This window comes from Rhea pennata, unplaced genomic scaffold (genome assembly GCF_028389875.1).
Source record: "Rhea pennata isolate bPtePen1 unplaced genomic scaffold, bPtePen1.pri scaffold_32, whole genome shotgun sequence".
Lineage (NCBI taxonomy): Eukaryota > Metazoa > Chordata > Aves > Rheiformes > Rheidae > Rhea > Rhea pennata.
In genome coordinates, this window is record NW_026907679.1 from 1,648,786 (window position 1) to 1,719,358 (window position 70,573).

A 70,573-nucleotide genomic window follows, 5' to 3' on the forward strand; every position below is an offset into this window, starting at 1 on the left:
AAACACTTGGTGACAGTTGAAGAGAGAAAGTTGGTGCAAGGCATGTACCAATGACCACTTGTTTTGCTGCAGCAAATGGGAGACTCGCATTCTCCTGCAGCATTGGATGGGGCCAGGTGAGGAATTTCTGTGGCCCTCTGAAATGACACTAGATGCCTGCTACAACTAGAGCTCCACTCACTGTGAGGCTGAGACACAGGCAGAGTCCAATGTTACAAACAGCTATCTGCCAGTTCAGGGCAGATACTTCATTTAATGACACAGAAATGGGCTGGCAGGGCCACGTCAGATGCTTGGGGTGTCCAGCACAACCACCTGTCTATAGCACATACAGCATGGCACTTAAAGGGAAACCATGTCCCATTGGAGTGGCTGATGGGCATGTGCCCCAGGGCATCTTGGGTTTCCTACATTTGCCCAAACAAATGAATCCTACCTCTGCTTTCAGGCACAGTCTGTACTGTCTACATCCAAGTGTGCTGCAGAAGAGGGAGGCACATCACACCCAGGTCTCCTCTCTAGTGTCAGCACTCTCAAACACTTCTTGCTCTACTCCCACTGAACCTCTTCTCACCCCACTAGATGATACAAAGAGGGACTGGACAAATGAGGATCTCAGGATAGCTGGATCGCAGGCTGCCCAGGCCCAGGGATTTCTTCAGTGGCACCTTGTCCTTCCTGGAGACTGGTTCAAGAAATCTGTCAAATGACCAACAGTGTCACAGAGCCAGCTCACGCAGTCAGTCCCCTTCCTGGCATTCCTGCACAGCCCAGCCCTTTCTCTGTGGCCTTGGGCACTGCAGGGTTTGCTGTCTTAGTGGGAACCTCCTTTCACCATTCCATTACCACCTGCTATCCATGCCTGCGTGTCAGCACTTGAAATCAAAGCCTTTGCGTAAATGAGGTCCTTGGTAAAATGTTTCCTCGTGACAAATCTTTGGTTAGTGACACAGCTGAGGTGCTGAAGCAGACAAACATGCAAATTGCAGACTGAATGAGTGGACTGTGAGTTGGTTTGAGAACTGGCTGAAAGGCAGAGCTCAGAGGGTTATCATCAGTGGCACAGAGTCTAGTTGGAGGCCTGTGGCTCGTGGAGTTCCCCAGGGCTCAGTACTGGGTCCCATCCTGTTCGACTTCTTCATCAATGACCTGGATGAGGGGATGGAGTGCCTCCTCAGCAAGTTTGCTGATGATACCAAGCTGGGAGGAGTGGCTGATACACCTGAGGGCTGTACTGCCATCCAGAGAGACCTGGAAAGGCTGGAGAGCTGGGCAGAGAGGAACCTCATAAAGGTCAATGAGGGCGAGGGCAGTGCAAGGTCCTGCACCTAGGGAGAAATAACTTCATGCACCAGTACAAGCTGGGGGCTGAGCTGCTGGAGAGCAGCTCTGCAGAGAAGGACCTGGGAGTCCTGGCAGACAACAAGCTGACCACGATGAGCCAGCAATGTGCCCTTGTGGCCAGGAAGGCCATTGGTCTCCTGAGGTGCATTAGGAAGAATGTTGCCAACAGGTCGAGGGAGGTAATTCTGCCACTCTGCTCAGCCCTACTGAGGCCACACCTGGAGTACTGTGTCCAGTTCTGGGCTCCCCAGTACAAGAGAGATGCAGAACATGTGGAGAAAGGCCCAGGTAGGGCTATGAGGATGATCAGAGGGCTGGAGCATCTGCCGTACGAGGAATGGCTGCGAGAGCTTGGCTTGGTTAGCTTGGAGAAGACTGAGGGGGGATCTTATCAATGTGTCTAAGTATCTGAAGGGAGGGTGTCAAGGGGATGAGGCTAAACTCTTTTCAGTTGCCCCATGCAAAAGGACAAGAGGCAATGGGCACAAACTGAAACAGAGGAAGTTCTGCCTGATTATGAGCAGGCATTTCTTTCCTGTGAGAGTGACAGAGCAATGGAAGAGGTTATCCGGAGAGGTTGTGAAGTCTTCTTCTCTGGAGATACTCAAAACCCAACTAGATGCAATCCTGTCTAACATGATCTAGGTGACCCTTCTTGAGCAGGGGCTTGGACTAGATCATCTCCAGAGTTCCCTTCCAACCTTACCCATTCTGTGATTCTGTGATTCTGTGTCTTTAACAAAGCCTTTTACACTGTCTCCCTCAATATATTTACATAGAAGCTCGGATATTAAGGACTGCCTGATTAGGCAACTAGAAGGCTGAAAACTGGTTGGATGATTGGGCTCAGAGGGCTGTTTTGAATAGAGTAATTCTTTGCCTGCAGGCCAGAGAGAAAGGGAGCAGCACAGGGTCTCTCCTGGGACCTGTCCCGTTTAACACTTTGAGGAGTGGCCTGCAGGAGGTAACAGTCATCACATTAGTAGACAACTCCAAAGTGGGTGAGAGGCCCCAGCCTTGTGGCTGAGGGCTGCCACTGAGAGGGCCCTGGACAGGCCGGAGGAATGGGCTGCCGGGATGGAGACTCTTTATGCCGAGAAGACAAAAGGCAATACCGTCTCATACAAACATCCCATCTGTGTGCATTCTTTCCCCGTTGGCCCTGTTTTTGCTTGCTTTGTACCCTCACCTGGTATTTCTGAGATTATTGTCCTGTAAGTCCTGTTTCAGACAGAAATTACATTACACTAGAATCTCCTATTTTTAACTTTGTGCTGTCCTTCAGTTGCACTTGCTGTTCTCTTCTTAGAAGCACCACAAGTCAGTGAACCATCTGCACACACACATTAACAGGTGACACAAGAGAATTTCAGTCTGGAGGACCTTGAGAAAACTGAGGATTCAGCTGACAGAAACCTTGTGAAGCTTCTCAAGGAGAAGGGGCAAGTCCTGCACCTGGGGCAGGATAACTCCATGCTTCAGGGCAAGTTGGGACCTCAGCTGAGAAGTGCCCCTGAGGGGAAGGGCCTGGGTTTTATGAGAAATGCTACGTGAGCCAGTGAGGCACAGTCATTGCGAATAAGGCCAAGTGATTATGGGCTGCATGAGGAGAAGTGTGGCCACCCACACAAGGGGAGCCATTATTCCCCCTCCACTCAGCCCTGGGCTGACGATAGCTGGAGTAACATGTCCCTGAATGGGTCTCCCACGCACTTTTTTTGGTGGTGAGAAGCAGCACAAGAAAGGGAAAGAGTCACAATCTGCAGCTTGGGAGGTTCAAACCAGACATTAACAGGAATCAGTGTCACTCGAAGAGCAGTGCTGTGGTGCTACAGGTCACCCAGAGGGAGGCTGTGATCAGCCCCTGGCTCTGTGTTCCAAGGAACAGCCAGTGAGGATGGAGAGACATCAGTAACAGGGGGGAGATCCCGAGGTGGGAGCAAGGTGGGGAAGCATCTTGAGTGTCTACTGTCTGCAGGCACCCAGCAGCAGGCATGGGACAGTGTAGGACAGTCTGGTGGAGACAGTGGAGGGCACTGGCATGCTGAAGAGCCTGAAAGAGCAGAGGTCTTTGTTCTATGGCTGTTGTCTCAATCACTGAGGCCTACCAGGAGGCTTCATGACCTCACTGTCCCCTTGCCCACCAGAGGACCCCAGGAGGTGTTGTGTCATGGTTGGGCACTTGAGCTTGCACATCCCCACCTGCACACTGCCCCCAGGAGCAGCCCTGGGCAAAATATAGGGGAAAGGATCTCCCTTCTCAGGAGCTGGGTGTCTGCAATCGGCCATTTTGCTTGATAAAACACATCAAGGAGAGATTCGGCATCAGAGTCACCTGCATGTTGCCTTCGCCTACCTGTAATCAGTGCTTCCAACTTTCTGCTCTAATCAGCCCCCAGCGAATCTTTCTTGCTAACAGCCCTCAGTGGGACCCATTAATGCTCTGTGTAACTTTGGGTTCTGCTTCTGACTTTAACTTCTTGAAAGTTTTGTTCAGTCTCCTCTTAGTAACTGAGGCAGGTGGACTCAGCACCAAATACACCATGGGGCTCATTAAAATGAAAAACTTCCTGATGAATCTCTTCTCTCCTCATAATCTTCTTCAAGTCTGGTAAGGCTAATTGCAGAGGTTTCAGAAGTGTAGCTGAAAGTCGGAGACCTTCATAATATGAAATTATTTCTGCTTCTAAATTTTATTTTTATTATTATTATTTCCCACTTACAGAGTAAGTGGCAGGAGCATTCTCCAGGTGATACTGATCCACAGTGTCCCTCAGTGAAGTCAGGACACGCAGGAAAAGCAGTGTCCCAGGGGTCAGATGTTGTACACATAGTCTTCCTCTCCATCTCCTCAGCCCTGCCATTGCTCTCATCAGCCACCTGGGAATTCCATCACCCTTGCTAAAGCTAAAATGTTTCCACTAAAGTCTGTAAGTGATTTGTACAGCTCATATGCCTCAATTCCCACCTGCTTTCCTTAGACAACTAGCTACAAATAGACACAGTGGTTTGGAGTTTTTCTTTTCTTCTTTTGATTGTAAACAAACAAAACATAAAGAATGATATAGTTTCATAAAAAATAATTAAAATCCTCCACAGTATGCTAAGTCTGAGCTGCCTCCAGTGAGGCCCACTTCCCACAAGGAGAGCTTTACTAGAAATTTTGGGGATAGAAAGGAAATGGTAGCTAGAAACACAATTCATGACTTGGCTAAAGGGAGAGACTAGTAAAACTTGGAGCAAGCTCGAAACTCCTGAAGTGCAAATCAGTAGCTTCGTATCTGAATGAACCAAGAGCAACGAGAGGTGGAAAACTGGAAACAATGGAAAATTGCAACGTCCAGCTAGTGATGTTAGAAAATATCTTTTTAATCAGGGCATGTGGAAACAGAAGAGAGAGCCATGCAGCTCCTGGGGGTCCTGGGCCTTGCTGGGGGTTGTGCCGCTCTCGGGGATCCCTGACCAGGCTGTGCTGGTCTACAAAAGTCTGTGCTGAGACAAGGAGGAGCAGGAAGGTTGGTGGTAGGGACGTTCCCCAACTCCAGCAGCTGCAGAGGTGGGAGCTGGTCACCTCCCAGATTTCTGAATGAGCCAAAATGCAGGTCCTGAGGCACTGCACTGTCTTAAAGGTTCTGCACTGGAGCCTGGGCAGCAGCCCTGCAATGTGTGGACATGTCCAGAGAAGCTCAGGGTCAAAAATGTGGGAGATGCAGGGAGCCAAGGCTGTCCCTTGAGAGAACCAGGATGCTTGTGGGTACCATGGACTCTACCCAGGGGAGAAGCACTGTCCTGAAGTGATACTGAAAAGCTCAAGGACGAGCTGTGGTCAGGAGATGAAGAACATATATTTCCCCAGGCTCAGCCAGAAGGAAATCTGGCCAAAACTAATGGGAAATGGGAAATCTTCCTAGGTTTGATACCTGGCCTCACCCATGGCTTGGAGCACAGCAAGCACAAGGGTCCTGAAGAAAGCCCTCTGGAGTATGCATGCTAAGGACACGTTTGCTCTTTTCTGAAGTACCATCTCTAATTTAAGCTCCTCAGACCAAGCTGAAGACTTCTAAAACCAAAGAGCCTGCTCTGGTGCCTTATGGGAGAAGGTTGCCTGCTGTTTCATATTATCCTATACTCTGCTTCTACAGAAAGAGCGACCCATGGCAGAAATCCATGATTTTGATCCTGTCCTTGAAAAATGCCAAAAAAACTCCAAACCGACCCCCATGCCCCAGGGAACTGCACAGGTCTCCCCAATGCAGATACTTGTCAGTGCGGGGCCACAGAATTGGCCTCTCCAGTGCCCCATCTGTTAGATTTTAGAGCCTTTGGCACCGTCTGGAGACATTCCTGAAGGATTCATCAGAACCTTTTGGAACATAGCTGGGATGAGGAGCAGTGACTGCTCTAGGACATGAGGAGAAATCTCTGGGCTTTCTCGCTGGCTGTGCCATCTCCATGGCAGTGACGGGTTGAGCCCTCCGATGATACAAGCTGAGGTAACAGTGGGATGTCCTGTATCACAGGGAGGTCTCCCCAGTAACACAGCAGTGCCCTCACTTCCCCACAAGTTCTGGGAGGTGCTGGTCACTGCTCATGTCCTCCCCGCTGCTGCCCTTTAGAATTGGTCCATAGGTAGGAGTGGGGACAGGAGGGAGTAGGACCCTTTGGGCCACTTGTTCACAGGTAGAGGAGGAGGGACACATTGGAGAGAAGTTTTGGATGACAAGACAGGAGGAGCATCCTTTTTGGCAGTTGAACAGGTGAGGCAAGGCCAAGGGGGCAAGCGAGATGGAGGACTCAGACCACCAGACCAGATCACAATTCCTTGTTCCCGGTACTACAGGGGCTACTGGGGTAAGGGCTTTGGGAGCTCCTTCCCAAGGTGTTGGAGAGAGATTATTAACAGCAAAAATGGGTGTGGATCCTGGGCTGTGGAGGTGGCTGGCAAAGGTGGGGGCTGCCACAAGAGCCCTGCCTGAGGGTGTCATCTGGCTCAGGAGACAACGTGGCAGCTGGGTCCTGTAGCTGGGGCTGCCCTGAGCCCCAAGGCTCCTGTGGGGGCAGCTGCATCCCCTTGTGGAAGTTGTGGGGAAATATATGGTCAGGTTTCCCTGGGAGTGGGTCCCCCTTTGCGATGGGGCTCTGGCAGGAAAGGAGTCCTGTGTCCTGGAGCTGGGGCATCCTGCAGCTGCCGTGGGGCTCTAAAGGGCATAGGCAGATTTTTTTCTTTTTTAGTAACTGCTATCTAAAGGATGTTTTGCAGCACTATGAGCATTGTGAGGCCACAAGGAGAGTTGTGGAGGCTGTTCAGGAGCTGGCTCAACAGTGGAGAAGGCAGGAGGGGCTGCAGCTGGCAATGGGCATGTGGTCGGGGTGTGGGCAGGGAGGTCACAGCTTTCTGTGAAAGCTATGCCAAAAAATGACCAGTGTCAGATCAGTTCTTTGGCAGTAGCTGACAGGCAGGCAGGGGGCACATGGCTCCACTCTTGATGATGAGGTCACTTGTGCTAATGAGGCAGCAGCAGGTCCGTGGCTGGGCTATGCGCTTTGGAGCTCACTTCTGCCAGAGCAGCTGAGAGGTCAGCATTTGTGTCATGGCCGGAGAAATTCTCGTGAGGTGTCTCAGACAGTTATTGACCTGTTACCTGATAGGCCAGCAGTAGCAAATGGCTGGGGAAGTTATCTTGAGGAAACCTTTGCCATGAAAGCCCCTAGAGAAGCACCAGGCACGTACTGGAGGTATGTGCTTGTGAGGGCATAGGAGGCAAAAGAGAGAGATGAGACCTGGCATGGTGAGCTCTGAGGAGAGCACTTGCTCTCTGCTTCCTGGAGGTGGGAAGTGCCTGGCTGTTCACAGGCAGTGCCTGTTGCAAAGCCTTGGAGGACTAGAAGGGAATGGGAGGGCAGGAGAGTTGGGCTTCGTGTGGTTTGGGGCCCCTGGTAGGTTGCCTGCCTGCTGACATGTCTAATCTTGTCCCTGGTGTGTCCCTCCTACAGAGGCACATGTTGGCTGCCCACCCTCCATGATGCATCGGGGTGGGGGGTGCAGCATGTCACAGTGGCTTCATCCCCTGTGGTGGAAATGAGGGTGTCCCCAGTGCTGTGCTGCTCTGACAGGGAGCAGGTGTCTGGAGAGAGCAGGGCTGTGCATCGGGAGCCCTGCCAAGATGGGAGGAAAGGGTTAGACAGGGGCATTTGTGCTGGGGCCGTGGCAGTGGGCACGGGAGGCAGCGTTAGGCAGTGTTTGAGAGCAGAGTAGCAGGCACAGGCCCTTGACGAGCAGAGGAGGCACTGCAGGAAGTGGTCTCAGCACCAAGGCAGGACATAGGAGGTGCAAAGCAAGGTCAGGAAGTAAGGCCAGAGGAAGGCCAGCAAGAGGTCTGCGTACCAAATGGAGGTACAGCTGCTGAGTGCTTCTGTCAGTGGGTGTCCTGAGGTGCAGGCTCCACCGCCCCTGGATGTCCTGCAATAACGTCCTGCTCGATAGCCATTGACAGCCCTGCTGCCCACGCAGGGGTGTGTTTGTGGCCAAGGATGGCCTCCAGCGAGCCTGCAGAGAGCCCTTGGCTGCAGCCAGCTGTGAAGCCTGGCAGACTGGCAGGGGCCTGGGAGCCTCTGCCTCTTCTGCTGTCTTTGGGCGTTGTGACTGCGTTGTTGGGTGACAGCACGGTGACATCAGGAACCTGGGGCCATACCACAGCCTCTCCGGCCACAGGTCTGCTGGCCCAGCATCAGCGGGAGGTACAAGGCCCCTGGGGTGACAGCCCTCATGCAGCCCCTGTCACCAGGATGCCAGGGCAGCTGAGTCTCTCCGTGTGTAGCTGTACATCTCCTGTGGGTGGCCAGGAAAGCCTGCTGGGCTCCTTCCTCTGTGTTCCTGTGCACCAGGGTGTCCTTGTCACCACAGAAAGGGCATAAGTCCAGCCCCATCTTGGCATGGTGAAGTGGCTTCTCCCATAGCTCCATAAGCAGCCAGGTAGAGGATCAGAGCTGTATAGTGTACCAGCAGCTGGGCAGGGGGTACTTCCTGGAAGAGGTGGGTGTGCTGGAGGTAAGGGGCAAGCTAAGTTCTTCCAGGCACCACAGCATGGCCTAAAGATCCCTGGGTGCAGGTTCCTCTGCCTACCTGCCTGCCTCACAGCAGCAGCACCTGGGCCCGAGCCAGCATGGTTCTCTGTCTTCAGGACAGAAGAGCAGTAGGTCCAGGAAAGCAGTGCTCTCTCTTCTAAACACGTGTTTCTGATGGGTTCAACCTCTTGAAGGTTGCACAGTGGCTACTGTGGCTGTCAGCACGAATAGCATGCACTGAGATTGCTGCTGCCAGGCCTCCCAGCTGATGGTGTATGTGGTTTGAATCGCTGGTGCATAGGATTCTCCAAGATGTCGGCACCTAAGCCACATCTCTGCAGTAGACTCATGAAGCAAGCACTTTCTGATTGACCAGCTACCATCAAGTCTGTTGAAGATAGTCAACTCATGGTGCTAGGGTGTGCTTACAGGTGTGCTCACAGGTGTGCTCAGCTATCTGGGTGAGGTAGAACTCAAGTCAGCTTTCACATTAAACTCTCTTACATTGATGTAGGTGACCAGAGATTGAGAAGCTTCTGCCCCAGCCAAGCTGGCCAAGCACACATGAGGAGATCTAAGTGGTTAATTGATAAAGCCTTTTGTGAACACCATTGTCCTGGCTTCTTTCCTTCACCTCCCTTGACAATGTCAAAGAAAGGAAATGGCAGTGAGCAAGGCCCTGGAAGCACAGAAGATTGAGCCCTTTCTGGAGTTGGAGCCTATAGGAAATTTCTGATTTTCCAAGCATCTTGAGCAGTGCTGGGAGTGGTTGGCAGAGGCGGCATTTCCTGCAGTCAACCTCTCTACTAAAGCTAGCACTCAGCTCCCTCACGGCTCGGCAGGAGGTTCCTGGGGCCTTGCACGTGCACCACTGCCTTCTTGTGTGCATGCCACCGTGTTGGGCAGCTAGCTGCACAACTCTCCAAGAGCTGGCCAAGACCTCTTTTGTGGCATGCCTGGTCTTTTTGGAGGAGATGCAGCTGGATATCTGCGGGCCCATTTTGTCATTGTAGCTCTGCTATTGTCCTAGCGCAGCAAGGGCCCGCTGCTCCCTCCGAGACTGGGAGGTGAGAGCCAAAGACAGTCACATGACTGGCATGGGAGGGTCATCACCAGCCAGGGCCCCATCCCACAGTACCCACCTGAGGTGAGCGAGGCCAGCCTAGAGATGAAAGTCAGGTTCAAGCACGCATCCAGATCATCTGTTATGTTCATGGTGATGGGACAGGCAGTGAGACACAGAGTACCTTTTCTGGTACCTCACCACCTGGCCTGTAGTGCCTGACCGCCTCACCTAGCCCCTGCCCAGCCCAGGCTGTGCCCCATGCAGGCTTCAGCAGACACCATGCTCTGGGACCTGTCGGGGGCCTCATGCAGAAGAGAAGCCATGCAAGGCTGGCCTTTTCCCCTCCATCATGATATGGAGACATGCAAAAGGATGGAGCTGGTCATGGACCACCTCACAGGTGTGGTGCACCAGCAACCCTGGAAGGGCTAGTCTGGAAGAATGACCATGGGGAAGCTTCTCCACTGCGTGCATATGTAGGGAGAAGATCTGTGGGAGATCTTGCAGTGAGTCAGGGGACTGGCAGAGTGTGTGATCGCAGCCCCAGAGTGTGTTCTCTGCACACTAACCAAACTCCTGCCAAGGTCAGACGTGCATATTTCATCTTGTCAACAATGTCGAGCTGCTTCACAGCAAGTGGCTGCTCAAGCTTAGCACAGCTGAGATAAGGAAAGAGTTCTGGTAGATTTAAGGGGCCTTAGGGTACAACGAGTCAAATGCCACCTGGGTTTCTGACTCATACTTCCAGCAGCCTCCCATCAGCGACCCTCCCAGGCACTTTCTGGGACTCCCCAAGCAGTTTGGAGTGTAAGTCTTCTATTAAATCTATCCTGATTAGGCTCCCCTGATCCTTGAGTACCCACTTGATGCTGGTATCTGACCCTCCTTTTTCTGCCTTGTGGTCACAGCACACAGCACAGGGAACAACCTGAGCTCTTCTCTGCACTCGCTATCTCTTGGTGTCTTTCCCAGGAGCCCTGTATTTGCCCTGCAAGCACACGCCTCTGTGCTCCCACACTGCCATTCACATGCAGCAGCTGCCTGCTGGCATTTTCGCTCACTCAGGCCCTGTACTGCCCAGCCCAGCCCCTCCCCATCTGTCCCCACCTCCTCTGCTCTCTCTCCAGCCCACCCAGCAGAGCAGCTCAAGATGAGGATGACCCACTGCAGTGCCCACTCTAGGGAGCTGGAGAGCTCTGGATATGCCCGGCAGCCCAGGCACTCTGAAGAGCACCGCAGCTCCTGGGGGGCAGAGAGGTGTGTCAGCCTCCCCATCAGCTCCAGGACTGTGGTCTACTGTGGTCTAGCAGTGGCACAAGGAAATGGAGGCCAATCATTCCACTGATCCCATGTCCAGGAAATCCTTAACCTGGCTGCCTTCAGCCCTTCTGGCCAGCCCCTCTCCCCAGGACAGCATGAGAGTGCAGGCCCCAGGGCTCCTCAGGCAGCTCCAGTGACACAGCAGCCTGCCCTGAATTGACACACATAGCAACAGGTTTTCATTTATTTCTCCACACAAGCACGTGATTGCTCCTTTGCTCTTCTCTGAAGTCATCCTTGCTCTCTGGAGAGCTTTTCCCCAAGTCAGTGTGTCCATGCTGGCCCAGTCAGCCATTCTTGCACCCCTCCCTTGGGCTCCACACAGGACCCCGGTCTGGTGGTGCTGCTCTGCAGGGCAAGAGGGCTGTGGGGCCCCAGGGTGACTCCACCTCAGCGATGCTGATCAGGGCAGAGGCTGCTGGGCCAGCACCACTGCATCTGACAACCTCCCACCCAGAATCTCCAGCTGTGGCCATGGAGGATGGCTGGAACAATCATGGGGCATTGCACATTGCTCAGCATGTGTTCAGAGGTGTCATTAGACCCAGCCCACTCCCTCTCTTGAGCGACATGTTGGGCATTCCTTACTTTGGCCCTTTACATTTACTTTACTTTGCCTGGTTTTGAGAATCTCTACTCACTGCCCATTCCAAGAATACGCTGCCCCTAGAGATGCCCTGTGCTCTCTAGGTGACTCCACATTCCCCTCCAGAAGGATGGGCATCTGTCACCAGCCCTTCAATATGTGGGACAGTCCCCACTCACCCTCTCCAGGGACCCTAGGTACTTCCAAGTGACAGCTAAATCCAACCCTCATTCCTACACACATCACCCAAAAGAGATGATGCCCCTTAGCCCATGGAAAATGTAAGCATAACAACAGGACCTTTTCGGGTGTAATTCCCTGAGCAGATTCTTGGCTCCAGCTTTGGAAAAAAGACCCCATCATTCAGGCACAGTATTAAGGAGACCCTCTTTTATTACAGAGATGTTACTTGGGAGGCCAGCTCTGAGACAGTGATAGATAGATTTACAGAAGGCCTCTGGGTAAGAAAGACAAGGTTTGTGCCTCCAGAAATGTGGGAGGAATTCAAAAGTTTGTGCACAAACATGGCTATCACAGACAGAACTCCCAAAGCACAAGAGATGCTGGAGATAAAGTGGGAATCAGTTGTGAGGAGAGATGGGCAGCTCATTGCTGTTGAACTAGTACCATATGGATCAGTTTCCTCACTGCCTGCTGGAGCTCCTTGTTCCTTATGCTGTAGATGAGCGGGTTCAGTGTTAGAGGCACGACTGCGTACAGAACAGCCAGCACCAGATCCAGAACTGGGGAGGAGATAGAAGGTGGCTTCAGGTAGGCAAACATGATAGTGCTGAGAAACAGGGAGACCACGGCCAGGTGACGGAGGCACATGGAGAAGGCTTTGTGCCGTCCCTGCTCAGAGGGGATCCTCAACACAGCCCTGAAGATCTGTACATAGGACAGCACAATGAAAATGAAACATCCAAACATTAAACATCCACTAATCCCAAGAAGCCCAACTCCCCTGAAGTAGGAGTCTGCGCAGGAGAGCTTGAGGATCTGGGAAATTTCACAGAAGAACTGGTCCACTCTTTTGCCTTGGCAGAGAGGGAGTGAAAATGTGTTGGCAGTGTGCAGCACACCATTGAGAAAGCCACTGGCCCAGGCAGCAGCTGCCATTCTGACACAAGCTCTGCTGTCCATGATTGTGCCATAGTGCAGAGGTTGGCAGATGGCAATGTAGCGGTCATAGGCCATGACTGTGAGGAGAGAATACTCGGCTGAAAACAAGAAGAAAACCAGGAAGACCTGGGCAGCACATCCTGAGTAGGAAATGGACCTGGTGTTCCACAGGGAATTGGCCATGGATTTGGGGACAGTGGTGGAGATGGAGCCAAGGTCGAGGAGGGAGAGGTTGAGGAGGAAGAAGTACATGGGGGTGTGGAGGTTGGGCACACAGGCTACTGCTGTGATGATGAGGCCATTGCCCAGGAGGGCAGCCAGGTATATGCCCAGGAAGAGCAAGAAGTGCAAGAGCTGCAGTTCCCGTGTGTCAGCATACACCAGGAGGAGGAACTCACTGAGGGAGCTGCTGTTGGACATGTTGCACCTCCTGAGCTTGCAGGACTGTCCAAGGAAGAACAGATAGACACAAATTAGGACACACTTCTCTGAGTAAAGCTCTTTCAACCCCCCTCCCCTGAAACACACACACATTAGCACTCCCCATCTCAGCTGCACCATCACTGAGCTCCATGGCTTAAACTCTGGTTTGTGCTGACTGCGTTTGCCATGAGGAGCAGCGGCCTCTGCCCGTGGGCTCCTGAGGAGTCAGCCCTGACCTACAGCACTGCATACATAGGAACAGACATGACTAAGATTTATATTCCCAGTTCCAGTCAGATTTAATCCACTCCATTGTAAACAATGTAGGTTCATGAATAGTTTTAAGGCTTTTTTGGTTTTGTTTTCTTTAGCTGACTTTGACCCTGTCACACCGGAGGAGGATTCTTGGAGGTAGAAATCATCCACACTTCTGCTGCACTCAGAATGACCATTTCTGATTCCACAGAGGCAAAAGGATTCACTCTGGCTTTGGTGTAGAGGGAGGAGCACAGGCTTGTTCCCAGGTGCCCTCTGCCCCCATCTCACTGGTGTGAACAATTGCAAAAAGTTTCCTTTCCATGTTACCAAAAAGGAAATGGCACTGTGGAGAGCAGAGACATCTACTTCCAAAGTGCCCATCAGCACTCTTTCGGAGGGTATGTGAGGGGGGTCTCAGCCCTCCCCTTCTGGCCAGCAACACATCATTGCTCCTTCCAGCTGCCCACATCCAGCCACCCAGCAGCATTTCCGTGTTCTCAGTATCTAGGTGCTTCTCCCTAAGGCACCTGGGTTACACCCAGCTGCAATGGGAGAGCTGTGCCCTTCTGGAGGGCAGCTTGCAGCCCAGCCAGACACCCCAGGGAAATGGCTGAATGTCCTAAGGGTGTTGAGGGTGTTCGGAAGAGAGAGTTGGCTCATTCCTGGCCCCCTACACGTCACTGTCCAGAGCCCCACAGGTTAGAGGGAGATTTGGGCATCTCATTGTCAAAGACATATTTCATGACAGGACCAACATGGTCGGTGTCTGAACTGCAGCAGAAACCGCTCCGTCCAGAGCACCCAAGGGGAAGGACAAGGCAGCTTGGGTAGGTAGGAAAGAAACAGGGAGCAACATCATGATATTTGTGGCAAGGGATGCAGGGACAGGGAAGGACAGAGAGACACTCAGGAGTGTCTCCTCTCCTGGATATCTGACTGCTGAGGAAATGACTCATGTCCTGGACCCCACAGCCTTGAGGCAAGAGGGCTTAATTGGGTGGGAGAGGAGAGGGGGCTTTGGAGTTGACAGTTTCCTCTCACACTTTGACCATGGCTCCACTGTCTAAAGCCGTCCCTGCAGGGAGCTTTGTCTCTGTCCCCACGTGTCTCCCCTCTCACTGATCATAGACCCCATCCCACATGCTCAGCATTCAGCTCTGCCCTGCAGAAAACTCCCAGAGGCAGGACACTGTCCAGGGGCACCTTCAGGTTTGTAGGAGCTAAGGAGCAGGTGAAGCAATGCTAGCCGAGGCTGGAAAGGTGATCATGACTATCTGTAGGCTGAGGGGTAGATGAAAGCATTTGCTGACTCCCTCCCAGAACTGCTCCTCTCTCAGTGCCACTGTCCTGCAGCCTCAGTATTCTTTTAAACCTGACGCATCCAGTCCCATTTCACCCCACCCAAACAGAAAATAACTGAAAGCACCAACTCATGAAAGCACCTTCTCTTTCAGCTCTCCCCTGCCTTGGCATTCCTGGTGAAAAGTCGCTTCCGGATATGTCCCCCAGCCCTGACCCATGCAGTAGCCTCTCCATGGGAGAAAGTACCTGGCCTGCCAGGGATCTCTCCTTTCACTCAGAGCTTCCACCCTGCAGCATTGTGTGGAGCTCCCAGGCAGGCTGAGTGCTGACCCTCGCAGGCAGCAGTCACTGGCCCGGGCACACAGCACCCTGGGGCACAGAGACTCCACTCTGAAGGACAGTCCATGCCCACCTGGGTGCACAACCAGCGTTCACACACCTGCAGCCATCCATCCAAGAAAGGAGCAGGGTGACGTGTTCCTCTGACCTCCCTTCCTTCCTCTGGCAGGAAATCCTTGCTCTGAAGTTTCTCCCCATCCTCCACATTCATGGGATGGGAAGGGCTCAGAAGACTCCTCCAGGAAACACAGGAGCATTGCCCTGTAGCTAGAGACTTACCATGCAAAAGGCTGTGAAGATTTCTCCCACAAGGAGCTCTCCTCTGGCCTCTCACTCTGCACTGCCTCTCACTCCTGTCTTCTCTCATCTCATCTCCTCAGCAGCAGCAGGCAGTGCCCAGAGTCCTGCTGCTCTTTGCAGAGGAGCTGCCTTGGGACATAGCCATCTCTCAGCAGTGCTGCCAGGTTGCCATGAGCAACCTCTGTCCCCAAAACTGGGCTCAGCTCAGGAGCACAGGACCAGCTAAAGGCAGGAGTTGTTCTGTCCCTCGTGCTCCCTCCTCCTGGGAGATGATCCCTCAAGTAGACTAAAATAAGCACCTGTATTCCCTTTCTAAATAGGGTAGAGAGACTGATTCCAACATTGCCATTTATTTCATAAGAGGATGGCTGTCTATGATAACTGGAAATGTCCTCATCTGCAAGCTCCTAGTCCCATCGCTTAACTAGGCATGACACCCAGACAGGGACAAGAATGGAATTCACTGACACGTGGTTCAGTCAATATCTTGGCATCACATCCTGGTTTTGAAGACCTTGCGTTGCGTTTAGATTCAGATCCCCCTATCCCCACTGTGAACTCCACAAGCACACAGGAGGTAGGATTCCCCCTGCCAAAACTGAAGGGAGCACAGCACAGAGGTCTGCATGCGAGCTCCTTGTCTAAGCTCCCGTTCTAATCACTGGAGATGGAGGCTGGGAGTCAGTTGCTCACACACAACTACTTGGTGACAGTGGAAGAGACAGAGGTCATCCCAGGCATGTACCAATGTCTGCTTGCTCTGATGGAGTGACTGGGAGCCCTGAATCCTCCTAGAACATCAGGTGGGGAACAGGTGGCAAAATATCTTGGTCATCTGCAATGATGCTATGAAGCTGAGACTAATGAAATTCCAGTGTTACAAACAGCAGTAGTAGGTCAGTGCAGACACATGATTCAATGACACAGAAATAGGCTGGCAGGGGTTTTTCAAATGCCAGGGGTGTCCAGCACAACCACCTGTCTCTAGCAGATCCACCCTGGGACCTAAAGGAAAACCATGCCCCTTTGGAGTGATTGCTGGGCAAGTGTCCGAGGGCATCTCGGGTTTCCTACATGTGCCCAAACAAATGAATTCCAACACTGCCTTTAGGCAAAGCCCCTCCTGTCTCCACCCAAGTGTGCTGTATAAATGGGAGGCACATCATACCAGGGCCTCTGCTCTAGGCTCTGTACTCACAAACACTTCCAGCTCTCTGACCACTGAACACTTTTTCACCCTGCTATATAAAGTGAGCAGGGATTGGGCTAATGAGGACCTTAGAGTGGTGGTATCACAAGTTTCCCAGGCCCACAGACTTCTTCAGTGACACTTTGTCCTACCTGGAGATTGGTTCAAGCATGTCACCGGCCCCAAGGTGTCACAGAGTCAGCTCGGGCAGCCCACCCCATGCCTACTATTCCTGCATGGCCCAGCTGTGTTTCTCCCTGGCCTTGGGCACTGCAGGGTTTGCTCTCATAATGGGAACCTCCTTTCACCAGTACATTGCCACCTGCTATCCATGTCAATAAACCTCCACTTGCACTCAAAGCCTTTGCATACACAATGTCTTTGGTAACACGTGACAGATCTTTGGTCACCCACTGAGGTGCTGAAGCCAGAATGTATGCAAACATACACAGCCTGGGGTGCAGGCAGGAGCAATGCACAAGCTGTCACAAGATCATCACTTGGTTGGAATAACAGAGATGTGGTGGGATCACTTGTGTGACTGGAGTCCTTCAATGGCAGGTACAAGTTCTTCAGGAGGGACCACCGCAGAACATGAGGAGGGGGATGCCCTATGTGTGAAGGGGTAGCTTGGATGTAGGGAGCTCTTCCATGGGATGGACCAAGGGAGGCAGCTCTGCAGGGCAGAAGAACTCAGGAAAACCAGCAGATCATTAAGGGACACATCTGTCAAGAACAAGAATGCTACTTAAAGAAGAGTTTGTAAAATTGGTGGACATCTCTGGACCCCAGTTTGGCAAAACAGGGAGCTCACACGTAAGCTCCAGGGCTATAGGGCAGCATATGGAAAGGGGAAGAAGGCAGAGGCTGCAAAGGAGGAATTTAGAAACATTGTCCAGAAAAGTCGGGATGGCATTAAGGAAGCCAAAGCTCCTCTGGGATAGAGACATCCGCAGGGGATGTGAAGGACAGGAAGAAGAGCTGCTACTGCTACAGTCATAGCAGAAAGATAAAAAAGGAAATGTTGGCCCACTGCTGAATGGGGCAGAGATTTCCAGTAAAAGCAGATTTAGATTGGTCTAGGGAAGTCAGGTCCTTCCTGGCTTCAGCCTTCACCAACAAGACCTTCTGAGCTGTTGTGCCCAGAGTCAGGACTCCTGAGGAGAAAACCAACCAACAGGGCCTAAGTCTCTAGAACTCAGCATACAGAGATCTGTGGCATTGGATGGTTGGCATGGAGAGAGTCGACTGCGAGGACAGCAAGGCTGCTCTCTATCCTCTTGTAAACGTTGTGGAGATCAGGGGAAGTCCCAATAAGCAGAGAAAGGAGTGTGCTGTGCCCATCTTCAAAAAAAAAAAAAAAAAGGCCACAAGGACAAACCAGGGATCTGCCGGCCATTCAACCTCACTCTGTAGAGGGTGTCACATAGCCAGCCTCTCCAGTCAAATTCCTGGGCAGGAGAAGAAGGCACCTGGGAAGAGTCAGCATGGATTTACTGAAGGTAAATCATTCTTGACCAACCTGATTGCCTTCTGTAATAAAAGACTTGTACATCTGGAGAAGAGGAGAGTAGTGGATATCCAGTAGACATTCAGATGGGCAAAAGGCTGTTTGGATGATCGAGCTCAGAGCATTTTCAGGAATGAGTCATGCTTTACCAGGATGACAGTTAAAGGTGGGGTATACAGGGGTATACCCTGCATCCTGTTCAGTTTGAAAGCCTCATCAGTTGGGCAGAACAACACATGCATCAGGACAGGCAGAGCCCTCACTGGCAGAGGACTGATCCTGAGGAGAAGGGCGTGGACATTACAAAGGATGCCATATGAGCCTGTGGTGTATACTCACCACCAATGAGGCCAGATGCACACAGGACTGCGTTAGGAAGAGCATGGCCACCCAGAGAAGGGCAGGTCTTATCCCCCTTGACTCAGCATTGGTGTGGTGATGTCTGGAACAGTGCGTCCCAGTGAGGGCTACCCAGGGCTGGAGGAATGGGGAGCAAATGGAAAGGGTCCAGAGGAGGTCTGTCCAGATAGGACTGGGGTCCTCAAGCACATGGCCTTTATGGAGAGGCTGAGGGACCTGGGACGCTTTAGCTTACTGAAATAGAGGTTACAGTCAGTAGAGTACTGCACTGCCCTTAGTATAGCTCGCCTGACTGGAATGTCATCATAGACAGCTATGTGCTTTTTAGGAGAGACAGGCCAGGAAGGCTAAGTGGTGGAGTTGCTCTTTAGGTGAGAGAGCAACTGGAATGTATAAGGCTCCGCCTAGCGGTAGAGGAGGAAGCAGTCAAGAACTTACGGGTGAGGATTAAATAGCAGGCTAATGTGGGGGACACTGTTTTGGGTGTCTACTAAAAGCCACTTGATCAGGAAGAGGAAGTCGATGAGGTCCGCCACAGACAGCTAGAAGTAGCCTCATGATTGCAGGCCCTGGCACAAACAATCCAGAAGGCTCCTGTACAGCATCGATGGTAACTTCTTGACACAGGTGGTGGAGGAGCCACCAAAGAGGAGAGTCTTGCTGGACCTTGTCCTAACCAACAAAGAAGTACTGGTTGCAGACATGAAGGCTGGGGGAAGCCTTGGCTGCAGTGACCACGAGATGGTGGAGTTCAGGATCCTGCATGGGGGAAGCAAGGCAATAAGCAGGATTGGAACCTTGGACTTCAGGAGAGCAGAACTGGCCTCTTCAGAGACCTACTTGGAGGAATCCCATGGGTTAGCACTCTAGAAGGAAGGGGAGTCCAAGAGAGCTGGCTAGTATTCAAGCATCACTCCCTCCTAGCTCAAGAGCGGTGCATCCCAAGGAGAAAGAGGTAGAGGAAAGGGGGCGGGAGACCTGCATGGATGAGCAAGGAGCTCCTGGCAAGCTGGGCATACCAAGCTGGGAGTTGTGGCTGATACACCAGAGGGCTGTGCTGCCATTCGGGGAGATCTGGACAGGCTGGAGAGCTGGTCAGAGAGGAACCTCACGAGGCTCAATATGGACAAGTACAGAGCCCTGCACTTAGGGAGGAATAACCCCACGCACCAGCACAGGCTGGGAGCTAAGCTACTGGAAAGCAGCTCTGCAGAGAAGGACCTGGGAGTTTTAGTGGAAAACAAGTTGAGCATGAGCCAGCAATGTGCTTTTGTGGCCAAGAAGGCCAGTTGACTCCTGAGGTGTATTAGGAAGAGTGTTGCCAGTAGCTCAGGGTGTTGTCCGAAAATTGGATTCTTTTACCCAGTGTGCAAGCAAGCAATAGACACACTGGGTTGAGATATTTATTTCATTTCTGCACAGAGATGGGTGCTAACTGGTAGATCCACAAAGCTAGCACACCTTCTCCTTTTCTCATTCTTTAATTACACACACTCACTGTATAAATAAATGCATACAAGTATAAATAAATGTATATATAAGGGATCTCATGGCACATAGTGCAGGCATTGGTCTAGCATTGGCCGATCAGTCAAGGCCATGTAAGTAACTATACAACAAAGAAGAGCAGCCACATGACTACCATGGACCTGTCAAGCCCTGAGGCACAACTGACCCCACCAGCACAGCCCACAGCAACGGCCATAGCACCACCCTGGGAGAAACTGAGGCAGAAGTGACCTCACAACCACACACATCAACCACATGACCAGCACTGTCCCATCAGGCACTGGGGCACAAGTCACCTCACAAGCAGAAGCAGCAGCCATGTGACCAGCGCTGGCCTATGAGGCCCTCGTGCACGATTGACCTCACAGTCACAGGCACCAGCCCCATGACCAGCACTGGCCGATCAGGCAGTGAGGCACAAGTGAGCTCACAACCACTAAGAGCAGCCATGTGCCCAGCACTGGCCTATCAGACCCTGAGGCTCAAGTGACCTCACAAGCACAGGCAGAAGCCATGTGACAGTGCTGGCATATCAGACACTGATGCACAAGTGATGTCATAATACCCAAACAGCAACCACATGACCACCACTGGCCTATCAGGCACTGAGGCACACATGACCTCTCAACCACAAAGAGCAGCCACAACACCAACACCAGCATATCAGGCACTGAGGCACAAGAGACCTCCAACCACCAACAGGAAACACATGACCAGGACTGGCCAATCAGGCAACGAGGCACAAGTGACTTCACAACAACTAACAGCAGTCACATGATAGCACTGCCCTATCAGGCAGTGGGGTACAAGGACCTCACAACCACAAGTAGTAGCAATGTCCATAACAGTGGCAACAAGGGCCACAGGCACAAGCGACCTCACAGCCACAGATACCAGCCAGGGGCTTAGCATGGTCTGAGGAAGGACGGAGGCAGAAGTGACCTCACCACCACAAAAAGCAGACAGGTGCCTGGCACTGGCTCATCAGGTGCTGGTGCAGAAGCCACCTCGCAACCAGAGACACCAGCCAGGGGCCTACCACTGGCCTCTGAGGGCCTCAGGCAGCAGTGACCTCGCAAACACAAGCAGCACCTGTAGGCCTGGCATTGCCCTGTCAGGGACTGAGGCAAAAGTGACCTCACAAGCACAAACGCAGCCACAGGCCTAGTGCATGCCTGTAAGTCCCTGGTGCACAAGTGACCTCACAACCACAGCGAGTAGCCAGGGGCCGAGCATTGCCCCGTCGGGGACTGAGGCAGAACTGACCTCAGAAACACAAACACAACCCATGGGCCTAGCATAATCCTGCAAGTCACTGGTGCACAAGGGACCTCACTACAGTTAACATCAACCACATGACCAGCACTGTCCTATCCAGCACTGCTGCAGGCCTGACCTCACAAACAACAGCCACATAACCATAGCTGGGCTATGAGGCACTGGGGCACAAGGGACCTCAGAAGCAGAAATAACAGACACGTGCCTGGCATTGGCCTGTCAGGCACTGCTGCATAAGTGGCCTCAAAATCACAAACAACTACTACATGCCTACAGCTGGCCTACCAGGCACTGCTGTACAAGTGACCTCACAAACACAACAGCAGTAATGGCCTGGCACTGCCCCAATGAGCACTGAGGCAGAAGTCACCTTACAACAACTAAACAGCAGCCATGTCACCAGCACTGCCCCATCAGGCACTGAGGCACGAGGGACCTCAAAACTACTAACAACAGCCATTTCTCTAGCACGGGGTTATCAGGCACTGAGGCACAAGGGACTTTTTACCGGAAACAGCAACAACATTGAGGAGGAATTTCTTCACTGTGCGAGGTCACTTGTGCATGAGGGCCTCATTGGCCAGTGCTGGTCACATGGCTGCTGCTTCTGCTTGTGAGGTGACTTGTGCCCCAGTGCCTGATGGGACAGTGCTGGTCATGTGGTTGATGTGTGTGGTTGTGAGGTCACTTCAGCCTCAGTTTCTCCCAGGGCAGTGCTATGGTTGCCCGGAGACATTGTGGAGTCACCTTCTCTGGAGATACTCAAGGCCCGCCTGGATGCAACCCTGTCTCACAAGCTCTAGGTGACCCTGCTTGAGCAGCGAGGTTGGACTAGATGATCTCCAGAGGTCCCTTCTAACCTTACCGATTCTACGATTCTATAACCATCACAGGCACAAACAGCAGTCACGTGTCTCCTTGCTGCCTGCCATTTACAGGTGCACAGGTGGCTTTACACTGTGTATCAAAAGACTTTGCTTGCTGCTTGCAGATCCTGTTCTGAGGAAGTAGTGACTTCACAGTCTTCATCAAAGCCGCGTGCCACCAGCTGGCCTATCAGACCGTAAGGCAAGTGTGACCTCACAAGCAGAAACAGAAGCCACATTCCTACCACTGGCCGCTCACATAAGGAACAAAGGTGACCTCACACTCGGCAATGAAGGCATGGGCTTGCTGCTGAGGCACACCAACGTCAGAAGCACAAACAGCGCTGATCTCCATACCACTGCTCTATCAGGTGCTCGTGCAGCAGTCAGCTCCAAATCAGAAACAGAAGCAAGGGCTCAGTTTTTTCAGCAACAACGACCTCAGATTCTGCATTGAAGCCATGTGCTTGCTGCTGGCTAATCAGGCACTGAGGCACAAGTGACCTCACAGGCACGAAAGCAGAAATGTGCTTGATGCTGTTCCTTGAACCAAAAGTCACCTCTCCAAAACAAAAACAATAATGTGGCTACTGGTGGCCTAGCCAATACTGAGGCCCAATAACTTCACAAACACAACCATCAGCAATATGCATTGAGCTGGAGTGTCACCTACTGAGGCAGAAGTGACCTCACAGGCAGCCATGAAGCCACAGAGCTGCTCCTGCACTGTTGGGGACTCAGGCACGATTGACCTAACCAGGCACAGAGAGCAGCCATGTCCATGCTGATCACCAATCACATACTGATGCACAACTGACCACAAAAGCACAAACAGCAGCAATGGGCCTGCTCCCCATCTGCGAGGCGCTGAGCTATGACGGACCTCAGCATGTTCACACAAAGCTGGGTTGGTTTTGTGGGTTGGTGCCCATTTTTCCTAGAAGACTGTTGGTGCCTTATACGATGAGTCAAAGTCCCTTATAATAAATGCCAGCATCTCTTGACTGCCTTTGTCTGGGTGCCCCAAAGCCTTTGTAGCTTAAATTGAGGAAATCTCATAGCCCTTGGGGTCCTGGCTCTGCAAGAGCTGAAGATGTGCCCGGGGCCAGGTTGCCCATGGCACCCAGCCCTCAGTGCTCTCTGAACCCAGCTGTGGGGCCTCATCTCGTGCTGCAGACCTTGTGCAGTGAAGATAGCTGGCACACCAGCAGACCTCCAGCCTTAGGGTGTCTCATTACTTGGGCCTCGCTTCAAAGCCTCTGCCCCCTTTTCCCCTTCACCAGGTCTCCTTGTCCAAGTAACTAAAGGAAAGGAACCGAGGTTATTTTGAGCTCAGGAGGCCTTCAGGATTCTCCAATATTTCTACATTGTATCTCTAACTTTTTTATTCCTAAACAAAATCCCTATCCCTCCATCCCTAGGTGGAGGTTCCTGAAGGGATGGAGGTGGAACGCAGCAGCCTGCTCTGCCCAAAGAAAACAGGCTTTTTCCCTCTGAAAACAGCAACATTGTCGAAGGAGCCAGCTCTGTGCCTGCTCTTGTGCTGATCATTTGCACATGCCTTGTGAGCCTAGAGTGCCTTGGCCACCCTTGGGTGTGAGTGCAAGAGCTTCCCTGCGTGGGCTGAGGCGGCAAGGGAAGGCAGTGTGCAGAGCAGTGCTGGGGGAGTGTGCAAATGATGAATGTACTGCACGCATCTCTCCTTGCTGGCACTTGGTTGCATCTAGCCAACCAGCCAGCTGTGTGGGGTAGAGTCAGTGTGTTTGTAGACTAGCTGGGACAGCAGAGGTCTGGCATGAGGTTGATGGCTGATGCAGTGCTGAGTTGATCTGTCAGTGTCAGGCACCCCTTCCAATGAAGCTGCTCCCTCAGCTGATCTCTCTAGTGAGGCACAAGAAATGGAAGTGGCATCCTGCTGTCCTTGTGTAGGTGCCGCAGGGCAAAGGCTCGCAGCTCAGACCTGATGGTACTAAAGGAAAAGCCAGACCAATTGTTGCTTTTTGTGGTATGTGCCCTGTATAAGAGAGTGGGGTTGTCCAGGACTTGGAGAGAGTCTTGACAGGAGATGAAGGCTGTTTGCAGAAGGCTGTTATGTTTGGAGTGCTAACAGCAAAATCAATGGCCATGAGCATTGCCCAGGTGAGCTTCTGCTCTGTGAAGGTCTGCACCTTTCAGGTCACTTGTGCCTCAGTCCCAGGAAGACCAGCAGCAGGCACGTAGATACCATTTGTACTTGTGAGGTGAGCTGTGCCTCTGAACCAGTTAGACCAGCCTGGCTTTGTGTGAACATGCTGAGGTCCCTTGTATCTCAGTGTCTCACAAATGAGGAGCAGGCCCATTGCTGTGTTTGTGCTTTTGTGGTCAGTTATGTATCAGTATGTGATTGGTGATCAGCATGGACATGGCTGCTGTTTGTGCCTGGTTAAGTCAATTGTGCCTGAGTTCCCAACAGAGCAGGAGCAGCTCTGTGGCTTCATGGCTGCCTGTGAGGTCACTTCTGCCTCAGTAGGTGACACTCCAGCTCAATGCATATTGCTGATGGTTGTGTTTGTGAAGTTATTGGGCCTCAGTATTGGCTAGGCCACCAGTAGCCACATTATTGTTTTTGTTTTGGAGAGGTGACTTTTGGTTCAAGGAACAGCATCAAGCACATTTCTGCTTTCGTGCCTGTGAGGTCACTTGTGCCTCAGTGCCTGATTAGCCAGCAGCAAGCACATGGCTTCAATGCAGAATCTGAGGTCGTTGTTGCTGAAAAAACTGAGCCCTTGCTTCTGTTTCTGATTTGGAGCTGACTTCTGCACGAGCACCTGATAGAGCAGCGGTGTGGAGATCAGCGCTGTTTGTGCTTCTGACGTTGGTGTGCCTCAGCAGCAAGCCCATGCCTTCATTGCCGAGTGTGAGTCACCTTTGTTCCTTATGTGAGCGGCCAGTGGTAGGAATGTGGCTTCTGTTTTTGCTTGTGAGGTCACACTTGCCTTACGGTCTGATAGGCCAGCTGGTGGCACGCGGCTTTGATGAAGACTGTGAAGTCACTACTTCCTCAGAACAGGATCTGCAAGCAGCAAGCAAAGTCTTTTGATACACAGTGTAAAGCCACCTGTGCACCTGTAAATGGCAGGCAACAAGGAGACACGTGACTGCTGTTTGTGCCTGTGATGGTCATGCTGTTGCTGTTTCTTATACAAGGTCGCTTGTGCCTCAGTGCCTGATCACCCAGTGCTGGCGACAGGGCTGTTGGTGGTAGTTTTGAGGTCCTTTGTGCCCCAGTGCCTGATAGGACAGTGCTGGTCATGTGGTTGATGTGTGTGTTTGTGAGGTCACTTCTGCCTCACTTTCTCCCAGGGCAATGCTATGGCCACTGCTGCTGGCTGTGCTGCTGGGTCAGTTGTTCCTCAGGGCTTGACAGGTCCATGGTAGTCATGTGGCTGCTCTTTGTTGTTATAGGGTCACTTGTGCAGCCTTGACTGATCGGCCAGTGCTAGACCAATGGCTGCGCTTTGTGCTATGAGATCCCTTATATATACATTTATTTATACTTGTATATACTTCATTCATATACTGACTGTTTATAAATAAAGGACGAGAAAAGGAGAAGGTGTGCTAACTTTGCGGATCTACCACATAGTATCCATCTCTGTGCAGAAATGAAATAAATATCTCGACCCAGTGTGTCTATTAGTTGCTTGCACACTGGGTAGAAGAATGCAGATTTGGGACACTCTTCCTAACGCGCCTCATGAGGCCATTGGACTTCTTGGCCACAAGGGCACATTGCTGGCTCATGGTCAACTTGTCGTCCACTAGCACTCCCAGGTCCTTCTCTGCAGAGCTACTTTCTGGCAGCTCAGCCCCGAGTCTGTGCTGGTGCATGGGGTTATTCCTCCCCAGGTGCGGGACCCTGCACTTGCCCTTGTTGAACCTCATGAGGTTCCTCTCTGTCCAACTCTCCAGCCTGTCCAGGTCTCTCTGTATGGCAGCACAGTAGTCAGGTGAGCCAGCCACTCTTCCAGCTTGGTATCATCAGCAAACCCGCTGAGGATGCACCCTGTCCCTTCATCCAGGTCATTGATGAACAAACTGAACAAGACGGGACCCAGTACTGAGACCTCGGTGACACCATTAGCTATAGTACAGGCCTCCAACTAGACTTTGTACCACTGATGACAATCCTCTGAGCTCTGCCTTTCAGTCAGTTCTCAATCCACCTCACTGTCCGCTCATCCAGCCTGCCCTTCTGAGTTTACCACGGATGTTACGGGAGGCAGTGTCAAAAGCCTTGCTGAAGTCAAGGTAGACAGCATCCACTGCTCTGCCCTCATCTCCCCAGTCAGTCAGTCCATTATAGAAGGCTATCAGATTGGTTAAGCAGGATTTCCCCTTGGTGAGTCCATGCTGACTACTCCTGGTTACCTTCTCCTCCTCTGTGTGCTTGGAGGTGACATCCAGAACGAGCTGTTCCATCCCCTTTCCAGGGATGGAGGTGAGGCTGACTGGCCTGTAGTTTCCTGGGCCTTCCTTCTTGCCCTTCTTGAAGACTGGAGTGACATTGGTTTCTTTCAGTCCTCAGGCACCTCTCCAGTTCTCCAGGACCATTCAATGATGATGGAGAGCGGGCTAGCAATAACATCCACCAGCTCCCTCAGTACTCGTGGGTGCATCCCATCAGGGCCCATGGATTAGTGGATGTCAAGCCTGCCTAAAAGACCTCTAACATGATCCTCCTTGACCAAGGGAGAGTCTTCCTTTTTCCAGACTTCCTCTCTGATCTCCAGGATCTGGGAGTCCTGAGGGCTCACCAGACTGATGCCAAGAAGGCATTCAGTAACTCTGCCTTCTCTGTGTCCTCTGTCACTAGGGCTCCCACTCCATTCAGCAGTGGGGCCCGGTTTTCCCCAGTCTTCCTCTTGCTGCTGATGTATTTGAAGAAGCCCTTCTTGTTGTCCTGAATCCCTTGCTAGGTTGAATTCCAAGTGGGCCTTAGCCTTCCTCGTCACATCCCTGCATACTATGATAACGTTCCTATATTCCTGCCAGGTGGCCTGTCCTTTTTTCCACATTCTGTGTACTGTCTTGTTCTGTTTGAGTATTGCCAGGAGCTCCTTGCCCATCCATGCAGGTCTCCTGCTCCCTTTGCTGGACTTCTTTCTCCTTGGGATGCACCGCTCTTGGGCTTGGAGGAAGGGATGCTTGAATACTAGCCAGCTGTCTTGGACTCCCCTTCCTTCTAGAGCACTAACCCCTGGGATTTCTCCAAGTAGGTCTCTGAAGAGCCCAACGTCCGCTCTCCTGAAGTCCAGGGTTGCAATCCTGCTTATTGCCTTACTTCTTCCATGCAGCATCCTGAACTCCACCACCTCATGGTCACTGCAGCCAATGCTGCCCCTAGCCTTCATGTCTCCAACCAGTCCTTCTTTGTTGGTTAGGACAAGGTCCAGCAGGACACTCCTTGACACAGGTGATGGAGGAGCCACTGAGGAGAAGTTATCATTGATGCTCTGCAGAAGCCTCCTGGATTGTTTCTGCCTATCTGTGTTGTCCTTCCAGCATGTGTCAGGGTGGTTGAAGTCCCCCAGGAGAACCAGGGCCTGCAATCATGAAGCTGCTTCCAGTTGTCTGTAGAAAGCCTCATCGACTTCCTCTTCCTGATCAAGTGGCTTGTAGTAGACACCCATAACAGTGCCCTCCATGTTAGCCTGCCATTTAATCCTCACCCATAAGCTCTTGACTGCATCCTCCTCCACCCCATACCTTCCAGTTGCTCCCTCATATAAAGAGCAGCTCCACCACCTCGCCTTCCTGGCCTGTCTTTCCTAAAAAGCACGTAGCTGTCTATGGTGACGTTCCAGTCACAAGAGTTATACTAAGGTCAGTACAGTACTCTACTGACCTTAGCCTCCACCTCAACAGGCTAAAGCAGCCCAGATCCCTCAGACGTTCCATAAAGGCCAAGTGCTTGAGGACCCCAGTCCTATCTGGAGAGACCGCCTCTGGACCATCGCCAGTTGGTACCCATTCTTCCAGCCCTGGGCAGCCCACACTGGGACACACTGTTCCAGATGTGGCCACACTAGTGCTGAATGAGGGGGATAAGACCTGCCTGTGAAAAGTCAGGCACTTCCCACCTCCAGGAAGCAGAGAGAAAGTGCTCTCCTCGGGGCTCACCACACCAGCTCTCATCTCCCTCTTTTGCCTCACATGCCTTTACAAGTACATACCTCCAGCAGGTTCCTGCTGCTGCGCTAGGGTCTTTCATGGCAAAGAATCATAGAATCATAGAATCAGTAAGGTTGGAAGAGACCTCTGCAGATCATCTAGTCCAACCCCCCTGCTCAGCAGGGTCAATTAGAGCATGGTAGACAGGGTTGCATCCAGGCAGGCCTTGAAGATCTCCAGAGAAGGAGACTGCACAACCTCTCTGGGCAACCTGTGCCAGTGCTCTGTCACTCTCACAGGGAAGAAATTCCTCCTCACGTTCAGGCGGAACTTCCTGTGGTTCAGTTTGTGCCCATTGCCTCTTGTCCTGTCACACGGGACAACTGAAAATGGTTTGTCCCCACCCCCTTGACACTCACCCTTCAGGTACTTATACACATTGATAAGGTCCCCCCTCAGTCTTCTCTTCCCCAGGCTGAAGAGGGCCAGCTCTCGCAGCCTTTCCTCGTAGGGCTCATGCTCCAGCCCTCTGATCATCCTCGTAGTCGTCTGCTGGACTCTCTCCAGCTCTCTCCAGTAGCTCCACGTCTCTCTTGGACTGGGGAGCCCAGAACTGGACACAGTACTCCAGATGAGGCCTCACCAGGGCTGAGTAGAGGGGCAGGATCACCTCCCTCAACCTGCTGGCAACACTCTTCCTAATGCACCTCAGGAGACAATAGGCCTTCCTGGGCACAAGGGCACATTGCTGGCTCAGAGTCAACTTGTCATCCACCAGCATTCCCAGGTCTTTCTGTGCAGAGCTACTCTCCAGAAGGTCAGTCCCCAGCTTGTACTGATGCATGGTGTTATTCCTCCCTAGGTGCAGGACTCTGCACTTGCCCTTGTTGAACCTCAGGAGGTTCCTCTCTGCCCAGCTCTCCAGCCTGTCCAGGTCTCTGAAGGGCAGCACAGCCCTCAGGTGTGTCAGCCACTCCTCCCAGCTTGGTATCATCAGTAAACTTGCTGAGGAGGCACTCCATCCCCTCATCAAGGTCATTGATTGATAAATAGAACAGGATGGGACCCAGTACTGAGCCCTGGGGAACTCCACTAGCAACAAGCCTCCAACCAGACTCCATGTCACTGATGATGACCCTCTGAGCCCTGCCTTTCAGTCAGTTCTCAATCCACCTCACTGTCTGCTCGTCTAACCCACACTTTCTGAGTTTCTCTAGGAGGATGTTATGGGAGACAGTGTCAAAAGCCTTGCTGAAGTCAAGGTACACAACGTCCACTGCTCTGCCCTCATCTGCCCAGCCAGTCATTCCATCATAGAAGTTAAGCAGGATTTCCCCTTGGGGAATCTATGCTGACTACTCCTGATCACCTTCTTTTCCTCCATATGTCTGGAGCTGACATCCAGAATGAGCTGTTCCATCCCCTTTCCAGGGATGGAGGTGAGGCTGACTGGCCTATAGTTGCCTGGGTCCTCCTTCTTGCGCTTCTTGAAGACTGGAGTGACACTGGCTTTCTCTCAGTGCTCAGGCACCTCTCCAGTTCCCCAGGACCTTTTAAAGATGATGGAGAGCGGTCTGGCAACAACATCCACCAGCTCCCTCAGTACCCATGGGTGCATCCCATCTGGGCCCATGGATTTGTGGATGTCTAGCCTGCCAGAAGGTCTCTAATCCTATCCTCCTCAATGAAAGGAAAGTCTTCCCTTCTCCAGACTTTCTCCCTCACATCCAGGCTGCAGGATTCTTGAGGGCTGCCCTTAGCAGTGAAGACTGAAGCACAGAAGGTATTCAGTAATTCTGTCTTCTCTGTATCCCTTGTCACCAGGGCCCCCGCCCATTCAGTAGTGGGCCCACATTTTCCCCAGTCCTCCTCTTGCTAATGATGTATTTGAAGAAGCCCTTCCTGTTGTCCTTGATATCCCTTGCCAGACTCAATTCCAACTGGGCCTTAGCCTTCCTAGTCGCGTCTCTATATACTCTGGCTTCATTCCTATAATTCTCCCAAGTAGCTTGTCCCCTCTTCCATATTCTGTGTACTTTCTTCTTCTTTCTGAGTTTTGTCAGGAGCTCCTTGATCATCCATGCAGGTCTCCTGCCCCCTTTGCTGGACTTCTTTCTCCTTGGGATGCACCGCTCTTGAGCTTGGAGGGAGTGATGCTTGAATACTAGCCAGCTCTCCTGCCCCCCCCTTCCTTCTAGAGCCCTAACCCATGAGATTCCTCCAATTAGGTCTCTGAAGAGCCCAAAGTCTGCTCTCCTGAAGTCCGGGGCTCCAGTCCTGCTTGTTGCCTTACTTCTTTCCTGCAGGATCCTGAACTCCACCAACTCATGGTCACTGCAGCCAAGGCTGCCCCCAACCTTCACATCTCTAACCAGTTCCTCTCTGCTGGTAAGGACAAGATCCAGCAGAACTTTTTGGTAAGGACAAGATCCAGAACCCTTCCTCATAGGTTCTTCCACCATATCTGACAAGAAGTTATCACCAATGCATTGCAGGAGCCTCCTGGACTGCTTGTGCCTTGCTGTGTAGTCCTTCCAGCAGATGTCAGGGTGGTTGAAGTCCCCCATGAGAACCAGGGCCTGTGATATTCAGGCTACTTCCAGGTGTCTGTAGAAGGCCTCATCAACTTCCTCTTCCTGATCAGGTGGCCTGTAGTAGACACCCACAACAGTGTTCCCCGTGTTAGCCTGACCTTTGATCTTTACCCATAAGCTCTCGACTGACTCCTCCTCCAACCCTAGGCAGAGCTCGATGCCTTCCAGTTGCTCTCTCACATAAAGAACAATTCCACCACATCATCTTTCTGGCCCGTCTCTCCTAAAAAGCACATAACCATCCATGACAGCGTTCTACTCATGAGCTATCCCACCATGTCTCTGTGATTGCAATGAGATCATGGCCCTGCAGTCGCACACAGATCTCCAGCTCCTCCTGTTTGTTCCCCATGCTGTATGCATTGGTATACCTGCATTTCGGAGAGGTAGTCATGCATGCAGGTTTCCCATGAAGGGTGTATGGGGGTCGCCCATAGCCATGTCCCAAACACACATCCCTAGCTGCATTTACCCATTGGAGAACCCCCAACCCAACTTGTGTTTTGTTATCTACCCTATCTGTATGACACCCCGCCCCCACCTCCCTTCTAGCTAGTATAAAGCCCTCTTTACTAGACTGGCCAACCTGTTTGCAAAGGCAAATGTGCCCTGCTTGGTGAAGTGAATCCCATCTCTCCCCACCAGTTGTTGGTCTTCAAACCATGTTCCATGGTCATAGAACCCAAAACCCTGTTGCCAACACCAGCAGTGTAGCCAGTTGTTGATTTGGAAAATCTTCCTACGCCTCCTCCCATGCCTCCCCCTAATCGGCAGGTATCTGCATGAGAGCTCCTTGTCTGCGCTCCCTTTGCAGTCAGTGGAGATGGAGGGGGGGAATCAGTTGCTCATACACAAACACTTGGTGACAGTTGAAGACACGAAGTTGGTACAAGGCATGTACCAATGACCACTTGCTTTGCTGCAGCAAATGGGAGACCCATGTTCTCCTAGAGCATTGGATGAGGCCAGGTGAGGAATTTCTTTGGCCATCTGAAATGACACTAGATGCCTGCTACAACTAGAGTTCCACTCACTGTGAAGCTGAGACACACGCAGAGTCCAATGTTACAAACAGCTGTCTGCCAGTTCAGGGCAGATACTTCATTTAATGACACAGAAATGGGCTGACAGGGCCACGTCAGATGCTCAGGGTGTCCAGCACAGCCACCTGTCTCTAGCACATACAGCATGACACTTAAAGGGAAACCATGTCTCAAACACTTCTTGCTCTCCTCCCACTGAACCTCTTCTCACCCCACCAGATGATACAAACAGGGACTGGACTAATGAGGATCTCAAGATAGCTGGATCACAGGTTGCCCAGGCCCAGGGATTTCTTCAGTGGCATCTTATCCTTCCTGGAGACAGGTTCAAGAAATCTGACAAATGACCAACAGTGTCACAGAGCCAGTTCACGCAGTCAGTCCCCTTCCTGGCATTCCTGCACAGCCCAGCCCTTTCTTTGCGGCCTTGAGCACTGCAGGGTTTGCTGTCTCAGTGGGAACCTCCTTTCACCATTCCATTACCACCTGCTATCCATGCCAGCGTGTCAGCACTTGTGTCTCTGGGTGGGTCTCCCAGGCACTTTTCTTGGTAGTGGGAAGCAGCATAAGAAGGGGAAAGCATCACAATCTGCAGCTTGGAAGATCAAACCAGACATTAACGGGAATCAGTGTCACTCAAAGAGCAGTGCTGTGGTGCTACAGGTCACCCAGAGGGAGTCTGTGATCAGTCCCTGGCTCTGTGTTTCAAGGAACAGTCAGTGAGGACAGGGAGACATCAGTAGTGGGAGGGAGATCCCAAGGTGGGAGCAAGGTGGGGAAGCAGGTTGAGTGTTTACAGTCTGCAGGCACCCAGCAGCAGGCATGGGACAGTGTAGGACAGTCTAGTGGAGACAGTGGAGGGCACTGGCATGCTGAAGAGCCTGAAAGAGCAGAGGTCTTTGTTCTGCAGCTGTTGTCTCTGTCACCATGCCACCATCCACTACTCTCCTCTTCTCCACATGTGCAAGTCTTTTATCACAGAAGGCAATCAGGTTGGTCAAGAATGATTTACCTTCAGTAAATCCATGCTGACTCTTCCCAGGCACCTTCTTCTCCTGCCCAGACATGTGACTGGAGAGGCTGGCTCTATGACACACTCTTCCACAGATTGAGGTGGAAAGGCCTGCAGCTCCCTGGTTTGTCCTTGTGGCCTTTTTTGAAGATGGGCACAACATACTCCTTTCTCTGCTCATTGGGACCTTCCCTGATCTCCACAACATTTACAAGACAATAGAGAGCCAATTTTACAAACTCTTCTTTAAGGAGCATTCTTGTTCTTGACAGACGTGTTCCTTAATGATCTGCTGGTTTTCCTGAGCTCTTCTGCCCTGCAGAGCTGCCTCCCTTGGTCCATCCCATGGAAGAGCTCCCTACATCCAAGCTACCCCTTCACACATAGGGCATCCCCCTCCTCATCTTCCCTGGTGGTCCCTCCTGTAGAACTTGTACCTGCTGTTGAAGGACTCCAGTCAGGCGAGCAATCCCACCACATCTCTGTTATTCCAGCCAGGTGATGATCTTGTGACAGCTTGTGCATTGCTCCTGCCTGCACCCCAGGCTGTGTGTGTTTGCATACATTCTGGCTTCAGCACCTCAGTTGTAGGGGTGACCAAAGATTTGTCACGTGTTACCAAAGACCTTATGTATGCAAAGGCTTTGAGTGCAAGTGGTAGCTTACTGGCATGGATAGCAGGTGGCAATGTAATGGTGAAAGGAGGTTCCCATTAAGAGAGCAAACCCTGCAGTGCCCAAGGCCAGGGAGGAACAGAGCTGGGCTGTGCAGGAATACTAGTAGTGGAGTTGGCTGTCCGAGCTGACTGTGTGACACCTTGGGGCCCATGACAGACGAACCAATCTCCAGGCAGGACAAAGTGTTGCTGAAGAAGTCTGTGAGCCTGGGCAACCTGTGATACCACCACTCTAAGGTCCTCATTACCCAGTCCCCAGTGTTGCTATTCGTTTGTTTGGGCACATGTAGGAAACCCGAGATGCCTGGGGCACATGCCCAGCAGTCACTCCAAAGGGGCATGGTTTTCCATTAGGTCCCAGGGTGGATCTGCTAGAGACAAGTGGTTGTGCTGGACACCCCTGCCATTTGAAATCACGTGTCTGCACTGAACTAGAACTGCTGTTCGTAACAGTGGAATTTTCATTAGTCTCAGCTTCATAGCATCATTGCAGATGACCAAGATATTTTGCCACCTAGCCCCCACCTGATGTTCTAGGAGGATTCAGGGCTCCCAGTCACTCCATCAGAGCAAGCAGACACTGGCACATGCCTGGGATGACCTCTGTCTCTTCAGCTGTCACCAAGTATTTGTGTGTGAGCAGCTGACTCCCAGCCTCCATCTTCAGTGATTAGAACGGGAGCTTAGACAAGGAGCTCGCATGCAGACCTCTGTGCTGTGCTCCCTTCAGTTTTGGCAGGGGGAATCCTACCTCCTGTGTGCTTGTGGAGTTAACGGTAGGGATAGGCGATCTGAATCTAAATGCAACGCAGGGTCTTCAAAACCAGGATGTGATGCCGAGATTGACTGAACCATGTGTCAGTGAACTCCCTTCTTATCCCTGTCTGGGTGTCCTGCCTAGTTAGGAGATGGAACTAGGAGCTTCCAGATGAGGACATTTCCACTTACCATAGACAGCCATCCTCTGATGAAATAGATGGCAATGTTGGAATCAGTCTCTCTGCCCTCTTTAGAAAGGGAATACAGGTGATTATTTTAGCCTACTTGGGGGAACATCTCCCAGGAGGAGGGAGCACAAGGGACAGAACAACTCCTGCCTTCAGCTGGTCCTGTGCTGAGGCCAGTTTTGGGGACAGAGGTTGCTCATGGCAGCCTGGCAGCACTGCTGAGAGATGGCTGTGTCCAGAGACAGCTCCTCTGCAAAGAGCAGCAGGACTCTGGGCACTGCCTGCTGTTGCTGAGGAGACGAGATGAGAAAAGACGGAAGTGAAAGGCAGTGCGGAGTGGGAGGCCGGAGGAGAGCTCCTTGTGGGAGAAATCTTCACAGCCTTTTGCATGGTAAGTCTCTGGCTCCAGGGCAATGCTGCTGTGTTTCCTGGAGGAGTCTTCTAAGCCCATCCCATCCCATGAATGTGGAGGATGGGGAGATGCTTCAGAGCAAGGATTCCCTGCCAGAGGAAGGAAGAGAGGTCCGAGGGACACATCACCCTGCTCCTTTCTTGGAGGGATGGCTGCAGGGGTGTGAAGCCTGGCTGTGCACCCAGGTGGGCATGGACTGTCCTTCAGAGTAGAGTCTCTGCACCCCAGGGTTCTGTGTGCTTGGGGCAGGGACTCTGCTGCCTGCGAGGGTCAGCACTCAGCCTGCCTGGGAGCTCCACACAATGCTGCAGGGTGAAAGCTATGGGTGAAAGGAAGGACCCCTGGTAGGACAGGTGCTTTCTCCCATGGAGAGGCTAGTGCATGCAACAGGGCTAGGGGTCCTACCCAGAGGTGACTTTTCAGCAGTAATGCCAAGGCAGGGGAGAGCTGAAAGAGAAGGTGCTTTCATGAGATGGTGCTTTCAGTTATTTTCTGTTTGGGTGGGGTGAAATGGGACTGGATCTGTCAGGTTTAGACAGGGGACTGAGGCTGCAGGACAGTGGCACTGAGAGAGGAGCAGTTCTGGGAGGGACTTGGCAAATGCTTTCATCCACCCTGAAGCCTACAGTGAGAGTCAGCAGCACCTTTCGAGCCCCAGCTACGTTTGCTTCACCTGCTCCTTAGCTCCTACAAACCTGGAGGTGCCCCTGGACAGTGCCCTGCCTCTGGGAGCTTTCTGCAGGGCAGAGCTGAATGCTGAGCATGAGGGATGGGGTCTGTGATGACTGAGAGGGGAGAGACGTGGGGACAGAGACACAGCTCCCTGCAGGGACGGCTTTAGGCAGCAGAGCCATGGCCAAAGTGTGAGAGGAAACTATCCACTCCAGTGCCGCCTCTCCTCTCCCACCCAATACAGCTGTCATCCCTCAAGGATATGGGGTACAGGACATGAGTCATTTCCTCAGCAGTCAGACATCCAGGAGAGGAGACACATCTGAGTGTCTCTCTGTTCCTCCCTGTCCCTGCTTCCCTTGGCATAAATATCATGACATTGCTCCCTGTTTCTTTCCTACCTGCCCATGCTGCCCTTGTCCTTCCCCTTGGGCTCTCTAGGCATGGGGGGGGGGGTGGTTTCTGATGCAGTTCAGACACCGACTATGTGGGTCCTGCCATGAAGATATGTCTTTAACAGTGAGATGCCCAAGTCCCCCTCTAACCTTTCGGGCTCTGGACAATGCAGTTGCCCAGACAGGAGGCAACTCTCTCTTCTGAACATCCTCAACACCCTTAGGACATTCAACCATTTCCCTGGGGTGTCTGGCTGGGCTGCAATCTGCCCTCCAGAAGGGCACAGCTCTCCCGTTGCAGCTGAGTGTAACCTAGGTGCCTTAGGGAGAAGCACCTAGACTCTGAGAACACGGAAATGCAAGACTGCATGTGGGCAACTGGAAGGAGCCCGATGTGTTGCTGGCCAGAAGGGGAGGGCTGAATATCCCCCCTCACACACACACACACATATCCTTGGAAAGAGTGCTGGTGGGCACTTTGGAAGTGGATGTCTCTGCTCTCCACAGTGCCATTCCCTTTTTGGTAACATGAAAAACCCTTTTGCAATTGTTCTCCACCTGTGAGATGGGGGCAGAGGGCACCTGGGAACAAGCCAGCGCTCCTCCCTCTACACCAAAGACGGAGTGAATCCTTTTGCCTCGTTGGAATCAGAAATGGTCATTTTGAGTGCAGCAGAAGTGTGGATGATTTCTACCTCCAAGAATCCTCCTCCGATGTGACAGGGTCAAAGTCAGCTAAAGAAAACAAACCAAAAAAAAAGCCTTATAACTCTTCATGAACCTACATTGTTTAGAATGGAGTGGAACAAATTTGACTGGAACTGGGAATATAAATCTTAGTCACATCTGTTCCTATGTAGGCAGTGCTGTAGGTCACGGCTGACTCCTCGGGAGCGCATGGGCAAAGGCCGCTGCTCCTCATGGCAAACTCAGCCAGCACAAACCAGAGTTTAAGCCATGGAGCTCAGTGATGGTGCTGCTGAGATGGGGAGTGCTAATGTGTGTGTGTTCGGGGGCGGGGGGGCTGGTTGAAAGAGCTTTACTCAGAGAAGTGTGTCCTAATTTGTGTCTATCTGTTCTTCCTTGGACAGTCCTGCAAGCTCAGGAGGTGCAACATGTCCAACAGCAGCTCCCTCAGTGAGTTCCTCCTCCTGGTGTACGCTGACACCCGGGAGCAGCAGCTCTTGCACTTCTGGCTCTTCCTGGGCATCTACCTGGCTGCTCTCCTGGGCAACGGCCTCATCATCACAGCCGTAGCCTGTGACCACCACCTCCACACCCCCATGTACTTCTTCCTCCTCAACCTCGCCCTCCTCGACGTTGGCTCCATCTCCACCACTGTCCCTAAATCCATGGCCAATTCCCTCTGGAACACCAGGGCCATTTCCTACTCAGGATGTGCTGCCCAGGTCTTCCTGGTTTTCTTCTTGTTTTCAGCAGAGTATTCTCTCCTCACTGTCATGGCCTACGACCGCTATGTTGCCATATGCAGACCCCTGCACTATGGCACAATCGTGGACAGCAGAGCATGTGTCAGAATGGCAGCAGCTGCCTGGGCCAGTGGGTTTCTCAATGCTCTCCTGCACACTGGAAACACATTTTCACTACCGCTCTGCCAAGGCAACACAGTGGACCAGTTCTTCTGTGAAATTTCCCAGATCCTCAAGCTCTCCTGTGCAGACTCCTACCTCAGGGGAGTTGAGCTTCTTGGGATTATTAGCTGTTTAGTGTTTGGATGTTTCATTTTCATTGTGCTGTCCTATGTGCAGATCTTCATTGCTGTGCTGAGGATCCCCTCTGAGCAGGGCCGGCAAAAAGCCTTTTCCATGTGCCTCCCACACCTGGCTGTGGTCTCCCTGTTTCTCAGCACCGTCATGTTTGCCTACCTGAAGCCACCTTCTATCTCCTCCCCAGTTCTGGATCTGGTGCTGGCTGTTCTGTACGCAGTGGTGCCTCCAACAGTAAACCCCCTCATCTACAGCATGAGGAACAAGGAGCTCCAGGAGGCAGTGAGGAAACTGTATCAGCTGGTACTAGTTGAGCAGCAATGAGCTACCCATCTCTCCTCACAACTGATTCCCAGTTCATCTCCAGCATCTCTTGAGCTTTGGGAGGTCTGTCTGTGATAGTCATGTTTGTGGAGAGATGTCTGAATTCCTCCCACATTTATGGAAGCAGAAACCTTGTCTTTCTCACCCAGAGGCCTTCTGTAGATCTGCCTATCACTGTGTCAGAGCTGGCCTCCCAAGTAGCATCTCTTTAATAAAAGAGGGTCTTCTTACTACTGTGCCCGATTGCTGGAGTCTTTTCCCAGAGATAGAGCCAAGAGTCTGCTCAGGGAATTACACCCAAAAAGGCCCTGTTGTTGTGCTTACATTTTCCATGGGCTAAGGGGCATCATCGCTTTTGGGTGATGTGTGTGGGAATGAGGGCTGGATTTAGCTGTCACTTGTGAGTGCCCAGCGTGCCTGGAGAGGGTGAGTGGTCAAGAGGTGTGTGCTGGGGACTGTCCCACAAATTGGAGAGCTTGTGACAGATGGCCGTCCTACTGGAAGGGAATATGGAGCCACCCAGAGAGCACAGGGCATCTCCAGGGGCAGCGTGTGCCTGGAATGGGCAGTGAGAAGAGATTCTCAAAACCAGGCAGAGTAAAGCAAATGTGAAGGGCCAAAGCAAGGAATGCCCCACATGTCCCTGAGGAGAGGGAGTGGGCTGGGTCTAGTGACACCTCTGAACACATCCTGAGCAATATGCAATGCCCTGTGATTGCTCCATCCATCCTCCACAGCCACAGACCCTGGTCAGGAGGTTGTCAGATGCAGTGATGCTGGTCCAATAGCCTCTGCCCTGATCAGCGTGGCCAAGACAGAGTCACCCTGGGGCCTCACAGCCCGCTCGCCCTGCAGAGCAGCACCGGCAGACCAGGGCCTATGCAGAGCCCAGGGGAGGGGTGCAGGAATGGCTGACCAGGCCAGCATGCACACACTGATCTGAGAAATGGCTCTCTGGGGAGCAAGGATGCCTGTAGAGAAGAGCAAGGGAGCAATCGTGTGCTTGTGGGGAGGAATAAATGAAAACCTGTTGCTATGTTTGTCAGTCCAGGGCAGGCTGCTGTGTCACTGCAGCTGCCTGAGGCACCTCGGGCCCAGGATGGCTGGTCAGAGAGTCTGCAGACAACCAGTGTTAAGGATCTGCTTGTCATGGAATCAATGGAGACATGGAGTGACTGGCCTCCATTTCCTTGTGCCACTGCTGGCCCTCAGCCCTGGGGCTGATGGGAAGGCTGACACCCCTCCTTGCCTCCCAGGAGCTGCTGTGCTCTTCAGAGTGCCTGGGCTGTGCGGTAAGCATCCAGTGCTCTGCAGCTCCCTGTAGCAGGCACTGCAGTGGGTCTCCCTCATCTTGAGTTGCTCTGCTGGGTGGGCTGGGGAGAGGGCAGAGGAGGTGGGGGCGGAGCTGGGCTGGGTGGGGAGAAATGCCAGCAGGCAGCTACTGCATGTGAATGGCAGTGTGACAGCAGAGCAAAGCTATGTACTCGCAGGGCAAATGCAGGTCTCCTGAGAAAGGCACCAAGACATGGTGAGCACAGAGGAGAAGAGCTCAGGTTCTTCCCTGTGCTGTGTGCTGTGACCACAAGGCAGAAAAAGGAGGGTTGGATACTGGCATAGTGTGGGTACTCCATTAAATCAGGATAGATTTAATAGAAGACTTACACTCCAAACTACTTGGGTAGCCCTGGGAGCTGCCTGGGAACGTCGCGAATGGGAGGTTGCTGGAAGCACAAGTCAGAAACCAAGGTGGGACTCAGCTTGTTGTACCCTACAGGCACCTTAAATCTACTAGAACTCTTTCCTTATCTCAGCTGTGCTCAGCTGGAGCAGCTACTGGCTGTGAAGGAGCTTGACATTGTTGATGAAATGGAATATGCATGTCTGACCTTGACAGGAGTTTGGTCAGTGTGCAGAGAACACACTCTGGAGCTGCAATCACGCACTCTGCCAGGCTGACTTTTTGCCAGATCTCCCGTGGATTCTTCTCCGTACATATGCACACACTGTTGAAGCTACTCCGTGATCATTGTCCCAGACCAGCCCTTCCAGCATTGACCGCACACCACACACAACAGCTGTGAGGTGGTCTGTGGCCAGCTCCGTCCTTCAGCATGTCTCTATATCCCGATGGAGGGGAAAGGCCAGCCTTGCATGGCCTCTCTTCTGCACAAGACCCTGGAAGATCCCAGAGCACAGTATCTGTCAAACCTGTGTGGAGCACACCCTGGGCTTGGCAGGGGTTAGGTGAGTTGGTTAGAAACTACAGGCCAGGTGGCCAGGTACTGGAAAAGGTTCTCTGTGTTTCATCGCCTGTCACATCACCATGAACACTCCGGAATATCTGGACACGTGCTTGAACCTGGCTACAGTGTCTGGGCCAGCTTCACTCACCTGAGGTGGGTACAGTGGGATGGGGCCCTGGCTGCTGCTGTCCCCCCCATGCCAGTCATGTGACTGTCTTTGGCTCCCAACTCCCAGTCCTGAGGGGAGCAACTAGCCCTTGCTGCATCCTGACAGTGGCAGAGTTACAATGCGAAAATAGCTCTGTGCATCTGCAGCTGAATCTCCTGAAAAGACACCAGACATGCCCAGGACGATGTCTTGTCCAACTCCTGGACAGGTGTGCAACTAGCTGCCCAACACGGTAGTATGCACACAGGCAGTGGTGCATGTGCAAGGCCTCAGAAACCTCCTGACAAGCTGTGAGGGGGCTGAGTGCTGGGTTTAGTAGAGAGGCTGACTGAGGTGAACGGTGCCTCTGCCAACCACTCCCAGCACTGCTCAGGATGCTTGGAAAATCAGAACTTTCCTACAGGCTCCAGCTCCAGAATGAGCTCAAGCCTTTGTGCTTCCAGAGCCTTGCTCACTGCCATTTCCTTTCACTGATGCTATCAAGGGAGGTGGAGAGGGGGAAGCCAGGACAATGTTGTTCACAAAAGGCTTTATCAATTAACCAGATGAACCTCCTCCTGTGTGCATCACCAGGTTGGTTGGGACAACAGCTTTTCGATCTCTGGTCACCCGCACAGATGTTGGGGGCTATAATGTGAGCATTGAATTGAGTTCTATCTCACCCAGGCACCTAAGCACACCTGTGACTCTCTCCTAGCTCCATGAGTAGAGTATCTTCAACAGACTTGAAGGCAGCTGGTCAGTCAGAAAGTGTTTGCTTCATGAGCCTATTACAGAGATGTGATTAGGTTCTGACCTTCTGGAAAATCCTAGGCACACGGATTCAAACTGACTACACCCACAGCTGGGAGGCCTGGCAGCAGCAATCTCAGGGCCTGGTATTTGTACTGACAGCCACAGTAACCACTGTGCAACCTTCAAGAGGTTGTCCTCATGGTGAACATGCATTAAGAAGAAAGCGCTGCTTTCCTGGACCTGCTGCTCTCTGGGCCTGAACACATGCAGCTAGGGCCTTGGCACTGCTGCTGTGAGGCACGCAGGCAGAGGAACCTGCACCCATGGCACCTGAGGCCATGCTGTGTTGCTTAGAAGAACTTAGCTCGCCCCTTACCTCCAGCACACCCACCTCTGCCAGCAGATTCCACCTGCCCATTTGCTGGTACACTATCCAGCTCTGCTCATCTACGTGGCTGCTTGTGGAGCTGTGGGAGAAGCCACTTCGCTGTATCAGGCTGTGGCCAGACTCTTGTCCTTTCCACAGTGACAAGGGCACCCTGGTGCACAGGAACACAGAGAAAGGAGCCCAGCAGGCTTTCCTGGCCACCCACAGGAGATGCATGGCCATGCAAGGAGAGGCGCAGCTGCCCTGGTGTCCTGACGACAGGGGCTGCATGTGGCCTGGCACCCCAGGGGCCTTGTGCCACGTGCCAATGCTGGGCCAGCAGACCCCTGGCAGGGGAAGCTACGGCATGGCTCCAGGTCCCCGATGTCACTGTGCCGTCACCCGTCAATGCTGTCACAGTGCCGCAGGGCAGCAGAAGAGGTGGAGCCTCCCAGACCCCCTGCCAGTTTGCCAGGCTTCGCAGCTGGCACACAGATGGCTGCAGCCAAGGCTCTGCAGGCTCTCTGGAGGCCTCCCTTGGGCAGAAACGCACCCACGCGCAGGCAGCAGGGCTATCGATGGCTACCAAGCAGGGCTTTATCGAAGAACATCTCAGGGCACTGGTGCCTGCGTATCAGCACACCCACTGATGGGAACACTCAGCAGCTGCACCTCCATTTAGAACACAGACCCCTTCCTGCCTTCGTCCGGCCTTACCTCCTGACCTTGCTTTGCACCTTCTCTGCCCCGCTGTGGTGCTGAGGCTACTCCCTGCCGTGCCTCGCCTGCTTGTCAAGGGCCTGTGCCTGATGCTCCGCACTTGGACACTGCCTGACGCTGCCTCCCATGCCCACTGCCACTTCTCCATCACGAGTCCTCATGTCTAGCCTGTTCCTCCCTCTGCCCTTGACCACCTCCAGCCCCCTCTTAAGAAGTCCTGCTAGCTCTAACAGCAGCTTCCCTCCCACCTTGCATGCCCACCATGGACCCGTCCTCTCAGCACAAGTCCCAGTTCCTCGCATCTCTCTTGATGCCCTCTTCTCTGTGGTGAGTGAGCTCTTAATGCCAAGAGGCAGGAGTTTGATCTGTTTGCGCTGAGTGAGGAGATCATTTGTGGGTATGTAGCCTTAGTAGGCGAGGGGCTGTGGTGCTGAGCAGCCGCTTGCTCTCCATGGAGGGAGGGAGCTCACCCTGGGGCTAGGGCATGAGCCCATGGGTGCCTGGAGACAGCTGCCTTGTCCTGAGCAAGCTGATTGAAGCCATCAGGGCAAGAAATATCTTGATGCCTCGGTCTTCACATCCTAGTCCTTCAAGGAAGTTTGGGGGCTCATCCTCTCCTCTGCAGCACAGCTGAATTTGCTCTTTGTGGTGCTGTGCAGGAGACTGGAGGAAAACTGAGATGAACCCTTGGAGATCTTAGGGGAAGTCTTTGAGGAGCCAGAGGAATCTGAGAGGGTTCAGTGGCATAGGTGGGACCTGCTGCACCACCCTGGAGGAGGCTCTGTATGTGTGTCCTGGAAGGGAAAGGTCTAATGAGCAAGGCCAAGAGCTATCTCCTCTGGAACATGCAGCAGGACTCATGGGGGGATGCCAGAATGAGATGCCTTTGAGGGAAGACTAGAAGCCTTCCTCAGGGGGAGGAAGACATCTTTGCCACACTGGAGGAAGAACCTTTTAGCCTGGAGGCCTGAAGAAAGCCATGATGGAGAAGGCAGGTGTGGTGGGACCCCAGAATGCCTGTTTGCCAAGAAGACCAAGGCAACGGGCGTAGCATGGAGAGGTGTACCACTCTGTAGCCTCCTCAGGCCATCAGGGAGACCTGACACCCCCAAAGCCCTTGTGAGCTGGCCACACTGGTGTGCCCTTCCCAGCTTGTTGGCACTAAAGATCCTCCCTGTGGTGTTTCTGCCCCTGCACCTCATGACTCTGTCTGGCAGCCTCCTAATAATGCTGTCCATTGCCCATGAGCAATAGTTCCTCCTAGCCACGTGCCTCTCCCACAGCAACCCTTTCTTCCCTACATCCAGCATTCATTTGTTACAGAGCCTGAAATGTTGGGTGACCTCTTCTGTGCAGAGGAAATCATCTCTTTGGAAGGATGCATGGCCCACATTTCCGCCATCATCTCTGTCTGTATAGAAATCTGCCTCCTTGCTGTAACGGCCAATGACAGCAGGCCAATGACGGCTATGGCACCATCTGCAACCCTACGCACTTCAGCTGGCAGGGGCTGTGTGCACGGGAACAGGGATCCTCTACAGCCTGACTAGAATTATGATCAAATTGCCCTGCTTCACAGAATTTGACAGCTTGATCTGTGAGGAGCTGGTGGTGATCAAGCTAGCTTGCACAAAAGCCTACATTATTGAGACACTGATAATCTCCAGCTCTGAGCTCCTCTATACTTGCTTCATGGTCCCACTGGCCTTTTATGGCATCCTCCTAGTCTTGCTGAAGAAACATCTGTCCAAAGGTTTGCACAAGGCCCTCATCCATAAGCTTCTGCTTATGGATGTAAGGCTCTTTCTGGGGTACTGCAGCTTCATTTACTCCTGCCCTTGCACCAGCATCACTGAGGGCACTGTGATATTGGTCTTAAAACAACCATCACCTCTTGCTAAATCCCATAATCTACATCCTGGGAAATGAGTACACGATGTGGGCACTCCCCAAGCTAATGGGGAGAAAGGGAGCCACAGAGGAGAAATAAAAGCTAGAGCAAAAGCAGCTGCACTTTCCAGGGGCAGCTGCTGGTTTTCAACTTTGTCAGCAACAGGTAAATTTCATTGTGACAAATCAGCATCTGACCTCTTTCTGCGCAGACGACCCTGGTACCTCAGTTTGTGACCTGCAGGCCACGCTTACCAACCTGTGTTTGAACTCTCTTGCCTCACTGAGAAATATTTTAAAAAGGGTTTCTTCCAAGATGAAGTTATTATACAAAATACGTCACTTTTTACCTTTTCTCTGGAAAGGCATTCAAAGCAATGTGCAAGGTTTCATTTTGAGATAAGATTTTAGGAAGCTGAGGCTTCCGTAATTTCTCTGCCTGGTCTTCCCCTTTTCCCCCTCACCACTCTAAAGCTCTTCTAAAATTCCAGAATTCTTACTGACGGGGCAGCTAAAGATGCACGTGAAGAACTGTAGAAAATAATCCTGTCTCTACTTGATTTTTTATCACTGTCTCAAGGAGATAAGAAACAACGCTTGAATTCCATTCAGCAGGCATATCGTTTATTAATATTTCTCTCTTTTTAAGGTAGATCCCTTAAGATGAATGCCTGAAGCAGTAATCCTTTGTCAGCTCTCCATCAGAACGTTGGGTCACTCAGTTTGCAAGAGTTGCAGTGTGCAGATTTTCAGCATGGCAGCTCTTACTCAGAGGCCTTCTTCCACACTGAGCTTGTGGTCTCTTTCCTAAGTCCAAGGCATCTTGGCAGAACTCATGGGCTGCCTTCTACTCTCCCAGCGTGCAAAGTTGGTAGTAGTTCACTAAGAACATCTTTAAGAAGGCAAAGGGAGTTATGTGGCATGGGTGAACACTTCTTCTTTGTTTCCAAAGGCCACTGAAATGGACTTTGAACAACTGTGTGAGCTCCCATAGCCACACAGATCTGCTGGGAGACTAACCGGACCCACAGTTCTGCTCCCAAGGGACTTATTACATCTCTTCCAAAGCTCATACTGTCAACGACCTGGGAGGATTTAATGAATCCCTTTGTGACTCTCTCACAAGGCATGAGTTTAACATTCCTTGAGCTCTAAATCTGTCTTTCAGAAAAGCACACAGCCCAAGCTCTGCCAGTTCTCTCTGATTTCATCACAGCACGAAAGGTTCTGTGTTTGGTGTTGAGAGCAATTGAGTACCACAAGCTCTTGCTCTCCAGAACTAGCCGTTACGGGGGAGGGCTGAAGGTGTAAGTCACCTCTACCTCCCGGTTTATCTTGTCAGTGCTGAGCTTTAACTTCTGATTTCAGGGCATGTCTTCTTCATATTGGCGGGAATGCTTTGGAAGCAGTCAGGAAGTTCAGTTTCTATTTTGATTTTTGCATTGTTCATAGGGTAATTAATCGAGAAGTTATTTTATTTTTGTTTCTATTACATATATACGTGTATATATATATATATATGTATGTATGTATGTATACACACACACACACACATATAAAGTAAAGGCTTGCACTGGTTAAATATCAGGATGATCTTCCAGTACAAGGGGACCATCTGCTCAAGATAACTTGGGAGGGACCAGAAAACAAAACACAATCCAAGCCAAAGGAAACCCTGCTTGTGCCGTTGCAGGAATTATCAGTGCCTCTGGCTAGAGGAATTTATGGACAGCGATAGAAAGGAAGAAATCTGTTTATCCATCTCCATTTTTTTGATCAAAATTTACTTTTTCTTTTATGGAGAAAACACCCTGGAATGCAACTCTCAATCATTCTTTTTCTGGACACCCCTGGAAACAACATAAGTAAGCTCACCTTTCCTCCCTACCCTCTTTCATTTGGGGTGTGTTGCAGGGAGAAGGGGCTGAGGCATCGACTGGAAGGAGAACAACACTTCTGCTTGGTTACTTTTCAGTTATTTTTGTAAAATCTTCAGTACAGGAGAAAATCAGGCATCTGAATCTTTGGAGACATCAATGTCTGTCTCTCAGTAGACTCTAAATGAAGATGGGAGCCTCTATGCATGTCCTTGGCAACTTCAGAGCCCTATGAAAATAGTCATGGGAGTTGTAACAGGTGAAAATACTAATGCAAATCTACATTCTACAAGCTTGTGCCTCCACCTGTAACAGCTGCAGACCACTTCTGGGGTATTCAGCCATTTCTGGAGCATCTACATGTTGTTAGAAGTGTAACTATCTTTCTGGTGCTTGGTTAGCGCTGTTCTCAGAAGCTCAGCATCTCAACAGCAAGGAAACCACAGAGGCATTGATTTCCAAATACAAGAACCCTGGGTTCCTGCTCAGAGGGGGCTTCATCCTAGCAGACTGTGGAGCTTTGACATGTCCTGCCATTTCCATATGATTATTTCTGCCACGCTCTTGAACCATGCACTGTAAACAAGCTTTCTCCTTTGTCGGACAGGGTTCCTATACGATGTCCTCTCATCTCACTGCTATTCCAAAGACAAGATTTTGTGTTTGTGTCTGTGTACTTTCAATGATTTTGCCAAAATTTTTAAATTTGCATTTCAAAATGAAAATAAAATCACACAAACACTGGAATATGGAACGGACACAGATATTCAAGGTGACTGAATTTGTGCCTGCAGGTGTTGCATTGCTTGATCCCTCCTAAAAAGAGCAGATATCAAGCAGCTAAGGTTCCTGGCTGGTTCCTGACTGAAAAACAGGTGAATCTGTTCTCCCCAAGCAAAGTCACAGCTGGGAAAGTGAACTGCACACTCAAATGAATTTGCAGAAAGCTATCTAGCAGGAAAAGAAGGAGTCATACCACTCTCAGGGACTGTGCTGGGTGTTCTTACACCAGCTTAGGGAGGGGGGTGGAAAACCAGACAAGACTTAACAAACAGCAGCAACAAACAAGTGTCTAGGGTCTTAAAAATGATCTTTTAGTGAAAGCCTACTTCCCCAGTCTATGAGATCTATGAAGAAGTCAGCAGTGACTTCCCTAAAGTCTATTCAGATGCCATCTCACTAAACTGCAATGACCAACACAGAAGCCTTCCACCAGTCATTTGATTTCTTCTACAGGGAAGGAGGAGGAATATCTGCAGGCACAGATTCATCCATTTTATGTCTGACAATTGCAGACAGGTAACGTAAACCAGACTCTTGAAATCAGGAACGATGGCTCCTGAGATACATTCCACAGGGAGGCAAATCTTTCTGCTCTCTGATAGCTCCTGAGTAAGTCAGAGAAGTAGGTCAGCTTGCAGTGCATTGTCTGGAAACTGAAGAAATCCCAGAGTCTCCCTTGAAAGCCTGTTGCAGGACTCGCTTGGCATTCACACTTGAATCCTGCTGCTAATATTAGGCATCACCTTTTGGGTGAAACTTCGAGGCTTCGCCCTGTTCTGTCTTTATTCCTCCATATAGCTCAAGTTTGTATGATCGCCATCATGTTCTGTCTTCTCATACCATAAACTCGATTCTCCTTTCACTGTGTCCTTTCTCCTAGGTGCAACACAGCCGTCAACACGATGTGGCAGAATCACACGATGGTGAGTAACTTCTTCCTCTCAGGACTCACCACCAGCCATGTGGCAGAGCTGATCCTCTTCACCTTCTTCGTGGTTATCTACGTGCTGATTATTTTGGGCAATATTCTCATCATCTTCACAATTGCACTTGACCAGCATCTGCACAGTCCTATGTACTTCTTCCTCAGCAACCTCTCCATCATTGACATCTGCCACTCCTCAGTGGTGATGCCCAAGATGCTGGCTGACTTCCTGGTGGACAAGAAGAGCATCTCCTTTGAGGAGTGTGTGGCCCAGATGTTCTTCCTCCACCTCTTTGCCTGCACAGAGATCTTCCTCCTCACCATCATGGCCTATGATCGTTACATAGCCATCTGCAACCCCATGCATTATGGCACCATCATGAGCTGGAAGATGTGCCTCCAGCTGGCCACGGTCATGTGGATGGGAGGGCTGATACATTCTGTGTCTCTCACTGCCCTGACCCTCAATCTCCCATACTGTGGTCCCAGTTCCATTGACAACTTCTTTTGTGATGTCCCCTTGGTCATTAAGTTGGCCTGCACAAACACCCATGTCTTAGAAATGCTCATTGTCTCCAACTCAGGCCTCATCTCTGTGGTCTGCTTCCTGGTGCTGGTGACTTCCTGCGTGATCATCTTGATCTCACTGAGGAACCATCTCTCGGAAGGGCAACACAAGGCGTTATCGACCTGTGCTGCTCACCTGACAGTGGTGACGCTTTTCCTGGGACACTGCATTTTCATCTATCTCAGGCCAGCCAAGAGTTTAGCTGCAGACAAAGTTGTGTCCGTTTTCTTCACGGCCATCACCCCTCTGATGAACCCCCTTATCTATACCTTTAGGAATGAGGACATGCAAAATGCTTTGCGAAAGCTGTGTAAGCGGCAGATTGATTCCCAAGACAAGTGACACTGCTGGGTGTCCCCTCCCTCTGGAGTATTCTCTGGGCATGTAGCTTCAGGTTTTGTCTTCTCTGCACCCTTAGCGCTGAGTTGAAAGCAAACAATGCCACTGGGTCTCATCCAGTGGAAGTTCTTTGAGGGATGCTTTAAGCTCATTCATCAGAGGGAAAGTGTTGAAATATAAATGCCAAGGTTGTTCTAGATTATTAAACTCTAAGGACCCAGATCTAAGGTTGTTAATCTGAACAGCCTAAGTGTGTTTTGCAGTAACACTTCTTCCATTCCAAGGGAACGTATCCCTTCACCCTGGGTACTACTAGAAGGAGTTAATGCTTTAGCAAACACAAGACCGCTTATTCAGTTTCCTCTTCTGGTCTGTGTGGTTAGCCTGAATTTGAGAGTTTCAAGCTTGTCCTCATTCAGATAAGGATTTGATGGATGTACAGGTTTTATGCAGGCAGGTATTTTTACTCCAAACCCTACTGCCTCTCTTATCCCTGTGTGTAGCAGGACAGATATTTTGTTTACTCTGGATGTTTCTAAATAAGCCAGTGAAGGCAGTGTTGAGCTCTTTGCCCATTTTCAGCAGGGTGTCTGGATCAAATAGTACTTTTAGTTTAGATATGTCTACTTATCCATTTCCCATATGGCTGCACAAATGTGCTAGCACGACTTAGAGTGCAGTTTACGATTTGGAACAAAGAGTGAGGAGAAATAGAAAGTCGCATGTCTCCACTGCCATTGGGGAACAGAGCAAACAGATGCATGCTGTGCAGGTAGATGATGACCGATAGAGTAGCATCAGCTGAGGAAGCTCGTAGTCCTCGTCCTCTGGACCACATGCGTACTGCTCTCTGGGGCAAACGTGTGACACAGATTCCTCCGTCGAGAAATTGCCAAGGACCATAGTGAGGTTTGGCTTGCATGCTTTCAGACTGAGGTAGTTGACCAGTGTTAATGCTCAGCTCTTGCAAAACAGCCTCCTTCATCAAGAGCCATCAGAAAACCAAGAATACTGCCCTCATAGTCAGTGACCTCTCTTTGCCATCCACAGGAAATCAGCGTGAAAAGAACCTGTCTGATGGGCTAATTATTAAAGTTCAGTGGCCTCCCACTGCTCCCCACTGCTCCTCATTCATGGAATTTCATCTTCGGCAAAACAAAATAGTGAGAAACTACACAGGATTATGTTCTTGGGCAGCCAGATCTTTATGCAGTGCTGCAGATTTACAGGGCTCCTGAGAACCTCTTGGGTTATGCTGGGAAAGGTAAAGGGGTATTTTTTTGGTCTCTTGATTAGGAATAAAAATCCAGCACAGACACTTTTAGAGTGTCAAAAGGTACTCTGGAGACTAGACTAGCTTCTGCCCACTCCCAGCCTGTTCTCACCTATATTTCTTGTAGCACATTAAAGCACTTTGTATGTGGGTGAGAGATTTCCCTTGTTCTGATGCTGCTATAAGTCTACACCACCTCACCCTAGAGCTGGAGCAATCCATGAGCCAGCTGCGCTGACCGCACACCTTCAAATAGCTCACAGCCTGCTTATCCCGGGTAGGGATCGGGCCCTGCCCTGCCACCATTTAATTCACCCTCTTGCTCTGCCTCCATCATATGAATTACAACTGGTGAGAACAGCCAGTTCCTCTAAGTCCTGCCGTAAATCTTTCACTGAGGGTTTTCTCTGCTTCATGAACGAGCAGTGCACATCCAAATTAACAACAGGCTGATGGGAGGATGCAAACTTCAGCATCTGCCTCGGCTGTCAGGAGGGCACGTATAATGATCTCATTGCCAGCAGGAGGGCAGGTAGAAAGTTTGCACATGCTGCAGGTGGCTGCATCCCTACCCTGTCCATTATGGACACAACTGGTCTTTGAAAGCCAGCATGACCCAAGGAGGAGGAGCAATCTAGGAACTCATCATAAGGTCAGCTCATGTCCATGGTCCCAAACCAGTCAATGAAGCAGGCAAGCTCTAGGACCAGGAGGGTAAGAGGGGTTCACAGGCCTCTGGGGACAGAGCTCATTCTAGGAAGGAGTGTGCACTCCATATCTGCCCCATCTCCACTCCCTCCTCTACCTTTTGGGGCTCTTCCCAGGAGATCCTGGAGTGGGGAAGGGAGGGTCACACACTCTCTTATCCTACATGGGGTGGGACTACATCCCAGGCCCCATAGCAGCATGGAGGGTGAGGATGGGCACAGCTCCAACCCTAATGGGAAACAGAGCTGGCCTCCATGATGCCATAGCCTGTGTTATCAGGGGACACCTCCACAATTTCTCAGTGTAGACAGCTGATGGGGCCTCCACAGTGCCCCAGTGGGTGCAGAGAGGACAGGGATGTGCTCTGGGACAGGTCTAGGCTGGTGCCCTGGGGAGGAAAAGGCCCTGACATGCAGGGAGAGGCCTCTGCAGACAGCAGGGCAGTTCCCCTCCAGGCCAGGGTCGGTGAAGGGTCTCTGCAAGTTGGCTGCACTGCACAGTGCAGTGCTGAGCACATGGGCTGAGCCCCGGTCCTCACATCCAGCCAGCCCACAGGGCATTCACTCCATGGCAGAGGGGGGATGCTGTACGTCAGGCTGGGGCCCTGCTCTGGCATCTTGGATTCAGTCCCAGCAGGACTCTCCAGTATTTGCTCAGCTCTCTCTTCTGATTCCCAGTGCTGCAGCACTTCAGTGGTGCAGAGGCAGCCCCAAGGGCACTGCCGAGTGTGAGGTTTGACAGAGGTGCCAAGTTGGGAATGTCATAGCCTGGCTGAGCTGCCAAGGATCACAACCTCCAGCACTTTCCTGGAGATCTTTTCAGTAGGACTCTAGGAAGGATGTTGATTTCTCCCTTTGGAACAATTTGGGTTGCTTGGAGTGGTCCGTGTTTGATATACAAAGCCCTACTGTAGGGTGCTGTAGAGCAGCTGATGGGGATAAATGTTCCTGCTGTGGTCCTTTGCCTGTTTCAATGCACAGTCTCTGGCTGCCAATCCATATATTTTGATTTTCTCCAGAATCACCACACTGAAGGTGTTAAGTGCTCGTCTGAGTGGTGGCAAAAAAGCCCTACAGCACATGAGGGCCCTTGCACTTAAGGTACATTTACAAGGTGCCTTGTAGCTAAAAAGGCCAATGGTCTCCTGGGGTGCATTAGGAAGAGTGTTGCCAGTAAGTGGAGGGAGGTGATCCTGCCCCTCTACTCAGCCCTGGTGAGGCCTCATCGTGAGTACTGTGTCCAGTTCTGGGCTCCCCAGTATAAGGGAGATTTTGCACTACTGGAGAGAGTCCAGCACAGGGCTATGCAGATGATCAAAGGGATGGAGCATCTGCCCTGTAAGGAACGGCTGCAAGAGCTGGGCCTCTTTAGCCTGGAGAAGAGAAGCCTAAGAGGGAATCTTATCAATGTCTACAAATGCCTTCAGGGAGGATGTCAAGAAGATGGAGCCGAACTCTTTTTTGTGGTGCCAAGTGACAGAACAAGAGGCAACGAGCACAAACTGAAACACAGGATGTTCCATCTGAATATAAGGAAGAACTTCTTCACTGTGAGAGTGACAGAGCACTGGAACAGGTTGCCTAAAGAGGTTAAGGAGTCTCCTTCTCTGGAGATATTCAAACCCAGCCTAGAGGCAACCCTGTGCAATGTACCTAGGTGCAGCTGCTTGAGCAGAGAGGCTGGACTGGATGATCTCCAGAGGTCCCTTCCAGCCTCAACCATTCTGTGATTATGTGATTGGGGAGAAGGTGGTGAGGGTTGGGGGTCAGGTAGTGACTGTGAGGCTGTGCCACTCTTGCTGCACTGCCAGTCCCTGTGATATGGGGAGAAGTGACAGGAGACAGGGCAGCAAAAGGGTGGCGGTAGGTGGCAAGGCAGGGGCACGGGACAGCAGGGGCTGCTGTGAGGGGCTGTGGCCGGTGTTTCTACAGTGCGGCAGCTGTTGTGTTCACCTCGTAGCAGAAGTCCCACACTGACCCCAGGCAGGAAGAAGCCATTTCTGTGGCACGCTGTCTGTGCCACCTCCCATAGGAGAGGGACATGCAAAGAGGGTACTCCGCTTCTCCTGGTGCTCAGGGCCAGCTCCATGAGGCTGCCCCAGCATTCTCTGAGGAACATCTTCATCCTAAGCTTCCATCCGTGCTTCATCCCTGTGCCTACACGCATGGCCCCACTGCGCAAACACCACACAGGGCAGCGTGCATTCAGGGATGAGGAAACGTCCCTCTGACATGGCCCCCATGAAAGATTTCAGTGACCCATCCCCTCCCACAGCTCTCCTGCTCCAGCAGCCTCCTCCAGAGCCCAGCCCTGGGCATCTCCCACACTAGAGTTAGCACAGCGCCATCCCCAAGGGTCTGTCAGGGTCTGGGCAGGGAGAGAGGCTGGGCAGAGCTGGCCGTTCCCCTCAATACCAGCACTGGGTCCAGTAGGATGGAGCTGGTCACACAGAGAAATTCACCCCCCAAAATGTGAGTGGAAACACATCCAGGGCTGGAAACAGCTGATGTGAGAAGCTGGTCTGTGACCAACCGAAGTCGGGGCACCTGTACGGTTGGTCCATGCAACCAAGGGCACAGACCAGTCTCCTCTTTGGTGCCCAGGTTCTCCTCAGGCCATTCCCAGTCCAGCTCAACCCCTCCTCAGCTCTCCACACCTCCCCTGCCCACTTCCTAGACCACCCAGCAGAGCAAGTCAGCCTGGGGGTGGCCCCACAGTAGTACCTTGCTCCACAGCCCTGGCCCTCCAGTGGGCACAGCAGCTCTGGGGGCACAGCAGGGTGTGGGGAGGTGTCACCTGCCCCATCAGCCTCCTAGCTGGGACTGCCATTTACCTTTTAGTGACTCCACGTGATCTTGTGAAGCTCCATTCATCACCCATCCCTAAGCACGTGGTGCCTTTGGAGATGCCCTGTGCTCCCCTGGGGCTCCATACTTCCTTTGAGGACAGCTGCCAGCCCTGTCCTATGGTGTGGCCATTCAGCACCTCCAAGAGCACTGGGCACCCACAACTGAGAACTGAATCCAGCCCTCATTCCCTAAAAACATCACCTGGGAGCTAATTTTCTTGAGCCCATGGAGAGCCATGGAAAAGAAACAGGGTCTTTCAGGGGGAAAGTCCTTGAGCACATTCTGGCCTCCAGCTTTGGAAGAAGAGCTCAGCCTTCAAGGACTGCATGAGAAAATCCTCTTTTACTCGAGAGACAGGCCAGCTCTGCCACCGTGATGGACACATTTACAGCTGGTGTTTCAGTCAAACAGACTGGAAAGATGGGATGAATTCGGATGGTTCTACACAAACATGATTGTCACAGAGAGAAGGCCCAGAGTATGAGAGTTGTGTGAGATAAAGTGGAAGCCAGCTGTGGAAGCCACCACTCATTGCTGCTGAAGTAGAACCGATGGAGTCAGTCTTCTCAGGGCCTCCTGGAACTCCTTGTTCCTCCTGCAGTAGAGGAGGAGGTTCAACGCTGGAGGTACCGCTGAGTACAGAAGAGCCACCACCAGATCCAGAACTGGAGAAGAGATGGAGGGGGGCTTCAGGTAGGCAAACGTGCCAGTGCTGATGTACAGACAGACCACAGCCAGGTGAGGGAGGCACATGGAGAAGGCTTTGTGCCAGCCCTGCTTAGAGGGGATCCTCAACAGAGCCCTGAAGATCTGCACAATGAAAATGAAAGAGCCAAAGGCTAAACAGACACCAACTACAATAAGCCCAATCTCCCTGAGGTAGGAGATGTGTTGTCTTAGCAGAGGCTCCCGTCAAGAAGGCAAAAACGAAGACCTGGGCAGCACATCCCGAGTAGGAAACGGCCCTGGTGTTCCAGAGAGAGTTGGCCATGGATTTAGGGACGGTGGTGGAGATGGTGCCAATGTCAAGGAGGGAGAGGTCGAGGAGGTTCGTTTCCTCCTACTTCAGGGACTGATTAAGGGGAGTTAATCAATACATCTAATGCTATTGAGAAGCCCCCGGGATGCAGGGACATGCGACTGCGCATCCTGTGAGTTTGTGGAGTGCGCAGACAGGAACTGAACCCCACTCCATCCCAGGGGCTTCTCAGCAGGTTCTCTGTGCCCAAGTTGGAGCGTGCACTGAAATGTCTGTCTCCATGGGAGCTCCTTTTCCAAGGTCCCACTGTAGCTGGTGGAGATGGACAGAGGGAATCAGCTCTACACACACACACACACACCTGTTGTATATGAGTGCAGAGGACTGCAGAGGGATGAACTCCAGGGAGTGGAGAGGGCAGGGAAGAGAGAGAGAGAAGCACTTCACTTGTAAGAGAGAAGCAATAAAATATTTATTATGGTAAAATAGTGATTTAACAAAGTCCAATTGCAAATAAGACAGTGATTTTAATGAGGGTTGTTGGCAAGGTTCACTTGATTATTTACTGCCTGGAGGAGGACAGGGTCAGATCAGAGTGTTAAGGAGGCCCTGCTGTTGAGTTACAAGGCTCAGGATGGGTGCCTCCAAAACTCCCCGTTGGAGGAATAAGGGTGCACCTAGGTCCAATCCCAGCCTCAGACCTAGTCAGCGGTTTATATTTAAGAGTGCTGTGCCTGGTTACACTGTCTGAGCACCGTCACAACCCCTTTGCACATTTAAAGCGACAGAGGTGGTCCAAGACACATGCAAGCATCTACTCGCTCTGATGGAGCAACCATGAGACCCACATTCTTCTGCAGCATCAGTTGGGGACCAGGAGAGAATCTCCTTGGTCAGATGAAATGACACTTGCCACCTACTACTGCAAGAGTTCTGCTCACTAGGAAGCTGAGGATGTCAGAGGAGCAGGCTTGGGCCTACCTACCTGGGGTGGGGTGGGGGATGGTTGCTAGAGGGATCCCAAGGGACTCAGCTCTGAAGGGCAGGGTAGCTCAGGAAAGCTCTCCTAGTGAACCTTGACATCAACCCTCATTAAATCACTGTCTTATTTGCAATTGGACTTTGTTAAATCACTATTTTACCATAATAAATATTTTATTGCTTCTCTCTTACAAGTGAAATGCTTCTCTCTTTAAGGACAGCATCCTCCAAGCTCAAGAGTGCTGCTTACTGATACTCAGGAAAACAAGTAGATGTCCCAAGAGGCAAGATGACTGAACAGGCAACTCATGACTGAACAACAGGAGAGCACGAGAAGCATAGAGAGGCTGCAAAGGAGGAATTTTGAAATATTGTCCTGGGAATCTGGGAAGCAGTTAGGAAAGCCAAAGCGTCTCTAGGATTGACACTTGCCAAGAATACTAAGGGCATGTGGATGAACTGCTGTTGCTTCAGTAACAACAGATGCAGACCGCTCTGCAGATCTCAGTGCCTTTGCTTCACTCCCCAACCACAAGGACTCCCAGGCCACCCTCCTAGAGTCAGGATTCCCAAGGTAAAAAACAGTCAGCAGAGCATGAACACTGAGTCAGAGTTCCTTGGGAGAACTCACTGCATGCAAGTGTATGGGATTGCATGGGCTACAGCCAAGGATGCTGAGAACTGGCTGCCATCTCACAAGGTCACTCTGCATTGTCTTTGGATGTTTGTGTAGCCTGTGGGAGGTACTCATGATGAGAGAAAGGTAAACATTGTATTCAACTTCAAAAAGGCCAAAAGGACTATCTGGGGAACTACAGACTGACTGTTCAGCTTCACTGGATCAGGAGTGTGTCATGGAGGGAGTGCTCTACTATCGCATGTCTGGGTCCATGAGCATGGACATTAAAAGGACAGCATGGGTAGAAAAACAGAGGGCTAAAAATGGTTGGATGACTGGGCTCAGAGGGTTGTGGTGAGTAGGGTAGTTCTCTTCCTGGAGGCCAGAAGAGCAATGGGACCACAGGGTCTCTCCTGAGACCTGTCCTGTTTAATACTTTGATGAGTGACCTGGCAGAGGTCATGTTCATCACGTTCGTAGATGTGTCAGCTTGAGCCATCTACACATACACATTACAAGCTGGCATATGGGAGCTTCAGTCTGGAGGACCTTGAGAAAATTGGGGATTCAGCCAACAGAAACCTTGCCAAGTTTTATAAGGAGAAGGGGCAAGTCCTGCTCCTGGGGACAGATAACTCCATGCTTCAGAGCAGGTTGGGACCTTACTGGCTGAGAAGGGCCCTTGAGGAGCAGGGCCTGGGTGTTGCGAGAAATGTCATATGAGCCAGTGGGGCACAGTCATGGTGAACAAGGCCAAGTGACCATAGGTTGCATGAGGAGGAGTGTGGCCACCCACACAAAGGAAGCCACTATCCCCCCAAACTCAACCCTGAGGTGGCGACAGCTGGTGCAGTGGTGTGTCCCTGTAAGGGTCTCCCAGGAGCTTTTCTTGGTAGCAGGAAGCAGCACAAGAAGGGGAAAGAGTCACAATCTGCAGCTTGAGAAGTTCAAAATGGACATTAACATGAATCAAGGTCACTTGAAGAGCAGTGCTGTGGTGCAAAAGGTGACCCAGAGGGAGTCTGTGATCAGACTGACTCTGTGTTTCCAAGAACAGCCAGTGAGGACAGGGAGACATCAGTAAAGGAAGGAAGATGGAGGTGAGAGCAAGGTGTGGAAGTATCTTGGATGCCTACAGTCCACAGGCACCCAGCATCAGGCATGGGACAGTGTAGGACTGCTGTTTCTGGTGGAAACAGCAAGGGCATTGGCAAGGCTGAAGGGCCTGAAAGAGCAGAGGTCTTTGTTCTGTGGCTGTTGTCTCTGTCAACATGGCCTACCAGGAGACAACAGGGCCTCATTGTCCCCTTACCCACCATGGCACTCCAGGAGGTGTCATCCTGCACTCGGCATTGCACACCCCCACCTGTACACTGGCCCCAGGAGCAGTCCTGGGCAACTCATGGGGGAAAGGATCTGTCTTCTCAGGAGCTAGCTGTCCATACTCAGCCATTTTGCTTGATAAAACACATCAAGGGTTAACTCAGCATCAGAGTCACCTGCTCATTGCCTTTGCCTACCTGCAATCAGTGCCTCCGACTCTCTGCTCTAATCAGCCCCTGGGGAGTCTTTCTTGCTTATGTCCCTCCATGGGACCCATTAATGCTCTGTGTAACTTTGGGCTCTGCTTCTGACTTTGACTTCTTAAATGTTTTGTTCAGTCGCTTCTCAGTAGCTGATGCTGATGGACTCAGCACCAAATACACCATGTGGCCCATTAAAATGAAAAAAAGCCCTGATGAACCTTGTCCCTTCCTAAAATTTACTTCTGGTCCTGTATGACTAATTGCAATGGTTTCAGGCGTGTAGCCAAAAGACGGAGACTTTAATAATATGGAAGTATTTCTGCTTTTAAAATTTATTATTATTGTTATTATCCTACATACAGAGTAAGTAATAAGAACATTGTCCAGTTGGTACGGATCCAGAGTGTCCCTCAATGAGGTCAGGACACGCAGGAGAAGCAGTGCCCCAGAGGTCAGGTGTTGTTCAGGTAGTCTTCCTCTCCATCTCCCCAACCCTGCCATTGCTCTCTCAGTCACCTGGGACTTCCATCGCTCTTGTTAAAGCTAAACTTTTTCCACTGAAGTCTGCAACTGAACTGTACGGCTCACCTGCTCCAATTCCCACCTGCTTTCCTTAGACAACTAACTGCAAATAGACACAGAATATTCCCCTTTTTATTGCAAATAAAAAAAAGCATGATAGAGTTCCATTAAAAATAATTACGTTCCTCCACAGTATGCTAGGACCAATCTGCCTCCAGTGAGGCCCACTTCCCACAGGGACAGGAAACAAGAGATAGATAGAAACACAATTAAGAACTTGGCTAAAGGGACAGGCTAGTGAAAGATGGAGCAAGCTGGAAACTCTCTGGAGTGCAAATGAGCTGCTCGGTATCTGAATGAACCCAGAGTACGGGGAGGAGGAAAACTGGAAGCAATGGGAAGTTACAAATTGACATTTTAATCAGGGCATGTGGAAACAGAAGAGAGAGCCACGCAGCTGCTGAAGGATCCTGGGCCATGCTGGGGGCCGTGCTGCTCTTGGGGATCCCTGACCGGGCTGTGCTGCTGTACAACAGTCTGTGCTGAGACAAGGAGGAGCAGGAAGGTTGGTTGTAAGGATATTCCTAAAGTCCAGCAGCTGCAGAGGTGAGAGCTGGTCACCTCCCAGATTTCTGAATGAGCTAAAACACAGGCCCTGAGCCATTGCATTGCCTTACAGGCTCTGCCCTGGAGCCTGGGCAGCAGCCCTGTAGTGTGTGGGCATGTCCTGAGAAGCTCAGGGCCAAAAATGTGGGAGATCCAGGGAACTAGGGCTGTACAGTCCCTCAAGAGAGCCAGGATACAGCGGAGGCTCCAGGGTGACAGGGACTGTACCCAGGGGAGAAGCACTGTCCTGAAGTGATGCTGAAAACCTCAGGAACAAGCTGTGGTCAGGAGAAGAAGAACATCTTTCCCTAAGCTCAGCCAGAAGGAAATCTGGGCAAAACTAATGGGAAATGGGAAGTCTTCCCTAGGTTTGATACCTGGCCTCACCCATGGCTTTGGAGCACAGCAAGCACCAGGGTCCTGAAGAAAGCCCTCTGGAGTAGGTATGTTAAGGACACGTTTGCTCTTTTCGGGTGTATCATCTCTAATTGAAGCTCCTCAGACCGAGCTGAGGACTCCTAAAACCAAAGAGCCTGCTTTGGTGCCTAATGGAAGAAGGCTGCCTGCTGTTCCACATCCTGTCCTACATCCTGCTGCTACAGAAAGAGCAACTCACAGCAGAAACACATGGCTTTGATCCTGTCCTTGAAAAATGTCAAACCCCAAATCAACCCCCAAGCCCCAGGGAACTGCACAGGTCTCCCCAATGCAGACCCTTGTCAGTGCAGGGCCACAGAAGTGGCCTCTCCAGTGCCCCATCTGAGAAATTTCAGAGCCTGTCTGGAGACATTCCTGAAGGATTTATCAGAAATATTTGGAATACACCCAGCATGAGGAGCAGTGACTGATCCCAAGGACATGCAGGGAAATGTCTCAGCTCTCTCCCTGGCTGTGCCATCTCCATGGCAGGGACACACTGAGGCCCCAGATGACACAAGCTGAGGTCACAGTGGGATGTCCTGCATCACAGGGAGGTCTCCCCAGTGATACACTGGTACCCTCGCTTCCCCGCAAGGTCTGGGAGGTGCTGGTCACTACTCATGTCCTCCCCACTGCTGCCCTTTGGAGCTGGTCCAGGGTGAGGAGTGGGGACAGGAGAGTAGGACCCTTTGGGCCACTTGTTGACAGGTAGAGGAGGGACACATTGGAGAGCAGTTTTGGATGACAAGAGAGGAAAGGCATCCTTTTTTGGCAGTCGGACAGGTGAACCAAGGCCAAGGGGGCAAGCGAGATAGCTTTGGGAGATCCTTCCCATAGGTGTCACACAGACACTACCTGCAAAAATGGCTGTGGATCCTGGGCTGTGGAGGTGGCTGGAAAAGGTGAGGGCTGCCACAAGAGCCCTGCCTGAGGGCCCTATGTGGCCCAGAAGACAATGTGGCAGCCAGGACCTGCAGCTGGGGCTGCCCTGAGCCCCAAGGTTCCTGTGGGGCCAGCTCCATGCTCTTGTGGAAGTTGGGGGTCAATACTTGGACAAGTTTCTCTGCCAGTGGGTCTCCCCTTGGGATGTGGCTCTAGCAGGAAAGGAATCCTGTGTCCTGAAGCTGGGGTGTCCTGCAGCTCCCATGGGGTTCTGAACAGCATAGGCAGAAGCTTTTTTTTTTTTTTTTTTTTTTTTTTTTTTGGCAGTAACTGGTATCTAAAGGGAGTTTTGCTGCACTATGAGCATTGTGAGGCCACGAGGTGAGTTGAGGGGCTGTTCAGGAGCTGCCTCAGCTGTGGAGGAGGCAGGAGGGGCTGCAGCTGGCAATGGCCACAAGGCTGGGGTGTGGGCAAGGAGGTCACAGCTCTCTGTGAGAGCTATACCAAAAAATGACCAGTGTCAGATCAGTTCTTTCACAGTAGCTGACAGGCGGGCAGGGGGCACATGGCTCCACTCTTGATGACGAGGTCACTTGTGCTAATGAGGCAGCAGCAGGTCCATGTCTGGGCTGTGTGCTTTGGAGATCACTTCTGCCAGAGCAGCAGGGAGGTCAGCATTTGTCTCATGGCTGGAGAAGTTATGGTGAAGTGATGGCTGTCTCAGAGTGACCTGATAGGCCAGCAGTGACAAATGGCTGGGGAAGTTATCTTGAGGAAACCTTTGCCATGAAAGCCCCTAGAGCAGCAGCAGGCACCTGCTGGGGGTATGTGCTTGTGAGGGCATGGGAGGCAAAAGAGAGAGATGAGAGCTGGCATGGTGAACCCCGGGGAGAGCACTTGCTCTCTGCTTCCTGGAGGTGGGAAGTGCCTGGCTGTTCACAGGCAGTGCCTGTTGCAAAGCCTTGGAGGACTAGAAGGGAATGGGAGGGCAGGAGAGTTGGGTTTCATGTGGTTTGGGGCCCCTGGTGGGTTGTCTGCCTGCTGACATGCCTGGTCCTGTCCCTGGTATGTCCCTGCTACAGAGGCACATGTTTGATGGCCACCCTCCTTGATGCCTCTGCGGGGGGAGGTTGCAGCATTTCACAGCGGCTTCATTGCCTGTGGTGGAAATGAGGGTGTCCCCAGTGCTGTGCTGCTCTGACGGGGAGCAGGTGTCTGGAGAGAGCCGGGCTGTGCATGGGGAGCCCTGCCAAGATGGGGAGGAAAGGGTTAGACAGGGGGATTGGTGCTGGGGCAGTGGCAGTGGGCACAGGAGGCAGCGGTAGGCAGTGTTCGAGAGCAGAGCAGCAGGCACAGGCCCTTGATGAGCAGGCACAGCACTGCAGGAAGTGGTCTCAGCACCAAGGCAGGACAGAGGAGGTGCAAAGCAAGGTCAGCAAGTAAGGCCAGAGGAAGGCCAGGAAGAGAGCTGCGTACCAAATGGAGGTGCAGCTGCTGAGTGCTTCCGTCAGTGGGTGTCCTGAGATGTAGACTCCACTGCCCCCGGATGTCCTGCAATAACGTCCTGCTCGATAGCCATCGACAGTCCTGCTGCCCACGCAGGGGTGTGTTTGTGGCCAAGGATGGCCTCCAGGGAGCCTGCAGAGAGCTCTTGGCTGCAGCCATCTGTGAAGCCTGGCAGACTGGCACAGGCCCGGGAGCCTCTGCCTCTTCTGCTGCCTTTGGGCATTGTGACTGCATTGTTGGGTGACAGCATGGTGATATCAGGAACCTGGGGCCACACCGCAGCCTCTCTGGCCAGGGGTCTGCTGGCCCAGCATCAGCAGGAGGTACAAGGCCCCTGGGGTGCCAGCCCTCATGCAGCCCCTGTCACCAGGACACCAGGGCAGCGGAGTCTCTCCATGTGTGGCTGTGCATCTCCTGTGGGTGGCCAGCAAAGCCTGCTGGGCTCCTTCCTGTGTGTTCCTGTGCACCAGGGTGGCCCTGTAACCACAGAAAGGGCAGGAGTCCAGCCACATCCTGGCATGGTGAAGTGCCTTCTACCACAGCTCCACAAGCAGCCACGTAGATGAGCAGAGCTGGACAGTGTACCAGCAGCTGGGCAGGTGGAATCTGCTGGCAGAGGTGGGTGTGCTGGAGGTAAAGGGCAAGCTAAGTTCTTCTAGGCACCACAGCATGGCCTCAGGTGCCATGGGTGCGGGTTCCTCTGCCTACCTGCCTGCCTCACAGCAGCAGTGCCAGGGCCCGAGCCAGCACGGTTCTCTGTCTTCAGGACAGAAGAGCAGCAGGTCCAGGAAAGCAGTGCTCCCTCTTCTAAACACGTGTTTCTGATGGGCTCAACCTCTCGAAGATTGCACGGTGGTTACTGTAGCTGTCAGCACAAATACCATGCCCTGAGATTGCTGCTGCCAGGCCTCCCAGCTACTGCTGTATGTGTTATGAATCGCTGGTGCATAGGATTCTCCAAAATATCGGGACCTAAGCCACATCTCTGCAGTAGACTCATGAAGCAAGCACTTTCTGACTGACCAGCTGCCATCAAGTCTGTTGAAGACAGTCAACTCATGGAGCTAGGGAAGAGTCACAGGTGTGCTTAGCTGTCTGGGTGAGGTGGAACTCAAGTCAGCTTTCACATTAAACTCTCTTACATTGATGTAGGTGACCAGAGATTGAGAAGCTTCTGCCCCAGCCAAGCTGGCCAAGCACACATGAAGAGATTTATCTGGTTAATTGATAAAGCCTTTTGTGAACAACATTGTCCTGGCTTCTCTCTTCCCTTGATAGTATCAATGAAAGGAAATGGCAGTGAGCAAGGCTCTGGAGGCACAGAAGATTGAGCCCTTTCTGGAGTTGGAGCCTGCAGGAAAGTTCTGATTTTCCAAGTATCGTGGGCAGTGCTGGGAGTGGTTGGCATAGGAGGTATTTACTGCAGTCAGCCTCTCTACTAAAGCTACCACTCAGCCCCCTCACAGCTCGGCAGGAGGTTCCTGGGGCCTTGCACGTGCACCACTGCCTTCTTGTGTGCATGCCACTGTGTTGCGGAGCTAGTTGCACAACTCTCCAAGAGCTGGCCAAGACCTCTTTTGGGGCATGCCTGGTCTTTTTGGAGGAGACTCATCTGGATATGTGCGGGCCCATTTTCTCATTGTAGCTCTGCTATTGTCCAAGCGCAGCAAGGGCCCGCTTCTCCCTCTGAGACTGGGAGGTGGGAGCCAAAGACAGACACATGACTGGCATGGGAAGGACATCAGCAGCCAGGGCCCCATCCCACAGTACCCACCTGAGGCGAGCGAGCCCAGCCCAGAGACGAAAGTCAGGTTCAAGCATGTATCCAGATCATCTGTCATGGTCATGGTGATGGGACAGGCAGTGAGACACAGAGTACCTTTTTTGGTACCTTACCACCTGGCCTGTAGTGCCTGACCACCTCACCTAGCCCTTGCCCAGCCCAGGCTGTGCCCTACGCAGGCTTCTGCAGACACCATGCTCTGGGATCTGCCGGAGGTATCGTGTAGAAGAGAAGCCATGCAAGGCTGGCCTTTTCCCCTCCACCAGGATATGGAGACATGCAGAAGGATGGAGCTGGCCATGGACCACCCCACAGGTGGGGTGTGCTATCAACCCTGGCAGGGCTAGTCTGGAAGAATGGCTTTGGGGAACTTCCCCACTGTGTGTATATGCAGGGAGAAGATCTGTGGGAGATCTGGCAGTGAGTCCGGGGACTGGCAGAGTGCGTGATCGCAACCCCAGAGTGTGTTCTCTGCACACTGACCAAACTCCTGTCAAGGTCAGACGTGCATATTCCCTCTTGTCAACAATGTTGAGCTGCTTCACAGCCAGTGGCTGCTCAAGCTGAGCACAGGTAAGATAAGGAAAGAGTTCTGGTAGATTTAAGGGGTCCCTAGGGCACATGCTATTAGTACATGTCCCTAGGTGATGCTATTGGACCAGCATCTGTGCATCCGACAACCTCCCACCCAGAATCTCCAGCTGTGGAGGATGGATGGAGCAATCATGGGGCATGGCACATTGCTCAGGATGTATTCAGAGTTGTCATTAGACCGAGCCCATTTCCTCTCCTGAGGGACATGTGGGGCATTCCTTGTTTTGGCCCTTTACATTTACTCTCCTTGGTTTTGAGAATCTCCACTAACCGCCCATTCCAGGCACAGGCTGCCCCTGGAGATGCCTTGTGCTCTCTGGGTGGCTCCATATTCCCTTCCAGAAGGATGTCCATCTGTCACCAGCCCTCCAATATGTGGGACAGTCCCCAGCACACAACTCTTGACCACTCACCCTCTCCAGGCACCCTGGGCACTCACAAGCGACAGCTAAATCCAGCCCTCATTCCCACACACATCAGCCAAAAGAGATGATGCCCCTTAGCCCATGGAAAATGTAAGCACAACAACAGGGCCTTTTTGGGTGTAACTCCCTGATCAGATTCTTTGCTCCAGCTTTGGAAAAAGACCCCAGCAATCAGGCACAGTAGTAAGGAGATCTGCTTTTATTACAGAGATGCTACTAGGGAGGTCAGCTCTGACACAGTGATAGGAAGATTTACAGAAGGCCTCTGGGTGAGAAAGACAAGGTTTCTGACTCCAGAAATGTGGGAAGAATTCAGACATTTCTGCACAAACATGACTATCAGACAGAACTCCAAAAACACAAGAGCTGTTGGAAGTAAACTGAGAATCAGTTATGAGGAGAGATGGGCAGCTCATTGCTGCTGAACTAGTACCAGCTGAAACAGTTTCCTCAGTGCCTGCTGGAGCTCCTTGTTCCTCATGCTGTAGATGAGAGGATTCAGTGTTGGAGGCACCACTGCGTACAGAACAGCCAGCACCAGATCCAGAACTGGGGAGGAGATGGAGGTGGGCTTCAGGCAGGCAAAGATGACAGTGCTGACAGAGAGACCACAGCAAGGTGTGGGAGGCACATAGAAAAGGTTTTGCGTCAGACCTGCTCAGAGGGGATCCTCAGCACAGCAGTGAAGATCTGTATGTAGGACAGCACAATGAAAACAAAGCACCCAAAGACTAAACAAAGATTAACCACAAGAGCCATAGCTTCCCTAAAGTAGGAGTCTGCGCAGGAGAGCTGGAGGATCTGGGAAATTTCACAGAAGAACTGGTCTACTGTGTTGCCTTGGCAGAGCGGTATTGAGAATGTGTTCCCAGTGTGCAGCACAGCATGGAGAAACCCACTGGCCCAGGAAGCTGCTGCCATTCTGAAACAAGCTCTGCTGTCCATGATTGTGCCATAGTGCAGGGGTTTGCAGATGGCAACGTAGCGGTCATAGGCCATGACAGTGAGGAGAGAATACTCTGCTGAAAGCAGCAAGACAAGCAGGAAGACCTGGGCAGCACATCCCAAGTAGGAAATGGCCCTGGTGTTCCAGAGGGAATTGGCCATGGATTTGGGGACAGAGGTGGAAATGGAGCCAAGGTCGAGGACGGCGAGATTAAGGAGAAAGAAGTACATGGGGGTGTGGAGGTGGTGGTCACAGGCTATGGCTGTGATGATGAGGCCGTTGCCCAGGAGAGCAGCCAGGTAGATGCCCAGGAAGAGGGAGAAGTGCAAGAGCTGCAGCTCCCGGGTGTCAGCGTTCAGCAGGAGGAGGAAATCACTGAGGGAGCTGCTGTTTGCCATTTTATTCCTTCTGATCTTAGGGCACTGTCCAAGAAGAACAGATAGACACAAATTAGGACACACTTCTCTGAGCAAAGCTGTCTCATAACCCCCCCCCCACCCCGATCACACACACACATTAGCACTCCCCATCTCAGCAGCACCATCACTGAGCTCCATGGCTTAAACTCTGGTTGTGCTGGCTGAGTTTGTCATGAGGAGCAATCGACTCTGCCCGTGGGCTCCTGAGGAGTCAGCTGTGACCTACAGCACAGCGTATGTGGGAAAAGATGTGACTAAGATTTATATTCCCAGTTCCATTCAGATTTAATCCACTCATAACATTGAAAGGATTTCAGCTTCTTCACTCCCAGTTCCCAATAATGTGGGTTCGTGAATAGTTTTAACACTTTTTGGGGGTTTTCTTCTGCTCACCCTCTCACACCGGAGGAAGCTTCTTGGAGGTAGAAATCCTCAGCATTGCTGCTGCACTCAGCGTGACCAGCTGTCATTCCGGAGAGGCCAAGAGATTCACTCTGGCTCTGGAGAGGAGCGCTGTCCTGTCGATCTGCCTTGTTCCCAGGTGCCGCGTGGTCCCATCTCAGAGGTGGACAGTTGCAAAAAGTTTCTTTTTCATGTTACCAAAAAAGGAATGGCACTGTGGAGAGCGGAGGAACCCACTTCCAAAGTGCCCATCAGCACTCTTTCTGAGGGTATGTGAGGGGGATCTCAGCCCTCCCCTTCTGTCCAGGAACACACTGGGCTCCTTCCAGCTGCCCACATCCAGCCATAAAATAGCATTGCCATGTTCTTAGTATCTAGATGGCTTCTCCCTGGGGCACCTAGGTTATACCCAGCTGCAGTGGGAGAGCTCTGCCCTTCAGGAGCGGCACAAGTTGCAGCCCAGCCAGACACCCCAGGAAAATGGCTGAATGTCCTAAGGATGTTAAGGGTGCTTTGAAAATTGAGTTGGCTCATTTCTGGCCCCTTCCACTGCACTGTCCACAGCCCCACAGGTTAGAGGGGCACTTGGGTACCTCACTGTCAAAGACACATCTTCATGACAGGACCCACATGGTTGGTGTCTGAACTGCATCAGAAACCCCTCTGTCCAGAGCACCCAAGGGGAAGGACAAGGGAAGCATGGGCAGGTAGGAAAGAAACAGGGAGCAATGTCATGGTATTTGTGCCAAGGGAAGCAGGGACAGGGAGGAACAGAGAGACACTCCAGAGTGTCTCCTCTCCTGGATGTCTGGCTGCTGAGGAAATGACTCCTGTCCTGTACCCCACAGACTTGAGAGAAGAGTTCTGTATTGGGCGGGAGAGGAGAGGCGGCATTGGAGTGGACAGTTTCCTCTCACACTTTGACCATGGCTCCGCTGCCTAATGCCGTCCCTGCAGGGAGCTGTGTCTCTGTCCCCACGTCTCTCCCCGCTCAATGATCACAGACCCCATCCCACCTGCTGAGCATTCAGGTCTGCCCTGCAGAAATCTCCCAGAGGCAGGACACTGTCCAGGGGCAACTCCAGGTCTGTAGGTGCTAAAGTGCAGGTGAGACAAACCTGGCTGAGGCTCGAAAGGAGATGCTGACTCTATCTGTAGGCTGAGGGCGGATGAAGGCATTTGCATTGACTCATGCAGCAGCTTCTCCATGGAAGAAAGTACCTGCCCTGCCAGGGGTCTCTCCTTCCACCCAGAACTTCCACCCTGCAGCATTGTCTGCAGCTCCCCAGGAAGGCTGAATGCTCTGGGGTTCAGAGACTCTGCTCTGGAGTACAGTCCATACCCATTTGGGTACACAACCCAGGTTGCTTCACACCCCTGCAGCCATCCCTCCAAGAAAGGAGCAGGATGACATGTCCCTCTGACCATGTTGCACAGAATCCTTGCTCTGAAGTTTCTCACTATTCTCCACAGTCATGGGATGGGATGGGCTTAGAAGACTCCTCCAGGAAACACAGCAGCATTGCCCTGGAGCCAGAGACTTACCATGCAAAAGGCTGTGAAGATTTCTCCCACATGATCTCCTCTGGCGCCTCACTCTACACTGCCTTTTACTCCTGTCTTCTCTCATCTCATCTCCTCAGCAGCAACAGGCAGTGCCCAGAGTCCTGCTGCTCTTTGCAGAGGAGCTGCCTCGGGACATAGCCATCTCTCAGCAGTGCTGCCAGGTTGCCATGAGCAACCTCTGTCCCCAAAACTGGCCTCAGCTCAGGAGCACAGGACCAGCTGAACGAGTCAGTTGTTCTGTCCCTTGTGCTCCGTCCTCCTGGGAGATGTTCCCTCAGGTAGGCTAAAATAATCACCTGTTTTCCCTTTCTAAAGAGGGCAGAGAGACTGATTCCAACATTGCCATCTATTTCGTCAGAGGATGGCAGTCTATGATAAGTGGAAATGTCCTCAGCTGGAAGCTCCTAGTCCCATCTCTTAACTAGGCAGGACACCCAGAGAGGACAAGAAGGGAGTTCACTGACATGTGGTTCAGTCAATCTTGGCATCACATCCTGGTTTTGAAGACCCTGCGTTGCATTTAGATTCAGATCCCCTATCCCTACCGTTAACTCCACAAACACACAGGAGGTAGGATTCCCCCTGCCAAAACTGAAGGGAGCACAGCACAGAGGTCTGCATGCGAGCTCCTTGTCTAAGCTCCCGTTCTAATCACTGGAGATGGAGGCTGGGAGTCAGTTGCTCACACACAAATACTTGGTGACAGTGGAGGAGACAGAGGTCATCCCAGGCATGTACCAGTGTCTGCTTGCTCTGATGGAGTGACTGGGAGCCCTGAATCCTCCTAGAACATCAGGTGGGGGGCAGGTGGTGAATTTTCTTGGTCATCTGCAATGATGCTATGAAGCTGAGACTAATGAAAATTCCCGTGTTACAAACAGCAGTTCTAGTTCAGTGCAGACACATGATTTAATGACACAGAAATAGGCTGGCAGGGCTATTTCAAATGCCAGGGGTGTCCAGCACAACCACCTGTCTCTAGCAGATATAGCTGGGACCTAAAGGAAACCCATGCCCCTTTGCAGTGATTGCTGGGCAAGTGCCCCAGGGCATCTCGGGTTTCCTACATGTGCCCAAACAAATGAATTCCAACACTGCCTTTAGGCAAAGCCCCTCCTGTCTCCACCCGTGTGCTGTATACATGGGAGGCACATCACACCAGGGCCTCTGCTCTAGGCCCTGTACTCACAAACCCTTCGAGCTCTCTGCCCACTGAACACTTTTTCACCCTGCTATATAAAGTGAGCAGGGATTGGGCTAATGAGGACCTTAGAGTGGTGGTATCACAAGTTGCCCAGTTCCACAGACTTCTTCAGTGACACTTTTCCTACCTGGAGATTGGTTCAAGTCTGTCACCGGCCCCAAGGTGTCACACAGTCAGCTCGGGCAGCCCATCCAACACCTACGATTCCTGCATAGCCCAGCTGATTTTCTCCCTGGCCTTGGGCACTGCAGGGTTTGCTCTCTTAATGGGAACCTCCTTTCACCATTACATTGCCACCTGCTATCCATGCCAGTAAGCCACCACTTGCACTCAAAGCCTTTGCATACAAAATGTCTTTGGTAATACGTGACAAATCTTTGGTCACCTACTGAGGTGCTGAAGCCAGAATGTATGCAAACACACACAGCCTGGGGTGCAGGCAGGAGCAATGCACAAGCTGTCACAAGATCATCACCTGGCTGGAATAAGAGAGATGTGGTGGGATCGCTCACATGACTGGAGTCCTTCAATGGCAGGTACAAGTTCTTCAGGAGGGACCACCAGGGAAGATGAGGAGGGGGATGCCCTATGTGTGAAGGGGTAGCTTGGATGTAGGGAGCTCTTCTATGGAATGGACCAAGGGAGGCAATTCTGAAGGGCAGAGGAGCTCAGAAAAACCAGCAGATCATTAGGGAACACATCTGTCAAGAACAGGAATGCTCCTTAAAGAAGAGTTTGTAAAATTGGTGGACATCTCTGGACCCCAGTTTGGCAAAAGAGGGAGCTCACACGTGAGCTCCAGGGATATAGGGCAGCATATGGAAAGGGGAAGAAGGCAGAGGCTGCAAAGGAGGAATTTAGAAACATTGTCCAGCAAAGGACACTTCCTGGGCACTAAGGAAGCCAAAGCTCCTCCAGGATAGAGACATCCGCAGGGGACGTGAAGGACAGGAAGAAGAGCTGCTACTGCTGCAATCATAGCAGAAAGATAAAAAAGGAAATGTTGGCCCACTGCCGAATGGGGCAGAGATTTCCAGTAAAAGCAGATGTAGATTGGCCTAGGGAAGTCAGGTCCTTCCTGGCTTCAGCCTTCACCAACAACACCTTCTGAGCTGTTGTGCCCAGAGTCAGGACTCCTGAGGAGAAAACCAACCCACAGGGCCTAAGTCTCTAGAACTCAGCATACAGAGATCTGTGGCATTGGATGGTTGGCATGGAGAGAGTCGACTGCGAGGACAGCAAGGCTGCTCTCTATCCTCTTGTAAAGGTCGTGGGGATCAGGGGAGGTCCCAATGAGCAGAGAAAGGACTGTGTTGTGCCCATCTTCAAAAAAAAGGCCACAAGGACAAACCAGGGAGCTGCTGGCCATTCAACCTCACTCTGAAGAGTGTGTCATAGAGCCAGCCTCTCCAGTCACACTTCTGGGCAGGAGGAGAAGGTGCCTGGGAAGAGTCTGCATGGATTTACTGAATGTAAATCATTCCCGATCAACCTGATTGCCTTCTGTGATAAAAGACTCGTACATGTGGAGAACAGGAGAGTAGTGGATATCTAGAAGACATTCAGATGGGCAAAAGGCTGGTTGGATGATCGAGCTCAGAGCATTTTCAGGAATGAGTTATGCTTTACCAGGATGACAGTTAAAGGTGGGGTCTGCAGGGGTATACTCTGCACCCTGTCCTGTTTGAAAGCCTCATCAGTCAGGCAGAACAACACATGCATCAGGACAGGCAGAGACCTCACTGGCAGAGGACTGATCCTGAGGAGAAGGGCATGGACATTACAAAGGATGCCATATGAGCCTGTGGTGTATACTCACCACCAATGAGGCCGGATGCACACAGGACTGCGTTAGGAAGAGCATGGCCACCCAGAGAAGGGCAGGTCTTATCCCCCTTGACTAAGCATTGGTGTGGCCATGTCTAGAACAGTGTGTCCCAGTGAGGGCTACCCAG

At 51.8% G+C, this 70,573-nt stretch overlaps 3 protein-coding genes across 3 annotated transcripts; 2 read left to right on the forward strand and 1 right to left on the reverse strand.

Annotated features, from left to right (window-relative positions):
- Positions 1 to 11,987: 11,987 nt before the first annotated feature.
- Positions 11,988 to 12,923, reverse strand: LOC134154527 (olfactory receptor 14J1-like). Its single transcript, XM_062601202.1, has one exon. It carries the CDS (start codon positions 12,921 to 12,923, stop codon positions 11,988 to 11,990), a length of 936 nt encoding a protein of 311 aa, XP_062457186.1.
- Positions 12,924 to 36,856: 23,933 nt separating this feature from the next.
- On the forward strand, positions 36,857 to 37,792 carry LOC134154621 (olfactory receptor 14A16-like). The gene has a single exon (XM_062601295.1). It carries the CDS (start codon positions 36,857 to 36,859, stop codon positions 37,790 to 37,792), a length of 936 nt encoding a protein of 311 aa, XP_062457279.1.
- A 9,190-nt stretch (positions 37,793 to 46,982) lies between these two features.
- LOC134154528 (olfactory receptor 4E1-like) lies at positions 46,983 to 48,411 on the forward strand. Its single transcript, XM_062601203.1, has 2 exons — positions 46,983 to 47,092; positions 47,457 to 48,411. Exons 1-2 carry the CDS (start codon positions 46,983 to 46,985, stop codon positions 48,409 to 48,411), a joined length of 1,065 nt encoding a protein of 354 aa, XP_062457187.1.
- Positions 48,412 to 70,573: the final 22,162 nt, after the last annotated feature.

What these genes read in the sequence shown, in the direction of transcription:
- LOC134154527 (XM_062601202.1), bottom strand. Translation starts at nt 12,923, where the DNA reads ATGTCCAACAGCAGCTCCCTCAGTGAGTTCCTCCTCCTGGTGTATGCT.
- LOC134154621 (XM_062601295.1), top strand. Translation starts at nt 36,857, where the DNA reads ATGTCCAACAGCAGCTCCCTCAGTGAGTTCCTCCTCCTGGTGTACGCT.
- LOC134154528 (XM_062601203.1), top strand. Translation starts at nt 46,983, where the DNA reads ATGACCAACACAGAAGCCTTCCACCAGTCATTTGATTTCTTCTACAGG. An exon ending in TGTCTGACAATTGCAGACAG is followed by an intron (nt 47,093 to 47,456) that starts GTAACGTAAACC and finishes CCTTTCTCCTAG; the next exon opens with GTGCAACACAGCCGTCAACA.